Below are 72,089 nucleotides of genomic sequence, written 5' to 3' on the forward strand. Positions count from 1 at the left end.
ATAATGATGAATGCGGCATAAAATTAATGAATAACATTTTATTGACTCATGAAAATCTTGTAAAAGCTGCAAGATAAATGAAAATTATTAAAATCAATCCGTTTACAATTTTTTTAAAAAAAATAAGCGATGGAAAACTTGTGCAAATGTTTTAAGAATTTTTAAATTCTTTTTTCTCCGCAATACAATTTTCAATTTTTTGGTATTATACCATCTTTTATTTTTTAATTTTTTAAATCATTTAAGGGGAGCTATGTGAGATTTCTAAAAATTTAGGAGTGTTGGGTGAAATTAGGATAAATCTCAAAGGAAGTTTCTGGAATTAACCCTTAAATAAATATAAAAGTTTGAAATCTATAGGAAAAGTCGTTCATTGAAGGGTTTCCAGGACTGGAAAATGCACACACATTTTACTAATACTAAATTAGTTGAAAATGCTGGTCTGGTTAAGTTAGTTGATCATTGCTTTGTATTCCGATTTGTCTAAGTGACCTCGCATTTATTAGATGCGAGGTAACGGGCCTCGCATTTAACAAATGCGAGGTATGGTTTTCTTTTTGTTTTTTTTTTTGGATTTTGTTGGTCGAAAATTCAAGGAGACTTCGCATTCAGCAAATGCGAGCTCCCTTTGGACAGAATCCCATATTCAAAATGCCCCCTTTGTAGAATTTTTTTAAAATTCATCATAATTTTAGAAATTTCTCAGGGGACAAGATTCCTGGGTGCTTGACTGGATATAAGCAAATGAAATCGTCCAAACGTCACAGTAACTAAAGGGTTTCCAGTTCTATGAAGAGGAGAAAGAAGACCAAAGGTACTATTGTACCCGAAACGGATGATAACATATAAAAATCTAGCAGTGGAAAAGAAAGGTGAATTCTACATGCAATATAATATGTCAGGACTATTCACATAGATTTTGGGCTACTGTTTCTAAACTGGCTCCCAAGCATACAATTCTGAAGATCATAACATACTTTTTAGTTCTTACAGTTTTTTTTCAACTTTATGGTAACTCATTTGTACAACAACTTGAATACATAGGCAATTCTTGTTAGTTTGTCTTATAGGAGATGATGCGAATACAGGCATCAATCCGACCATCAATTTGAATCACAATTTTTAATTTTTAATTTAATTATTTTTTAATTTTCTTTTGTTCTAGTTAGTTATCGTTTGCTTTCTAGTATGTTTGGTAAATAAAAGGGCCAACTTTTGTGTTAAGTCTTGAGTTTAATGGACCTTAGAAATTAGTTTAGTTTGCTTAGTAGGAATAAATGATGTAATCTCAGTCCAGTTTGGATTTGGGTTAGAGTAAGGTTTTTGTATGTTTTCTATTTAAACCACAAGTCTCTAGATTGTAAAGAACTTTTGGCCATCTAATTAATGGGAAATGAGAGTTTCCACATTCTTTTTCTTGTTACAAGTTGATTATTTCTCCTTATCAAGAGTCATGACTTATCAATTCAAAGACCACGTTTGAATTGTGGCACTATTCCACCCTTCTATTCCGAGATTCACATCATGTGTTAGATGTTGGGTTGCGATTGTACCCAGTTTCTTGACTAGTGCGTGGTGATGGGTCGAGGATTCCATCATCATGTCCCTTGAATTTCAAACCTTGATTCTTTTATTCGTTTAGTTATGAATTGAGATAGTATCAATAGGTTCGCAACTACAGGGATTTGTAGGATTAAACTGTCATACCACCCTCCCAAATTTGATTCAACATGACATAGATCTTGGGCTGGTCACATACGGGTTTCGTCCATTGATAGAGTTCATATCAAGAGAGAAGAATTATGATTCAGATTCAGGAAAGAATGCTGTCTACAAGGAAAGATAAGAAAAAGGAACTTATAAGTAAGCTATACATCCATGTCTTATCGAGAATCATAATGTTTAAGCTTGTCAAGATGGAGGATGCCGTAGTAGGGTAGGGAATATAACATGAACGAGATGATTAGCAGAGCAAGGAGGAGCACGTAAGGAGGCTACGACTGTAGACAAGAACAGCTAAGAATACAACTAGAAGGAGTTGGTTGGTAGAGCATGGGGGAAGTGGGGAGAATATGGTATGGTTGAGGACGCGAAACGCTTTGAGTAAGGCAGAGGCAGGGCGGAGCAACAACTGAGGCAGATTCTGTTGGAATGTATGCCCTAAAACAATGTATTTGGTTTTATTTTATACATTCCTAAATTATATGTTTTGTATTTTAATAACTTCTTATTTATCTGTTAAATATTAGATATAACTGATAAAGTCCTTAGAATGTTTACTAATGTGATGGTAGTCACAAGAGTTGATGACTATGAGATATCAATCGCTTTTATAGTAATATTCTTAAAATTCCCTAGTTATAGTATTAATGAAATAGGACATCTTTAGTACGGTAAAACTAGTACACAGTTAGCCTCTAATTAATGTAATTAGTGGTTGTTCTCATCAACTATGGTATGATGATACCTAGGCTAATGTGTAGATGATTTGGAAAGTACAAATGCATTGGATTGATCCGTTTAGAGATCCCGTTAGGATATCTATCTAGTGCCAATGGTGCATCTCTAGTGAAAAATTGTGTAAGTGATCCTACGACTTGAGATCACCATAATATCTTGAGTGTGAATCACTACATTTTGACTCTAATTACTTGTTACTCTTCGTGAGTGCCTTAAAGTGTAGAAGTTGGATGTAGTGTGAAGCATGTAAAGAAAAATTAAGGGTAAATTTCGGGAGCTAGAAAATTTAATTAGTCATCAGGGAATTGGCACTTATTCCTTATTCCTGACTAATTGGATATCTTTGGTGAAAGGATAATAATTACACGGTAATTTTTCACGGAAAGGTTAGGTCAAATTCCCTTGACTAATTCCGAATAATTGGGTAATCGCGATGTGTTGCTAGACACCGCTCGTGATTTATAATTATGGATTAATTATTTATTATAAGTTATGATAAAATAAAGTTGTTTATTTTATCTAATTATTAAACCATAATTATTACCAATGCATTCGGGACCTATTGGGTCACACGCAATAGAGATTTAATCCTGGATTGAAACTATGTAAATAATCGGGGTTTAATTTTAAAGGAAAATTAATCCCAGGCCTTTTTGAGCAGATAAGAGTAAATGGTTATCTCTTATCTATCAGATAATGATAGATAGAGTCTGGTGTGATGAGAAGTCTTATTGTTTTGACTTTGAATCAAACAAGAAGACTCATCATTCTAGCTTATCATATATCTCTCTCTTTCTCCAATGGTGTTTGGGGGTTAGCTGATATACAGATACAGAGTGTGAGCGTCACATACGAGAGAGAGAGAGAAAAAATATACGTTTGAAAAGAGTAAAAAGGCTAGCACCTTTTTCTCTTCAATACATAGTTCGTGAGACGATCCAGGGTTGCTCTAGCGTGGATATCAGTAGAGGCAGGACGATTGGACTGCTTAAGGGCTGACCATCCTCAAACAACGCTGCAGGGAGACGCCGCTTGGATTAAGGTAATCCTAAAACCCTACTTCTAGTACATCATATGTAAAACCTCGGGTGATTCCTGGATGGTTTTAGGGAAAAATTTTTATTTTTCTGCTGCGTAGTATCCCTAAAACCCATCAGTGGTATCAGAGCCATCCCTAAGAATTTTACGTATGATTTTAGGCAATTTTGGATTCATGGATTAATATTGCTAATTGGATTTAATTGGATATGCGGAATCATGGGAGAATTATGTTTTTTGGTTTTTCGAAAAAAAAAAAAAGGGTTTTCTTACGAAGCTTTTGAAGCTACGTACGTCTTCTCTTATGGAAGCTCGGATGGAGCTTTTGTTGGATCGTAAACGCTTGTTTTTTTCCTTTCCGTGGATTTGCTTCACCTGTGGATTTGAGTTGATCATCTGCAAAAGTTGCAGAATGATCATTGAGAAAAAAAAAAAAAAAAAAGTTTTCATGAGCTTTTGAAAACCTGCGTTAAGCACATGAAGCAGCCGCGGCCGCAGCCGCAGATCTTCACAAGCAGGATTTGGGTCACCCATGGTCATAGTTGATCATCTGCAAAAGTTGCAGGATGATCATTGGACCAAAAAGAAAAAAAAAAAAAAAACCGACAAAGCAAGTTTGCGTTTGCACACCTGCGGTTGCTGCGATGTTGCGGCTGCAAGGGCTGCCGCCAGCTGCTGCTGCCATGTGAGGCCATGGTGGTTTTCCTTGGTGGCAGTGGGAGGTTGTACGCCTGGTGGTGGTTGCTGGGTAGAAGAGCTATGAGCTCTCTGGGACAAAAACGCAGCAAATTTGCTGCAGGCATCAGCAAGGGCGCAGCAGCCTCCTCACGGTTGCTGCCCATGACCTGCGATGCCTGCTACCAGGAGCCGCTGCCACTGGTGGTCAGTGGAGACTCCAGTGGTGGTGGCTGTTGCGGTGGTAGCTCCGCTATCCAGCAAACAGGCGCGACAACGAGGAGCAGCAACAATCAGGCACGGGAAAACTTTGCACCTTGATGTTGCAGCCGAGTGGTTGTTTCCAGTGAACTCCCTGGTGGCTGCCGCTGGGAGTTGCTGCCGTTGATGGTCAGTGGAGACCTCAGCGGTGGTGACTGAAGTGGTGGTGTCCAGTGGTAGTTGCCGGTGATGATAGAAACGATTGCAAGAATGGTTTAGAAAAAAAAAAAAATTTTCTCCTAAAACTTGAAGTTTTGAACTTTTGGCAATCTTCTGAATTAAATCCCATTTTAATTGTTAAAATGTATTATGGAATCATTTATTTCATATATTATTAGGTTGGGAATTAATTTAGAACTAATTTGATTAATTTGAATTATTTTCCCATTCTTTCCTCAAATTAGTTGAGGATAAAGTTGACCTAATAAAATTTAATTTTACCAATTTTTCTCGCATATGCATGGACCCAAAATTTTGTTTGGGACCTTAGGAATTAAATTCAATTAATCCATGAATTGAGATTGCTTATTTTACATGCTTTTCTTTTATTTAAAGTTGTTTAAATTGTGAAAATGCATGGTGGATGGTTGTGGATATAGCACGCAATATGATTGTGGTATTTTGGAAGGTTACAATCATTCTAGGTTTGAATGGTTGTAATTAATTTTAAAATAGGGCCTGCATGTCCTGCCTTTATTATTTTCTAATTGTAATTTCTTTTCTCATCTAAATTCCCCCCAAATGTAACTCGGGGTTTCCTCTATACTATTTGTAATGTACAATAGATAGGAATAGATGATAGGAATTTATATTATTTATATAGAAATTGTAACTTTGAAAAGAAGAAAGGAGGCATACTACAACGAAGGGGTTCGTCTCGGTATTAAAGATTTTAGTCTCATGCTAATTTTCCTAATGGCCGGGGAAATTAGTTTAGGAATATCCACAACCATCCACGATTTAAATTCATGTTTATAAGTTTGATATGGTTATATGCATGTTTATTGATGAGACCAAATGAGCAATTTTTCCAAAAAATTTTAATTATAAAATATTTTTGGAAAAAGAGACAAATCCCTCAACTATAATATTAAATCAATAAAATGTCTTCCATCATTATAGTATAAAACTAGAGTAGTTATTAAGTGCTAGCTTGTTGGGATTCACCCAAGGCTGCCTTACTTACTACGTGTTTTTGCTATGAGAAATGTTCTCAAGAATGATGGGTTTGATTTAGCTAAAATTATGATTTGTTGGGATTCACTCAAAATCATTAATTTTAGAGGCAAGTGTTGGGTTGATCCATAGAGATTTAAAGTCAAGAGTTGATACCCAACTGATCTAGGAATTACAATAAGTTGTAATTGGTAAAAGTACCTACCTTTCATAATTATTTTCGATTTGTTGGGACACACTCAAGGTCGAAATAAATTAAGATAGGATCCTAGCCACTATGGAATTTTAGAAATTCCCGATTCAATTTTAAAGGGTAATTGATTTGGAAAAAATAGTGGAAATAAAATCATAATTTTTGAAGTTTTTATGATTTTATTAAACAAAACATTTTTCTAACAAATTCCATCTTTCATTTTGTTGCAGAATGAGTAACAATTTGAGCCTTCGTACTATTCTTACTGATTGCAAACTCAACGACACGAACTTTCTTGATTGGCATCGTAATGTCCTTATCGTTCTCACTCATGAGAAAATTGAGTATGTACTTGATGGTCCAATGCCTCAAGAGCCTGAACCTACTGCACTTGCTGCTGCTAGAAATGCTTATAAGAAACATAAGGATGACAATAGGGAAGTTTCATGTATCATGATAGCTTCCATGACTCCTCAGCTTCAGCAGCAGCACATGAACATGGGGGCGTATGATATTGTACAACACCTGAGAGAGTTGTTTGAACAACAATCAAGGACGGTTAGATATGATACCTCTAAAGAATTGTTCAGGTGCAAGATGGCAGAGGGAGCACCTGTTGCTCCGCATGTCTTAAAAATAATTGGGCTAATTGAAAAACTGGCCGAATTAGGCTTTAAGATGGATCAGGAGCTGAATGTTGATTTAGTGCTCCAATCTCTGCCAGATTCTTTCTCACAGTTTGTTATGAACTATCAGATGAATAATCTGCAGCACATTTTGCCTCAATTGTTGAATGTGCTGAAAACTGCTGAGAAAGAAATCAAAAAGGGAAAAGGCTCTACTGGTGTGCTTGTCGTTACTTCCTCTAAGAAGAGGAAGAGACAAGAAAAGGGATTTAAGAAATCCAAAAACAAGCCCACCCAAAAGCCCAAAAAGGCAAAGGCGGACCAGTCCAAAGCAACCTGCTTCCATTGTAATCAAACTGGACATTGGAAAAGGAACTGCAAGTCATACTTGGAGAGCCTGAAGCAAAAGAAGCTTGCTGAAGCTTCATCATCAGGTACATATATGATTGAGATTAATGTGTCTACTTCCAAATCAGACTCTTGGGTATTAGATACCGAATGTGGTTCTCACATTTGCACATCTATGCAGGGTCTAAGGGACAGTAGAAAGCTGGGAAAAGGAGAAGTCACCCTACGTGTGGGCAATGGAGCAAAAGTTGTTGCTTTAGCTGTAGGGACTTATTATATCACTTTACCCAGTGGATTGATTTTAGAATTATTAAATTGTTACCGTGTTCCAGCAGTTACTACAAACATCATTTCTATTTCCTGTTTGGATTTAAATGGGTTTCGGATAACCCAGGAGAATAAATGTTGTTCTTTTTCTAAAAATGGTGTGTTTTATGGTTCTGGAAGTTGGAATAACGGTTTATATATTCTAGATCTTATTCTCAATGTGAGTGAAAAAAGAATGAGAACAGAAAAACTAAATAAAACCTACCTCTGGCACTGTAGGCTTGATCATGTAAATGAAAAACGCATCTCCAAGTTATACCAACATGGATACTTGGATTCATTTGATTATGAATCATATGATACGTGCGAAGCTTGTTTACTTGGCAAAATGACCAAAATGCCCTTCACTGGAAAAGGGGAACGAGCCAGTGATTTACTTGGGCTAGTACATACTGATGTGTGCGGCCCAATGTCGATCACTGCTAGAGGAGGTTTTTCATACTTCATCACCTTCACAGATGACCATTCGAGATATGGTTACGTGTATTTAATGAAATACAAATCTGAATCCTTTGAAAAGTTTAAGGAATTCAAGAATGAAGTAGAAAAACAAACCAATAAAAGTATTAAGATACTACGATCTGATCGTGGTGGAGAATACTTAAATGACGAGTTTGGAGTTTATTTAAAGGATAATGGAATAGTTCCACAATGGACTCCTCCAGGTACACCACAGTTAAATGGTGTATCTGAAAGGAGAAACCGAACCTTATTGGATATGGTTCGTTCTATGATGAGCCACTCAAGTGCCCCAAAATCGTTTTGGAGATTTGCATTAGATGCAGCCTCTTATACTCTTAATAGAGTACCCACTAAAGTTGTCGACTCTACACCATATGAGATATGGAAAGGAAAGAAACCAAATCTGTCTTATATGAAGGTTTGGGGCTGCCCAGCTTATGTGAAGAGGGCAGAGTCAGACAAGCTTGAACCTAGATCTGACAAATGTTTGTTTATAGGGTATCCAAGAGAGTCTATAGGATACTATTTCTACAATCCAATTGAGCAAAAAGTGTTTGTCTCAAAACATGCTATTTTTCTAGAGAAAGAATACATTCTACAAAGAAGCAGTGGGAGTAGAATAGATCTTGAAGAAATTTAGGATCATCCAACAAATATTGAACGATCTAATGAAGAACAGCTTCAACCACATAATGATGGGGCAGATACTGAAGCTGTTAATACACAAGGGCTTCGTAGGTCAGTAAGAACACGCTCAACTCCCAAGAGATACCAATTTCTTGTGAGCCATAGCAATAATGTTCTAGTCATTCAAGATGACGAACCTACTACCTACCAAGAGGCAATAAGTAATCCAGACTCCTCTAAATGGTTAGAAGCCATGAATTCCGAAATAAATTCCATGTATGACAATAAGGTGTGGACCTTAGTTGATCTACCTGAAGGGAAAAAATCTGTAGGGTGTAAATGGATCTTCAAGAAGAAGACTGACATGGATGGTAATGTGGTTACCTATAAAGCTAGACTGGTAGCCAAAGGCTACAAGCAATCGATTACGATGAAACTTTCTCACCAGTAGCTATGCTTAAATCCATTCGGATATTGCTTGCCATAGCAGCATATCATGACTATGAGATTTGGCAGATGGATGTAAAGACCGCGTTCCTTAACGGGACATTGCATGAGGATGTGTATATGACACAACCTGAAGGCTTTACATCTACAAATCCTAGTCAAATATTTAAGTTACAAAAGTCTATTTATGGACTTAAGCAAGCTTCTAGGAGTTGGAACATCCGATTCGATGAGACGATCAAAGAGTTTGGATTTCTCAAGAATCTGGATGAACCTTGTGTGTATAAGAAAGTTACTGGGAGTTCGATTGTTTTCCTTATTTTATATGTAGATGACATATTAATAATGGGAAACAATATACCGATGTTACAATCGGTAAAGGGTTGGTTGTCGAAGAACTTTTCCATGAAAGATTTAGGAGAAGCGGCCTATATATTAGGCATTAAGATCTATAGGGATAGATCTAAAAGGCTACTGGGTCTTTCACAATCTACATACATAGAGAAAGTGCTAAAAAGGTTTAGCATGGATCAGTCTAAGAGGGGTAATTTACCTATGACTCATGGTATAAGCCTTTCTAAAAACATGTGTCCAAAGACACAAGTTGAGACTGATAAGATGCACAATGTTCCATATGCTTCAGCAATTGGATCAATTATGTATGCTATGTTATGTACAAGACCTGATGTCTCCTATGCTCTGAGTGTCACAAGCAGATTTCAAGCTAATCCAGGTGAGGGTCATTGGATAGCCGTTAAGAACATTCTTAAGTACTTAAGAAGGACCAAAGATTTGTTCTTAATATATGGAAAGGGTGAGTTAGAGCTCAAAGGCTATACTGATGCGAGTTTTCAATCAGATAAGGATGATTGTAAATCACAGTCAGGCTTCATTTTTACTCTTAATGGAGGTGCTGTCTGTTGGAAGAGTTCCAAACAAGACACCACAGCAGATTCTACAACAGAGGCTGAGTACATTGCGGCCGCGGAAGCAGCTAAGGAAGCAGTTTGGATCAAGAAGTTCGTAACTGAACTTGGTGTGGTTCCAACCATTGTTGATCCGGTCACTTTGTACTGTGATAACAATGGAGCCATAGCTCAAGCCAAGGAACCTAGGTTTCATCAGCGATCCAAACATGTGCTTAGGAGATTTCACTTGATTAGAGAAATCATTGCTAGGAATGATGTAAAGATAGAGAGAGTCTCCACAGAGTATAACATAGCTGATCCTCTTACTAAAGTTCTTCCTCAAAAGAAGCATGATAGTCATGTATTATCTTATGGGATGAAAAACATGGATAATGTGTTTTAGTGCAAGTGGGAGATTGTTGGAATGTATGCCCTAAAACAATGTATTTGGTTTTATTTTATACATTCCTAAATTATATGTTTTGTATTTTAATAACTTCTTATTTATCTGTTAAATATTAGATATAACTGATAAAGTCCTTAGAATGTTTACTAATGTGATGGTAGTCACAAGAGTTGATGACTATGAGATATCAATCGCTTTTATAGTAATATTCTTAAAATTTCCTAGTTATAGTACTAATGAAATAGGACATCTTTAGTACGGTAAAACTAGTACACAGTTAGCCTCTAATTAATGTAATTAGTGGTTGTTCTCATCAACTATGGTATGATGATACCTAGGCTAATGTGTAGATGATTTGGAAAGTACAAATGCATTGGATTGATCCGTTTAGAGATCCCGTTAGGATATCTATCTAGTGCCAATGGTGCATCTCTAGTGAAAAATTGTGTAAGTGATCCTACGACTTGAGATCACCATAATATCTTGAGTGTGAATCACTACATTTTGACTCTAATTACTTGTTACTCTTCGTGAGTGCCTTAAAGTGTAGAAGTTGGATGTAGTGTGAAGCATGTAAAGAAAATGGGTGATTGAGATAGGATTTACCACTCTGATAGAAGGAGTTGATATCCGGTTGGCCACTAGTGAGAAATTAACCCTAAAGTCGACTATTAGGTAAATTGAAGAATGTCTTCAATTTAACCTAATTAAGGGTAAATTTCGGGAGCTAGAAAATTTAATTAGTCATCAGGGAATTGGCACTTATTCCTTATTCCTGACTAATTGGATATCTTTGATGAAAGGATAATAATTACACGGTAATTTTTCACGGAAAGGTTAGGTCAAATTCCCTTGACTAATTCCGAATAATTGGGTAATCGCGATGTGTTGCTAGACACCGCTCGTGATTTATAATTATGGATTAATTATTTATTATAAGTTATGATAAAATAAAGTTGTTTATTTTATCTAATTATTAAACCATAATTATTACCAATGCATTCGGGACCTATTGGGTCACACGCAATAGAGATTTAATCCTGGATTGAAACTATGTAAATAATCGGGGTTTAATTTTAAAAGAAAATTAATCCCAGGCCTGTTTGAGCAGATAAGAGTAAATGGTTATCTCTTATCTATCAGATAATGATAGTCTGGTGTGATGAGAAGTCTTATTGTTTTGACTTTGAATCAAACAAGAAGACTCATCATTCTAGCTTATCAGATATCTCTCTCTTTCTCCAATGGTGTTTGGGGGTTAGCTGATATACAGATACAGAGTGTGAGCGTCACATACGAGAGAGAGAGAGAAAAAATATACGTTTGAAAAGAGTAAAAAGGCTAGCACCTTTTTCTCTTCAATACATAGTTCGTGAGACGATCCAGGGTTGCTCTAGCGTGGATATCAGTAGAGGCAGGACGATTGGACTGCTTAAGGGCTGACCATCCTCAAACAACGCTGCAGGGAGACGCCGCTTGGATTAAGGTAATCCTAAAACCCTACTTCTAGTACATCATACGTAAAATCTAGGGTGATTCCCAGGGCTTAGAACAAGTGAGAGTAGAGGCAGGAAAGGGGTGAGCTTATAGATGATCATCATCAAATTTGATATTTGAACGTTAAAACTTTGGTTTTGAAACATGTTTGGCGCATCATCAAATTTGGCGCACTTTCAGAAGCATGTTTTGAAAAGGATGTTGAATAATGTGCTAAATCAATTAGTTGGGAAGCTTGATTAATTACTTAGTAAATGAGATAATTGGAATGTTCACTGTGTATCTAGTTTCAATTGGACTTTATAAGCCCAGTTTGAGAGACACGAGTTAAACTCATTTCATGTAAAATAGTATTTAAATCTAACATCAACACAACTATTCTGACAAATATTTAGATCCATCCTCAACTCAATTAACCAAGTTTTGGGTCAGGTTTATATCCTCGCTTTTGCTTCTTAGATTCCTACTTAATCGTATGTAATGCATTCACTAACCATGCAAATTCTGATTAGCTGCGACTGTTTAGTGTCGTATATTGTATTTCACATCATTTTCTTTATCCCATCCTTTTACGATGTACATTATTCCCATTAAATAAATTATTGTTTTATTGCCAAAAAAATCAAAATTAGCCTACATAAGAGAGTAATAATAGGAAAGAATCTCGAATTTATATTCATAATTAACATCAGGTGTTCTTTAAATACTACCATCATACAGATATTAGGAGGTAGTAGAAACATGCACGTAGGTTACAGGCACAACATATTTCCGGCATTTTAGCATTGATTAAAGAATTGCCTTTGCCTCTTTTATATTCTGCACTATAGAATAATGTTTAAGTTTTTCTTGTACTTAATATTTAAGTCGATCCTAAATTTGGCTGCATTTACAATCAATTCAGCTTAGCTCACTTTAGAATCGGGCCTAAGTTTTAAGTTCAAACCAAGATCAACCCATTTTCTTTATTAGGTTCAATCAAAATGTTGACCTAATTTTTATTTTGTAATTTCTAAAATTACCAATTATACACTTTATAGTGGATTCATCAAGTCATAAAATAAGGAGAAACATCAATATTTGTTCCAAAATTTACACCAAAAAAGGGTACAAAATGCGATCAACTCAAAACCTTAAAAGAAAAATATCCAGAGTTAATGAAATATAAAAAAAAAAGGTTACCAGATATTGATAAAAATAAAGGACTCGTATATGTAGTATATGATGCTAAGTAAGCACATACGAAAACTAGATTAGGACATCAATGATTTAAATGCGGTGTTTATGCAAATCGGTAAATTAATTGTTCGAGGTACTTTAAAATGGACTAAAATAAATTAAACGACTTTACTTAGCTTTCAGTTGGAAACTAAATGAAAGTTTTGGTAGTATTGGAGATTTTCCGTAATTATTTTAAGAGTAACATAACACTTTTTTCTATGACTTTGAATTGTTAACAACTTTGTTTTTATTTTTCTTTTGTCAAAAGAAGACTACAATTAATTGCCGAGAATGCCTTTGTCAAATAGTTAAAATTGAGATAGACTCTAATCTTCCCTACTAAAAAAAAAAAAACTATGATTAACTACACAAGTCACTCAACCACTAGGGTTGGTCCAGTGGCCAACTTTCAAATTCAAGATTTGAATTTTGAGTCTGACAGTTAGGGATAGGAAGGATGTGGAAAAGGGTGAAAGGATGAGAAAAAAAAAACTACATAGGTCACTCAAATGTCAAAGTACCTAGTTTTGCATGTAAAAGGATGCCATAAATTGATATATTTGCATTTACTTCCTTGAATATCAAACACGAATTCCTTCCTTAAAATAATTTTTAAGAAAACTCTTCTCCCAAAATAAATCTCATAAAAAGCCCATTTAAACATTTGTATAGATTGGAAAGAGAAGGGGTGGGACTAATTTTGAAGCCACAATCTCAAATTAGGTTATAACTTTAAATGACTTTTGTCACACTTTTTAATTTGCAATAGATTTTTATCACACACACTTGAATAGTGCTGCCTCCCCTCCATCGTCCTTCAAAAAGTTTCTTCAAAATGTAACTTTACTACATAAAATCTCTATAAATTAATTACCTTTATCAAATGATACTTTTTTCAGTCTCAACTTGGGCTAACGAGCTAAATTAATACTAAGATAATAATGTTTTTTGAAAAACCTTATATAACCCTTTGATACCATTCATATCATAAATTAATAATTCACTAAAATGCATATTATATTTTTCATAAAATATGAGTCTATTATTGATTTATGAACACCTTTTGGATGGAAAGCCGTAGTTTAACAATGACATGTGTAAGAAAACTTGTTTATTATAAGAAAACTTCGTTGTCATTTTTATACATAATAAAGTTAATTTGATTCATTATATGCATTTAATAAAATGGAAGTAGAGTTTATAATTTAGTATTTCTAAATCTTTTTTACCTCTTGCTGATAGAAAAATGATATCAGTTATATACATATATTGAAGACATTAATAGAATTAAATTATACTTGCAAATCAAGTACATATGGATTGGTTTATACTTCTTAGACTTTTAGCCTTCTTTTATTAATAGAATAATTCATATTCTTATAAAAATGTATTCATATTCTTATAAATTAAAATAAAGCTTTAGTTGCTAAAATGAGTATATTTCTTGAAATGCAAGTATACTCAATAAATTAATAAATTATTAATTTACAAATTAATTAATACTTCTTTAAATTAATAAAATTTATATGATACCAAAACTATTAATTTATAGAGATTTTACTGTACTTTGGATCCGACCGCCCCAGTTGGTCCAATTTACATGTAAAAATTGAGTTTGAGAGGTCATGGAGACGGAGAAGGTCCAACCTAAACAAACCAATATCACTTTCTAAGCAAATTTCCCAATCAAGGGGTCTAAGAAAATGATTGCATCCAAGAATGCAATCTGAAAATTGGCAAGTTGTTTATTGTTGTTTAACTAATATATTCCCATCCTAGCTCCCACATATTATGCTGCATTATATTTTATGTTTGATGTTGGGGTTCTCAATCATTGTGGTCCCACCTCCCAGATCTGCCTTTGCCCATCATGCTCATCCATTTCATTTTAAGAGATCCTACAGAGATCGCCAGGACCACAATAGCCCATGAACAGGATCAAATTTGTATATGCTTTGAATTAAAATTTGTGCCTGCAGATATTTTAATTGCTTTCATGCATTTAATTTTTTTTATTTAAAATGTTTTATCTAAGCAGGCAAGTCTTAACTAATATTACTCTGTAAAGAAAATCTCAAAAATAATTGTTGGCAATTATTTTTTTTATTTGAAACTTGTGGTATACCGGATCCCCATATTGATAGGAGAAAAGATAATTATGTTTATATGGTAGATTATTTGGGATAATTTTTTGAAAAAATAGTGCAACACTTTTTTTTCATATGATGTATGTCAGATAAAAAAGATAAAAAAAGGTGGTTGAAAAATGTATTGATGTTATAAGTAAATAAAATTATACAAATAATTCACAATCCAAAAAAGATTAATATATAACTAGTTTGTTGGGAGTGGGATACAAATTGGAACATATATTACAGCAACCTAGGGGATTGTCGTACAATTTGCAGACCTGACTGACAAGAGGTTAGGATTTATTGAGTTGCCAAGGACACTCTAGTTGCAGGCCATAAGAGCCAAGTGCATCTCAATTGCAGACCTGACTGAAAACAAGACAAATTGGCTTGCAAAAAAAGAGGACAAATTGGCTTGCAAAAGGGAATCAGGCATAATCTTACATGGATTTGAATCTGATGGCGCATTTAATAAAACTGAAATTTGAAATTCAAATCCATTAAATTACCGAATTTTTAAGTGTTAAATCTGATATATTTGAACATACATCATATTAAGTGATAAGTGAATAATTTATCACATATTTTTTAAAACAAATTTTGCATGAAAATTCAGTGTCATTTAATTAATTAAAATGTTCTATTTTTTGTTGTCAAACGCATTTGAATATGTTAAAATCTAAACTCATTAAATTTAAGTGCTAAATTAAATTATTCAATATCGTCTTAGTGTTGCTGATAACATTGAATTTGTATAGAGTAACACAAACATCAACCAACTACAACCTGGTACTATGCACAGGCTAAGAACCAAGATAGCTAGAAAAGAATAATCTTAGAAGGAGAACATTGAATTTCCTCTAAATTAACAGAATAGGATATGGAATGCCAAAGATATTAGAATCTTATTAACCATTACTTCTTATCTATTCATAATCAATACGGATCTAACATTAATCCAACAAATAGAAAGAAAAAGGTTGCTAATCTTTCTACAGCCGTCGTGTATAATAATTGAGTAGACGAAAACAAACAACATGAATCTCTCCAAAGTATCCAATACTCGTAGTACATGAAATCACAAATAAAGAAACCAACAAAAAACAAAGCGATAAACTAAAGCAATCGCAAAAAATTCAAATACCAAGAACTGCATCACTAAGAAACAAAGAGACAGAAGATGTAAATTCCTTCAACGGAACAATGGCAGAAACCAACCAACCAACAAAGCAAAAATATTCACCTTGGCAAAGCAGAATTCTTTTGAAATTTACCACAGAAAAAAGCAATCTTTACAAATACCAAATGCTGCAAATTATATTAGACCTCATATATGTATTAATGTAGACGGAGTGTACCAATTGTAAAGTTAATAATACTTTTTGCCTCAATGTTGCTAATAGCTGAACAGGTAGCAAGATTAAAGGTTAGTCCAGTATATAAAATTGAACAACTGCCATAATCAATGGCAAGATTTGTAAAAACATTATTTGATTTGTTAAACCAACATGATTTAGGATACCAAAATGGTCCATAGCTGCATTCACATTCAGAGGCTGCTATTCCATTATTGGATGGCATACCTTAACTACCATTATAGCCCTAACCTCTGCAAATACAAAATTGTGGAATAGAGTCACAAATCAATCCTAGACATTGGCAGCATAATAATCATTTTGAAAGCCTAAATTTTATTGCATGTGGCCTTATTAAACAATATGAGCACTTGCACATAGAAGCGCAAAGAAATTGAAATCAGAAAAATATATAATTCCACAGATAAATTTTCTGGGATCAGAATAAGTCGTCTCTGCCAAATTTCTTACAAGTAGATGTAGAAGATGCAGTAGACAGAGAATTTCTGCACGGAGAAGCACTAGCATATTTTAATCTGATGCTAATAAATTTTCTACTCGGTCTTTAACGAGGTACTTGATTCAAGATAGAAGACTTACTTTCCTTAGTTTCTTACTGACTGCGTTGGTTAAGAAAGGAGCTGCAATACTTATTTCTTAATCTAATGCTAGTAAACAGATTTTCTACATTGACCAGGTAGGTTCCTCGTAGTCTTTATTGAGGCAACTCAAGTAAAGCTGGTTTTACGACCATTTAGGGAACTTAATAGGTAGAGCAGGAGGAGGGGGGGGGGAGGGGGAGGGGGGGGGGAGGAAATTAGGAAAGTCGAGGTTGTACGATTGCAGTCCAAATGAAATAAATTTACAGCCGATTTTGCTCAAAGTTTTTTCAAATGCATTGCGAGAACTATGAACGAGGCTAAACTTCAAGTGATCATGCACGGAATAGCCGGGGCATCCGATGATAAAAAAGCATCTTTAGCCGTCCATTCAAGATCTCAGAATATTGGCATTCAAGGAGAATGATTACTTTTTTATCCTGATTTAAAACAGGAATGACCAACCTAGATTCAAAAGCAGCGCCAATATGTATACGTTGGTTTTATGCATCCAAAAAAGGGTACGAGCTATAAGACAAACAACTCGACTTGTCTTAGAGAAATAAGTTTTACAAGAAAATATCCAACAAAAGATTGAACCATTAAAGCTCTTAGCGGAAAGTCATAAATTCTTCAGCGAGTCTCCTGCTCCCTGGAAGAAGCAATAAGATAGAGCGAAGTCAGCTATAAAAATACCAACAAGAGATATAACCACAGCAGAAGTTGTTGATTCTCCAACGCCTTTGGCACCCCCCAATGTTGTAACTCCCCAAGCGCAGCTAACTACGGATATAATCCCACCAAATACCTGAGACTTGATCATTGCACTGACTAAATCCCATGATTTAAGAGCTCTATGAGCAGAATCCAAGATTATGTTTATGCCAATCCCATAAACACTATCAGCCAAAAGGGCACTGGACGCCATCCCTACAGTGAAGCACATTAGAGTTAAAAATGGCAGAGCAATGCAGGAAGCGATAACCCTTGGTGTAACAAGATAATCAACAGGATCTGCACCAAGAACTCTCAACGTGTCAGTTTGCTCAGAAACTTGCATGGTGCCCAATTCTGCAGCAAATGCACTCCCAATACGTCCTGCAATTACAATTGATGTGACTACAGGACTCAGCTCCCTTGAAAAAGCTAGCGCTAAGACACCACCAACAGCTCTATTCAGCCCTAACCTAGTGAACTCTCTCACAAATTGTATGGTGAAGGCCATTCCAACAAAAGCTGAAGTTAAGAGACAGACACCTACAGATTTAGGTCCAACCCTCTCCAGTTGTTGCAGGGTGTTTCTCCAGTGGACTTTGCCCTTTATGGTCCTACTAATGACCTGCCCAGCCAAGATAAGAACAGATAATCCCCTCCACAAGTACCCTGGTGGTGACCATTTGCTCAGAAAAGTCTCCAGCTCATCATTCCAGGCTTGGTCTGTCCTCCTATCTTCTTCAGTCACAGATATACATGGGTGACCATCATTTGTGTTCGGAATCACAGATAGCCTGCACGGTCGGACTGCACAAGGAAACTTACAAGTCCAAGATCCTAGAGTTAGGTCGAGCTTTCTGGCAAGTTTACTTGAGCTGAGAGGTTTAATTTTTGTCCGAGCAAATATGTCACAGCTGCTTCCGCGACTAATACACATGCAGGTTAAAACGGATTTAAAAGATTAGATTAAATAGATGAACATCTGCACTAAGTAACAAAAGAATGGCAAAGGCGAGAGACCTGTTGGAGAAGTAAAATACAGAGTAAAATTGGGAAGCTGCTTGCATGTTAGGTCCAGAACTGCTACACAATTCTCCAAATCTGGCTCCTCTCTGTCCTTGAAGGGAAATATGCATCACCTTCAGCTTACCTACCTCAAAACATCTTTACAGTATGGGTAACAAGGAGAAATAAAGTAATAAATCATCATTGGGACATCTGACCACCAGAAAGCAAATATATAATACACAAACACTTTCCAACAAAAGTCACAATCTGGTGATGCGAAAAAGACATTAAAAACTTGGTACGGCAAGTAATGTGAGATGAAGAACTACGGGGAACTGAATCCTGATTAGTGGCATTCCCACGCAATAAAGAAAATTTAGATGGAAATAGCCAAATATTGAAAATTACATATTCACCAATTCATTGACCAACCTTCTATTACGTGGTATAACTTAGTCATAATTTGATTTCCTCATAATTCTACTAAGCCAGTTGTCACTTGCAACAACTCAACCACCCATTCAATTCCAAAATTCAATGTGGACAAGGTTTTGTGATATTCTTTTCCTAGAATATTGATGGGCTATTGCGATTAAGGTAAAAACATCATTCTGAGTAACAACAATGCTGCATAAACTTGCAAAATAGATATTCAAACTTACGTTCCAATCTATTAAAAATAGCATCTTTTGCATTCATCCTTTTAAAACACCAAGTGTTACAATCAGTATCCTCTCAAATATTGGGGCACAGAAAAGAAACAAGGAGTAAATTCTGGGATTAAAACTGGAAAAAAAAATTTAACAAAAAGAATTCATAATCACCAAGTAGTAGTAGCATAACTGACTGAAGCAATTTAACAAACACTTGTACTACAAGCATGTAAAAGACTAACCGCTTGACTAGTAAGTAACAAAGCATCAAACTCTCATAACTCTGGACCAAAGCTGCTAAAAGCTTGCAACATCCATCCATCTTTTATTAACATTCATTGAGGAAAATATCCATATAATCTGACGACGTAGTATAGGTGCCAGAGATAATGCATGATTGACTAGAATATGGCACTAGAATATAATCCTCATGAACAGGGAACCAAATAATTACTCAGAATCAACTCCTGATCAGTAGGAAAATATCACGCAGTTCAATGGATCAAAGAATGCTTTACAGTTGAAAGACTTCTGGAATAATTGCAGCCTTTTTTTATTTTAGGGTACTTTTGTCTCTTAAGTTCAGCAAAAGTAGCATAAAATCTTATGTTGTTTATCCATTGACCAAGAATTATCCATAAGCTGTTTGCTCTAAAAAGTACAAAAACTTCTAGCAACTTTGGCTGACTTTAAAACATCTTAGCATCGTGACTCCTACAGTCCTATTTACATTGTTTTCCATCATAAAGTGGGAAAGATAATCTCTCAGATGCCATCCCAAAGGATTTTTTTTAATACTAAAATAAACATTTTTATAGTCAGGATATCAATTTATTTATGTAACAACCTCCAAATAATACTAGCGACACACGTGTCTGTGTGAATTCTTGTGTTGGTACAAACATTTACATGAGAAATTTTGTAATTTCAGCAATCAGATAAAGTATCCTTATCCAAGTCTCCTCTATTAGACGATACATCAATTAGAAGTTGATTGTATTTTTTGGAGGTATAAGTAGCACAAATAGTTAAAGGAGGCAATTATTCTTCTATTCATCACAAATCGCTGGACTAGTAAGTACAAAGCACCAAACCCTCATAACTCTGGACCAAAGCTGCGAAAAGCTTGCATCATGCATCCATCTTTCATTAACATTCATTGAGGAAATATCCAAACATTCTTACAACCTTATATAGGTGCCACAGATAATGCATACTTGACTACAATATGGCACCAGAATGACAGGACTTGCTGTCTCCTACAATTCAAAAGCCAGTGAAGAAATGCGGATGGACCACCATGACATTGTATCAAAAGCCATATAATGCTCTCTTCCTATTGATTTGCTAACCATTTGCAATATCACCAAGAAAACGCAATAACATGCAGATAGAAAGAGTGGGATTGGATCCTTCACATGGGAACTCTCCATGTTTAAATCTAAATCAATTCAAACACTTCTCCAGTCATCTTCTCTTCTAATACTTACATATGAATCATCAATCACAGACCCTTACAATATGCTCTTGATTTCAGATGACAGATAGATATAAATTAGAAGAACTGTAGCTTTGGTCAACATAGCCTCATCGTTTGCATATGAAATTATGACCATGGCATAAATAAGATGGACCCTGTGGATGGGAGCTCATTCATCAAGATCTTTACAGATTGATTATGAAAACTAACTGAAAATGGCGCTCAAAGTTCATTCTCCACTGCTATTCTTGGTTTCAAAGGCCGCATGCAATAAATTCCATGCAATAAGTTATCACACTTCAAGTTCTGAAATGCGTATATTTATGGGACATTATAAAGCATATAACATCACCACGATTAACATAACAACATTGTTCCAATGCACTATGATCCTTCCAAGATAACAAACAATTATTTGCTCCTGAGTTTTTGTGGTTATCCAATTATCTGCGGCGATCATAGGAAAAATGATTCACGGTACACAGGCAAGAAGAGCTGATAGCAGCAGGTCAAGAACTGGACAAGATTTTGTGAGTCTTTATGGCACCCAAGATAGAAGTTCAGTAATTACCGTCAAAATCTCTATTGAAACAATCAATTACCTGCAAGTTTTTCATCTTAACTAATTCTAAGTTGACAACATCTCTCCATAGTGCCCCAGCATGTTAATATAAGTTGTAAAAGTTTTCTGAGTTGACCGGTCCAACAAGTTAGTTGCTCCTAATGGATCAGGAACAACTACTTGAAGCACTTTGTACCTGAGAAAAGAAAGATGCTGTAAATTATTATAATCCACTGGAGAACATGGAGAACAATAATCTCTGGTTAAGTTGAAGAGAGAAATTCCACAAAGAGAGCAGGAAAACAAATCATTTGGCTAAGGCCAAAAGCAACCCAAAAACACAAAAAGGAGAAGAATAAAATAGAAAGACACAGACAGGATAAAAGTCCAACTGAGATGCACTTTCATAATTAACTGGACTGAAGAACCATCAGAGGTCTTTAGCCAACCATACATAGATATTTTTTTCCTTAGCAAACTGAATAATCAGCATTCAGTATTACTTAGGCCTGTTGTTGTTTGGTGTGCCATTTTTAACCAGCAGGAAAATTTTGACTACCAGAAAATCTGTTCAAAACTTTGGGCTAACAACCATGATTGCAATGATAAAGTTTTAGCTGCCATTTTGTGAATGTTCAAAACAATATAACTGCTTTTGCTTTAATTGGCACTGCTTTAATGTAGCACAGCTCGCAGTCATGAGCTCAGAAAAGTGGCCAATCAAATGCATCATGGGTGGCTTCCAGCTCATAGTGTCAGACTAGAAATACTGAAGTACAATTTTAAGTGCCCAGCAACTAGTCAAGAAAACAATACCAGATCACTAATCAACATCTATGCATGAATACTCAACAAAAACATAATTGACACAGTCCAACTCCGTGAATCCCTCTTTTTACATCCCCTTAAATGTGATTGGTCAATAGGATTACATAAGATCAAGTCTAAAGCGTAATCCTTTGAGCATTATTTGCCAAAGCATTTATTTCTATTTAAGCCTCAACTAAGTGGAATATAATTTGATCTATGTCTTATCCATGGTTCATATCCATTATTTGAACACTTCCAGAAATCAAGTAATTCTGCTTCATAGAGATAACACATTTTAAACTTTCTCCATCTTACATTTTCACCATGTAAATCATATTCTTCATTTCCACTTTCTGTGAAAAGCTTCTTAAGGGTAGAGGCACAAAAATGTACCACATTACCCATCTCGCATTGAAAAGAAATCACATAATAAAGAATCTGTGACATCACAAAATCCGAAATCCCCCCACTTCCAGAAATTGTTTTCATTTTCAACTCAAACAAACTCCTATTTTCATCTAAACTTGCTGTTGAAATTAAAGAAAAAAAAGGAAAAGAACCTTAACACTCGTACAAAGGCAATTGGTTGAATCAAACCCAACACGACTACTGGCAGTAAGTATACAACAATCTAAATTCTTAGGTAACTACCACCTCCAAATTGGTTTAAAAAACTCAAGTTATACACTTGACAGTCATCAGGTGCCATGTGATCACCTTTTAGCTCAGTTAAACAATCAGACTAAAAGTCAAAAAATAATTTAGAAATAGAGAAAATTAGCAGAGGCAAAATCTAGCTAGAATTTTTACAGACAATAAAAAGTGGCACAAAAATTAGCAAATCCATGAAGTCAAAAAATAGTCTCCAAACCATTCAAAATTCATGTTTTAAAATTGAGTAGTCAAAATCATCATTCTAAAAACAAAATTAAGCTCCTAACAATCAGGTATACAGTTATTCTCCAACAACTTTCCAGATAACCACTTGTTTTCATTGCCAAATTTCTGACCTGTATACAGTTTCTATAATCTATATTTTTTTTTGGGGGGGGGGGGGGGGGGGGAAATCAATAGCTATTTAACCAAACAAACTGAAGAACAACATGAAACATGCGATTTCGAAAAAAAAAAAAAAAATCTTTCTCCATGTTTGTGCACATACACTTTCATCCTTTCTAATTTTTCCTTTCACTTTCAAGACTTTTAAACAGCCAGCAAAAAATTATAATACCACAGCCAACCCAACAAAAAGCTTAACAAGATTGCAGCTTTAAAGTCTTCATCCGAAAAAAATAACAAGTTCCAAAATTACAAAACTTTGACAAATCAAACAGCTAGTATGAGAGGGTCTTTAGCCTCTTCATTTGGGGGCCAAGAAAAAACAATTTTCTAGCACTAGGAATTAATGACAAAGACATTAAGAAGGTTCAGATGGGCAGATCTAATCAAACTCTCAAATGCACAAATAAAGCAGTAAACTTTCTGCAAGACTATAAAAGTCCAAAATTTTGCAGAACCCAATAAGAATACTCACCCAAAGAATTAATTTTGAGGCTCCGTCATTCAAGAAACTAAAAGGGTTCTTCCGACCCCTGCTGGCAGTAGAATTCTCAATTCAAACAAATTTAAATTTCAAAGAACAATCAAAAGAAAAAAAAAAAGAAAAAGGAATCTGAAAGGGTGAGGGCCTTAGAAAATGAAGAAGACGAAGAAGAGGGGTTTGGCCTGAAGAAGCAGAAGTGTGTTAGGGGAGGGGATAAGAAGAATCACAATAAGATAGATTTCTTTTCTCACTTGTGACAAATTAACTGAAAGATGAATTTCTATGTTACTTACAGGCTTTCGGCAACCGGAGTAAAAGGCCTTTGGAAAAGCTGCTCTACTTTGAATTTTTTTTTTTTTTTTTTTTTTTTTGTCGAAACGTTAGCTTTATAGAAATAACCGAAATATTACAGTATTTGGACAAAGGTCCAAGCAAGAGGACAAAGGTCCTACAAAAACATTGGTGCCTAACACCTAAGATTGGGATTCACCCATTCTTCATCTACAAAGATGTTTAGAGCATGCATGCTCAACTTGATACATCCCACAAACCCTGAACTAACAAAAGAGAAGGAACAATTTTGAAACAGATTACTTATGCACTGGATGTCTTCTATTAGAGTAGCCATCAGATGGTTGCTCTACTTTGAATTGAACCGTTTCTAAAATTACAGTTCAATATTTTTTAAGTTTAAAAGGAAATTTTTGAATCATGTGGTAATCTGCGATTTGTTGGGGCCTTTTTAGGTTCGTTTGATAAAACTGAATCTGAATTTTGAAGTTTGAATTCTGAATTCTGAATACTGAAACAATTAATTTGCTGAATTTTAAGTATTGAAAAGAAATATATGAATGTCTGAATTTTAATGTTAAACCTATTTATACTGTTTGATAAACATTTATAACTGAATGTTTAATAAGTTAAATTTGACAAATTTGCCCTTATATCTTTTCATCCAAAAAAGAAATAGAACCTATGATTTAATTAGTTAAAAATGTTAGGCATGAAAATGATAATATTTATTTTTAAATCAAATTAATATAAAAAATGAAATATATTATATGTGGAGTATGGAGAAGATGTGAAAATCATTCAAAAGGGAGAAAAAAGAAATAGAAAATCATTAGATAGAGAATATTAGATTGTTTAATTAGATAAGAATTTTGAACATAATTAACAAATAATGGTAGATTTGGTAGATAAGATAAGGTAATTGAAGTAATTCTATTGATTCCTATCAGAATTAAGCATTCAGTTAGGATTCTTATGCTGAAAAAAATACACACAAGTTCAGCACTACTTAACAAGTTCAGCAAATGAATTTTCATTTATCAAACACTCAAAACATCTGATTGTCTGAAAAAATTCAGATTCAGCACTTTTTTATGTTATCAAACAGACTCTTAGTCTGTTTCGGTGGAGCTAAAAACGGTGGAGTAAGCAAAAGTCAATTAACGGAAAATAAAGGACCTTTTGGTTGCAAGTTTGGTTAATTAAAAAAGGCAGGATAATACATGGAAAATTAGTGATAATTACTCTAAATATTAAAAAAATTCTTTCTTATGTCTAAATTGTTATTGTCTAATAAGCCATTTTTCTATAAAATTCTCACGACAAAGTGAAATAAAAAATTTGAAGTTTTCCTACTTACAAATCATTCGGAAAGATAAACATAATTAATTTTCTTTCATTTTGTCATACTTCCCCTTGTAACCTTACATTATTAGTTTTTAACTTTTTTTTGTGCAAAGCATAATTAGCCTATGAAATCGAACCAACAACCATGATGATAGTTTGATAGGTACTGCATACAAATTAGGTCGATTATTACTCTTGGTTTAGACATTGTTTGTGTTTATAATTTTGAGTCGTTATAAGATGATTATAAATTGACTGTATAAATACGGTAATTTAATTATTTAGAAAATAAAATGAATTCCAAATTTATTTGAATTTGTTCTATTCCACAAAAATATAAATTGCAAAGATATGGAAGCAAACAGAACAGTTTTGAAAATAGTTTTAAGATTATCGATAAAGTGATCTTGCTTATGCAAAATATCAAACACTAAATCTAAATCATATTGATTAGTGCTATGAGGTTGCAAAGTATACAAACATAGAAAAAGAGGGGCTAAATCCAGCCCTTAGTTTTTATACATTAAACCAAAACTTTTTGTAGCATTTAAGTTATCTCTCTCCATAATGAAAACAAGAACAATAATATCTTTTCCTAAGAAATATAAATTATATACCCTAGTTTTTATGTTAGTTCTACAGAGAAATTTCTTTCTATTTTATATCATTCTAATATTTATGTTTCTTTGAAGTTGCTTTAAAATATATAATTTTTCTACTTTCCTTTAATGAGCCTACTAACTTTATTTTGTTAAACCATTTTTTGTACTAATTTACACATAATCAAATGATAGACGATGTGAGGACCCGAAAAATTTCTTTATTTTATTTTATTTTATTTTATTTTTTCGAATACATTTTCGTTACTTTACCCTATTGCCTTCATTTTCTAGATATTTTTACAAGTGAGTCAAGTTTTTAAATCATTTTCCTTGTATAAATTAGTACATGTTAAATTCGTAATGTATTATGGAAGTGGAACCCACTAGTGAGGTATGTGCGATAAATTTTTGAAAAATATGAGGAGTTTTGTGCAAAGGGATATTATTTTATAAGTTGTTAAGAGATAATTAGAGGTTGGCTAGATATTTTAGTGATCGGAAAACAATAGGATGAGGATTAACCCTTAGAGGCCATTTGTCATTAAAGCATTGGACCATTGACTTTGACTAACACCTTTCTTAACCTTTTATTAACAAAAAATTGACCAAATATCCTATCATCTTCTCCCCTCTCTTGGCCTACTCCTTGGAGAGAAAAAAAGGAAGGAAAACTTCATCTTCAACCTCTAGTTCTTGCTTGAATCTTGAGTTTTCACCTTAATCTTGCAAATCACTCCATAAAAGTTGACACTTAGGGAGGATTAAGGGCTTTGGTGGAAAGATTTTGGAGAAAGAAGCACTTGGTTGCCATATCTTCATAGGGTTTCAAGGTAGGTATATCAAGATGCCCTCTTTTCTTTTAATACTTGCATAAGAGTGGATTTAGAGCTTGATTTTGGTAGTTTTCATAAGAAATTTCATGGTTTGAGTGGTGATTCAAAATTTTCAGTTTTGATGGTGAAATTTCAGCTTTTATATGATGCTTTGAGTTTGGCCATAATTTAGTAGCTTTGCCATGTGAATCTTCTAGCTTTCATAAGTTATTTTGGCTTGCTTATGGAAAATTTCAGCCTATAGTTGAAATTTTCAGCTTAGGATTTCAAATTTTAGCTTTGTTGTGGTTGATTTTGAGCTAGAAAATTTGATATTTTGAATGGTTTTGTGGCCTTAAACAAGAGTACTTTATAGCTTGTAACTTGTGGTTGTGATTGAGGTTGGATTGATATGAATATTGGTGTTGAGTTTGGATGGAAAAGTTAAGAAAATAAGAGGAAGTGTTGCTGAAAATTTTCCCACAGGAGACTCTAAGCAGTCTTGAAAAATCTGTTATATCTTGGTGTAGAAAAATCCAAATTGAGTTTCGCTTATTGCGTTTGAAACTAAATTTAGAGTACATTCTACCGTGAAAATTTCAGAATTTTTCTTAATTCCTATGAATATCTACACGATTTTCCAAAGTTGACTGAATTTTCACACCTGCTTTTTTTTTTCTACTTGATGAAACAGTAACTTGAAACTGGAATTCGACTGATTGATGGACAAAATTATACAAATATGTATTCTGGAAAATTGTAGTCCTTTGAATCTATTTTCCAATGGTATAAATTTTATAAATTTTGGACTTAAGAAACTTGTGATATGATTTTTCAAACAATGTCGTGCAAAACTGGAGAAAATTCTGTTTCCTAAACTTGTTCTTGCTTCCATTTCCAACTTTAAGTTGGAGTTGTTAAACCATTTTGAGCTTGGTTTTATGAGTGGAATTGAGGTTTAAATGAAAGGAAATAAGTTTCTTCAAATGATTTTAGGTCGGACAATTTTCAACTTTGTATTTTGAAAGTCTTGTTCTAATTTCTTCAAACGTTTGCTCTTGTACTCCAAATGACTTTTGCAACGTTGATTTAGTAAGCACATGAGGTTTCTTCCTCGATTTCAACAAGAAAATATTATATTTTGATAGGTTATACTGGCATAAAACTTGTAAATTGATGCATTTTCTAAATGAAGTTTTGAAACCTCAATTTCTTCATGTATTTTGGCTTTGTATTGCTAGTCTTTTAATATAGTATATGACCACAGGACTTGAGAGAATTCAAGAGGACGAACCAGGGTTAAAGTGAAGGGTTTCAATTGATTGGTGAGTGTTCCAATTCATGTTATTTGATTATGCATGACTTGAGAAAATGTTATTATTTGCTTAAGTGCTCTCCTTTGAATGACATGCTAATAAGTGAATGACTGTTGTGATTTTCTTATTTTGTTAATCTGCTATGAATGCATGTTCACATTGCATGAATGCGTGATAAATGTGCAAAAATGTAAGCTGATGTGTACTTTATCGCATCAGCTGAACTGAGCTTAACCCTATGCTGGCACCAGGGACGGAGCCAGAAATTTATTTTTGGGGGGGCTGAAGTGTATTAAAAATTTTTTTTTGTGACGAAATAAATATATTTAATAAGTAAAATTTAGAATCAATAATTATAAAAATAATAAAAACATATAATTATACATACCCAAAAATTTGTTATTGATTAACACTTGAAGTATTGGTAGTTGTTGCACTCGAATAACGAAGAGGAGGCAATTGCATTCTGCGAGTCTTCATCCGTTGAAAACGCTGCAATATTTGCTCATTTTCAATTGTTGCAAAAATATCCTTCTCGATGTATACAACCAGACAGTCATTCATCCACTCGTCTCCCATTTTGTTGCGCAAATCAGTCTTGACAATATTCATTGCAGAAAATACTCTTTCAACAGAAGCAGTCGCAACTGGTAGAACTAATGCCAACTGGATCAGACGATAAACCAATGGAAAAACTGTATTTTTACCAGTTTTAACCATTTGTTGAGCAAGACTTCCCAAATCTCCAACTTCTGAAAATTGAGGATCGCGTTGCACATTATAAATATAATTTCGAAGTTGAGACTCAAGATATAAATAATCGTTACTTGAGAAGTCTTCAGGATATAAATCAGCAAGACGGAGTAGTTTCTGCACATTGAATTGAGAGAAAGAACTTTTTGGATCAAGACATGCTATGCAACTAAGCAATTCCGTGCTAACTTCCGAGAAACGATTATTCATCTCTTGTATAATTAAATCAACAACCTGACATCACAACAATAATAAAATTAATAACTAAGAAAATCTGCTAACAAGTAACAAATGTAATGAAATAATAATTTCAAAAATAATACCTCACAAAAAATTTACACGCGATAATGATGAAAATTAGTGATGGTTTGACCTCTGCGACTGCGCCTGGCATTGCCACGGATTGCTATACTGTCTTCCATATCAATCACGGGAATCATATTCAACTCACAAAAATCGTTGACTTCATCTAAAATTATTTGTCATCCCTCTTCCCTAAAGTCTTGCAATTGAGATTTCATAGTATCAATCAAACTCATGGCTTGGACAATATTTTGATCCCTTTGTTGCAAAACAAGTGACAAGTCATTTGTGATTCCCAATAAATACTTCATCAGGTGCAATGCAAAAACAAACTCATAATCATTCATTCTATCAATCAAACCCCTGGCCATGCCTCTATTGTCAGAAGTGGTGGCATCATCTTGTATATTTCCCAATATTCCAATCACCGAAGCCCACATAGAGGATAGACGAAGTAATGTTAGATAGTGTGATCCCCAACGAGTATCCCCTGGTCTTGCTAAACTAGTTTCTTGATTTTTGCCTTTTCCACTAATAATATCTCCACTGTCTAAAAGTGTAACAATCTTATCATGTTCTATTTGTCTTAATTGATCTCTCCTTTTACATGATGCTCCAGTTAAATTGACAATCATAGAGACATAGACAAAGAATTCACTGACAATGATATTTTCCTTAGCAACAGCAACAATAACTAACTGGAGTTGGTGAGCAAAACAGTGAATATACATCGCATAGGGATTTTCTTGTAATATAAGGGCCTTCAAACCATTGAACTCACCTCGCATATTTGAAACTCCATCATATCCTTGACCTCTCAATTTGGATAATGATAATCCGTGTTGCGCGAATAAAGAATCAATTGCATCTTTCAAACAAAGAGATGTGGTGTCAGACACATGTACAATTGCAAGGAAACGTTCAATCACACGCCCTTCTTTGTTCACATATCTCAAAACAACTCCCATTTGCTCTTTTACTGAACTGTCTCGAGACTCATCAACTATTAGGGAAAAATAATTGTCTCCAATATCATTGATTATAACACTTGTGATCTCTGAGGCACAAGCATGTGCCAGATCTTTTTGAATCATTGGAGAAGTTAGTTGATTATTTGCAGGAGCATTTTGATTTACAACCTCAAAAATCTCAGTATTTCGCTGGCTATACCACTCAAACAATTCAAGAAAATTGCCTCTATTTGAAGAACTAGTTGACTCATCATTTCCACGAAAAGCCAATCCTTGCTTCAAAAGAAAGCGGGTCACATCCAGAGCAGCAGTTAAACGGGTGCGATATGCAATATCTATTTCGCGCCCACAAGATCGTAGCACATTTGACACACTATGCCTTTGATCTTGAAAACTTTCAAACTGTATTCTAGCATCATTATGGCAACTATTCACAGCTCCAATATGTTCATTAAATCTTTCCATTGCCTCTTTCCAATTATTGAATCCCGTGTTTGTAAAGGCATCCTTTGCATATCGACCTCCCTTATTTTGTGTTTTGAAAAGAAAGCACCAAAAGCAAAACGCCGCATCTTTCGATATGCTATACTCTAACCATACAAACTTTTGATACCAACTATCTTGGAAACTTCTATGTTGTTTACCAAATGATGTTTTTGGATACATATGGCCAATCGGTTGGCAAGGTCCCCTAGTCAAATACTCTCTTCGGACATGGTCTCGAAGAGAAATATCAAATTTCTCAACTGATTTTCGTAATCCCGGATCACTAACAATATCATTTAAATTCAATTCCACACAAGATTGATTTTGAACTGGTTCACTAATATTAGGCTCATTTGAAGATTCACCACTACGAACTCGTTTAGGTTTAAAGAATCTCTCCATTTTCTGTCACAATTAAATAATTGTGGTTAAATTCAATAAAATTATGCAATTCAATAATCAATTAATTTAAAATTCATATAAATAATTCTTTAATTTAATAATAAATTCATATTACTTATATTTCTCAATTTATAAAATTCATTATATAAAATTATCAAAAAGTTAAAATAAGGTACAACTAAATACCCATATAATCTCTAATTCAATCTCATAAAATTTTGAATTTATATTTACATTCAAAATTTCTAATTCACATAATTAATTCTTAAAATTTCAAATATAAAACTAACAAAATTTTAAAAACTAAATACAACCTAAAATCTATACAATTTCTAAACTAATTTCTAATTTAAATTTAATATCATTAAATTTTTTAATGTAATCTTTCAAATTCTTAAATTACATTAACATAAACTAAATAAAAATTAATCTTAATCAAATTAATATCAAGATACTCAAAATTCAAAAATAATTTAAACATATAATTAACAAAAATATAAAGATGAATATTGTAATTTAAACCAAAAAACTAACCTAAAAGATTTATGTGAATGGAATGGTGGAGAGTTGGAGTCTTGGAGCCTTGAATTGAAGGCTTGAAGCAAGATGGTAGAATCTCAACTGAAGCTTCTTGGAGTTCTTTGAGCCTGGCGTCTTCTTCTTGGAGTTTGAGTCTTGTTTGCCCTTTGGCACTGGCGGCGTGCTTTTGCATCAGATGAAGCCTTAGGGCTTCATCTGATGTATTTTTTTTTCCCCTCATTATACAAAATGACGTCGTTCCACTAAAAGTGAAACGACGTCGTTTTGTATTTAGAGGGCAAAAAAAAAAATTCAAAATGAAATGGGTCATCTTCTTCCTCAGCAGTCAGCACGGCAGCGGCTTTCCAGCTCTTCTTCACTTCCTCTGCAGCATTCATGGAGCCATGGAGGATGGTAGATCTGGATCACCGTGGGAGGGCTGGGCTGGGCTGGGCTGGCCGCCGGAATCCCCTATATATAGGGGGTTTTCGCGCTGCTTGGGGGGGGGGGGCTTAAGCCCCCACCAGCCCCCCCCTTAAATCCGTGGCTGGCTGGCACCCTATTCGAGACCTGCCATTTGCAAGGTCGGATGAGCTGGATAGCTTTGGGTTTATAACTTACCAATGTTAAGTGCAAAACTCAAAACTCTTTGCCGAAAGGTCTCGAGTACAATGTTTAATGTTTAATGTTAAATGAGGGGATTGTTGATTTTTCGGAGTGTAGACACCAAAATTTCATTTATTTTATTCAATTTTAGCTTTATTCTTGTTTTATTTTATTTTATTTTATTTTATTTTAATTGATAGTTAATGTTCATTTTTTTTATATAAATTAGGTTTATCATTTTCATTTTTAAGGTAATTTTGCATTAAATTTCTAAAAAAGGAAAAATTCTCACAAAAATTCAAAATTTGTCTTTATACCTTTTAGATTCATTTTTTTTAAGATAAATAAAATTGTGCAATGCAGTTACAATTAGGAGTTAACATTTTTTTGTTGTTTATCTAAATTGATTTTGGAAAAAATATATAATAAATAAATAAAAATAAGAAGATAAGTGTATTAGGGAATTATTAAACAAGTGTTTTAGGGGATCATTAGACAAGTGTATTAGGGGAATATTAGACAAGTGGAGTACATGCAAATAGGACAAATGTCCTCATTCTTGGTTGACAACACATGCAAGGGGTGGTTAAGTGGCTAGACACTTGGAAGTCTAAGATAATCTAGAAAATTTGGGAAACAAAAAAAAAAAAAAAAAAAAAAAAGAGGGCCGGCTAGAAGGGAAACTAAGGAAGAGAACGGGAAAGAAACAAGCGAGAGAGTCTTGGCTGAGGGAGGAAAAGAAAGCTAAGGTAAGAAACAAAGAAAATGGCAGCGAGAGGAAGAGCAAGATTGAACAAAGGAGGGGCTACGGGCTGGAGGAGAAAAACTGGGAAAAAAGAAAGGGGGGAACCAAGAAAAAAAGCTACGGGCTTGAGGAGAGAAAAACTGGAAAAGAGATTGGGAGAGGGTTGTGAGGAGCTTTGGGAAGACAGGAAAAAGAGAATGGCGGCTGGGGGTTGGAGGAAAAAAGCTACGAGAGCTGGCGGTGAAGCTTTGGGAAGAAGAAGGAAACTGAAAACAAAAAAAACAAGGGAAGCTACGGGCTGAGGAACCAATAGAGGGAGAGGAAACCAAAGAGAGCAAGGAAAAATCTGGAACTAAGCAAGGAAAATCTGGGAAAAGTTTACGGGCAAGAAACCAGAGGAAGAAAGGCAAGAGAGAGGGAAGAGTTTCGAGGGAGAAAGGAGAAAAAGCTTGGGGGAAATCTGGAAAAAGGAGGAAAACCAGAGGGAAAAGCTACGGGTAACAAGAGAGGGAGGAGATTGAGAGAAGGTGGAGGCTGCCAAGAAAAAAAGAAAGGGAGAGGGGCTGTGGAAGGAAGAAACCGAGAGAGCAAGAGAGATTGCTGAGGAAAAACCAAGGAAAAGAAAAGGAAGAAGGTGGCGGATGAGTAGGGAAAAGCAAGGAAAAGAAAGAAAAGAGAGGAGAAAAGAGGCGGAGCAAGAAAGACACAGAGAGAGAAGAGGGAAAAATAGAGGAAAAAGGAGATCAAAAGAAAATTTTTGCTGGAAGAAACCCTGGGCTCAGGCTGATTCATCAGCCTGATTCGTCTCCAATTTCTGATCATATTTCAGATTTTCAGGGAGGTTTCTTCGTTTCTGAAATATCCTGGACTGCAATGGAGAAGTTTTTGTTCAGAAATAATTCGGGAAAAACAACTCCAGACCTGTTGAATTGAAGCTTCAAGTCGCGGCACCGTCAGTCCCGGGAGAAAATTTTGCAGCTTCCCACCAGTAGCTTTTTCGCACTTGAATCTGCTTATCTTACCGTGTCACGTGTTGTTCCATCGTTCAAAACATCAGAGGTAATCTTTAAACTCTCTTCCGTCATACAAGTTCGGATTTATGACAGATTTCTTCCTTTTTGCTCTCTGCATTTTGTGTTCTTCCTTTGCTGTTTTTTCTCCATTTTTCTGTTATAATCTTGCGATAAAGTGTAGCATTTGATCTGTTTGACGTTGGGAGTTGCATATTTAGGTTGTTTTGGTTCAAAGTTGATGTTTGGTTGGATGTTTTGTTTGATGAAATTGCGGTGGGCATGAAACCCAGAAACGTTGCAGAGAAAGCTAATAAAGAAGAAAGCTTGCCTCGATGCTTTGCATGAAAAATTCCAGAAATTGCACTTTAGCCCCTACTTTTTTAACTAATGCCACTATAGCCCAGAAAATTGGAAAATTAATCATTTTTGTCCTTTATCATGTTATTTTTCTTTGATATGATTTAATGTGATTTTTGGATAGATTTTTAGTGAATTTTAGGATAAAATTTGAGGTTTAATAGTTTTGAGAGATTTATGATTATGATTTGGATTTTTAGTGAAATTTTGGGTATTTTTGTTGTTTAATTGTAACAAATGGTTTTTCATTTATTTTTTGTGAATTTTAGTTTTCTTTTGGTAGGTTTCATTCTTAAGCCATTAATTTTAATTTATTTTAATTTAGACCCCTAATATTTGTAATAATAATAATTTGACCCCTCAAACTTCTTTAATTATTTCAATTGGGTCCTTGTTGGTTTTAATTTATTGAATATGGGTTGTTTATTTTTATTTGAATGATTTGATTGATTCAATTTCGTGTTTATTTCCATTTCATGTGATTATTTGTTAATTAAAGCGATGTCTTGACCCTTTTTCTTTATTTTGGAGGGTAAATAAGGAAAACTTCACTTCATTAGGTCACCAATTTAAGGGAGGTATACTCTACTCTTTATTTTGATTTTACTTGATCCTATGTGCTCCTATGTGACTTTATGTGCGTAATTGCATTCTTTTTGAATGTTTTTATTTCATTTATTTATTTAGTCACTTTAATTGTTTTGATTTTGTATATTTATTTAATTTTTATTTGGAAGGCAATTAAATGCCAAAATTGTAATAGTTAGGTTATTATTTCATTTCATTTCATTCTTTTCCTTTTTAAATTGTTGTTAGGGCCCCCAAATGTAATAGTTAGGGCTTTATTTGCTTTGTGTGTTTTGCATGCTTATGTGTTTACTTGTTACTCGCTTTCTTAGAACCTTGCATCTAGATATCATGCCTATGTGCTATATGCTATATGTGATTTATGTGTTTATTTGTTTTATTATATTTTACATGATTTATTTGATTGTAATAAATGCATGTCATTACCACACTAGTCCAACGCTAGTTGTAGCCCCCTTTTCTTCCAATTTCACACTAGTCCAACGCTAGTTGTGGCCCTCCTCTCCGATTTCTCACTAGTCCAACGCTAGTGAGAGTTTATAGACATAGGCTAGTCCAACGCTAGACCCTTAGGAACCATCCACGCGTTAGATTATGTTTGTGTGACAAAGCACTACATTTCATGCATAGTTTCTACTTTTGTAGGGTTTTTTTATTTTACATGACATTCCCCTTATATGTATATCCCTTATCCCATATTTTCCTTATATGTATATTCCTTACCCCCTATGTATGAATCATGACATTAGACTTGCATTTCATTTAAGGAAAGTTAGAACTAGGTTAGATCATTTTGCTTGATTAGATAGGAGAAATACCCCTCGAATATGGGATATGGATGAATATGGTTTTCTAACCTTAGCACGCTCGTATTCCCTCTATTAAAGGGAAAATTAAAGTCATGAATTTTAGCCCCCGCACCCGTTATGATGCATTCCTTTAGATCATGTATATTTGTATAATTATTATTTTCTTTTATTTTCTTCGGGTCTCATATTTTTGCATATTTGTGACCTCTTCAAAGAGTCACTCTTGGGCATCACAATTAATGTGATTTGCACCAATCAAGCTTTTGAAGAGATATTCCGACCCCCGACATCCTCCTAGACTTAGGTTTTTGCATCCATATAGTGACATCCAAATGTGATAAATTCCTAAGTTAAAATAAGAAAATTTTTTGACTAAACCACGCAACTAGCCTTGGTTAGGTTGAAAGAGTGCCTTGGATTTTATCCTTGCCTTCCCTTTCTTCAAATGTGACTCCTGGCCTCTTTTCTCTTGATTTTCGCAGACTTGGAGTCGTTTAAAAAGGGTTTTCTCTATTTTTTCTTTAAAAATTCATTTTATGTGACTTGGTACACCTTAACTCAATACCAAGTGACGACTCCTATTTTTTTCTTAAAAACCCTTTTTAAACTATTATTTTTGGATCAAAATCGTCGCACTTTAAGTCCCATTTAGGCTCATTTTCTTTATTTATTTTCTAAAGATCAAAAGCTCCTTTTTACTCAAAATAAATCAAAAACCCATTTTTCAATCAAAAATCAATCAAAAATTCATTTTTCTAAACACATTACATTTTCATTTAAAAATGGGGCGCGACACGGAGGGCATAAGGTGAATGTTAAATGAGGGGATCGTTGATCTTTTGGAGGACATAAGGTGGGAGTTCGGAGGTTATAAGGTGGTAAAATGTAGAAGATTGTTTATTGGTAGTTATAAGGTGAATGTTGCTCTTTGTGAGCCCCGTATCCTTTTAATGTTTAAATTATTGTTCATTCTTGTATTTACTTGAACGAATGATTGAATGCACGCATGAATGTTATTGTTTATCAAGTATTTTACGTTGAAAGATTCCTATTACAATTAATTGCTCTACTACTAGTTTCTAAAGTTGAGTATCGATTTACTTGAACCTATATTAGTTGGGAAATCGTGCTTACATGTTAAATTGTGTTATTCTCTTATTTTGCTTGTTTACCTGGAATGCTCACTGGACGTAAGCTCATCCCACGTTTTGTTTTCCTTAACAGGATTCGGATCCGAGAGTGCTCAAGAATACTGTTGGAATGTGTTGAGAGACTTTAAGTTTTTATTTTAGTAGAAATGACTGTAGTGTATATATTTTTGGGTTGTAATTAAGATAGGCGCCGAATGATGAATCTTTTGTACATGAACCTATGTATTAGCTTTTGGATGTATGTAAGTGTTATTTTGGGGTGTAATGAATATTATTTTGGTTAGTTTAGAAATTTCAAGTAATTCTTGCTATGGATCGTAGTGAGTCCTGGCGAAAGTTGGGCAGGCGGTCTGCTGACCCCTCTGGTTTGCCTTTGGGGAAAATAGGGCTATCACAGATGATCACATGAAAAAGGTTAGGGATAATTTCAAAAACCTTCCTTGAGTCTTCTGACAATTTCACTTATACGAACCCTGCCAACTCTATGACAATACCTGTAAGAGACAAGTTCAAAAATTTAGAATATGGTATCATAGTTTGATGAACTCCAATGGATGAGTTGATGATGATATGATGAACTCCAATGGATCAACCATTTTATGACTTGAACATGAACCATCGGGACCTAGTTTAGAGTACCGGATTATAAATGATCAAGGACAGTTAGAAGAGTAGGAGAATACCACAATCTAGTGCATTTCTAAATTGATAAATCAATTGAAACTGAAGAATCTTCTTAAGTATTCAAGTTTGGAACTCTTGAACAAGAGACTCGCGAAACACAAAGTATTTGCTGAAATTTTCTTAATTCATCATTCACTATGAAAAACATTGACACTTAAGGCTTTATATAGCTTTTACAAAACTCAAAACCTAACTCAACTATAACTAAGACTTAACCTAAGTTCGGCTAAGAATAACAACCCTAACTTGACTCAACTAACCTAACACTAATTCGACTCCAACATTGGTCTGCATAACCTTTAGCCGTTTATTCAACCAAACTAACAACTTAAATTAATTCCAAACTAACCCTAGTTATGCAACCAAAATTGTTGGAATTAATTTAGAGAATGACAACATAAATCCTAATAACAATTATAACCAATAAACGAACTAAAACATTGGAAAGGATCCGGATGTGATGAACTCCAATGGATGATTTGATGATGATGTGATGAACTCCAATAGATCAACCATTGATACGACTTGAACATGAACCATCAGGGCCTATGTTCACATCATTCACTTAGCTCCCCTCAAATTTGAAAACTTAGTAAAATATCTATAATGCCCTCTACTTTGTAGGCAATTTTAAATTTAAGGCAATAAATTTACAAAACCCAAAAAAATCTATTTTCTATCTCTTATTTATTTTGGCTTCTCTATTTTCTAGTTAACATAACCTCTTTTTATTATCTTCACTTTTGTGGATATTAGCAAATAGAGATTACAAAATCAATAGAGGGAGTAGATTATATGTCAAACTAGAAGGAAATGAAGAGACTTGCAGTGATAGAGAAATATATAATGAAATTGATGGTTGAAATAGAAAAAAAATAAAGATGTGGAATTTGTCATATTTTGTTTGTTTTCAAGAAAAAATTTTATAAAATGTCCATAATTACATAAGAATTTCTTTTAGTAGATTAGAAATTTTTAATTATGATATTATTGTGGAGGTAGAATTTATTATTTACTTCAGAAATATTAATATTTTTAAGGACATAGAAAGGTTGTAATAGTGGTTCTAGATCAGATTAACTTGTATTTAAAAAGTATTTGAGCATTGATATTTAATTTGGAAGATAAAATTGGTTGTCAATGGGGTTTTTGTGTGTGTATTTTTTTTTTGTTTTTCACGTGGTAAGTATTGATACTATATATACAATTTGGGATCGACGGTTACTTAATTTTAGAACTTATGCTTGGATTGTTATTAGAGATTAGACTTGCTGATTTGTGCAACGTGTGGAAGAAAATGATTGAGTGTAATATATTTTTCTTTCTTAGTTTTGTACAAAAGGGAAATTTAGGATTTTTGTGAGAAAATTTATCTTGTTGGACCTACAAGGTTACTAAATAATAAAAGTAAGGGAGGTATATGTAATTTTTAAAACTTGAGGGGAGTTCTATGTAATTGTTAAAAACCTTATAAGAGGTTTGTGAGATTTTAATTGATTGTTCCATCTTGAAAACTATAGAGATTTTTGTGACGCCCCCACTTCTCCCTAAGGCGAACCAAAGGGTATCCGCAGGACGCCTGCCCAGCTCTTACCAAGACTCACTACAATCCATAATTCAAAAGTTCGGAATGTTTCAAATAACTTCAATACATAATTAAAGTATTCCAAAATATCTCACACTTACAATTAGTTAGCTTTCAAACTTAAATACAATCCAACGGAATATGTACTATAGGCATCAGCTATAATACAACTTAAAGTCTTTAAAAGAAAACAATCAAATACTATTCACGAGCATTCTTGGTCTCGAACCCTGTTAAGGAAAACAAAAATGTGGAATGAGCTACACAACCCAGTGAGGTTCTAAGACACTCTAGCAGTTCTAATAAATCAAACAAGTTAGGCATGATACATATATGGTTCACGATTGCACATTGACACATTAACATGAGACAGTTATCATGTTACGAGTAATTTGAGCATATCACAGGCATGGCTCATGGGTTGCACATTGGCACATTAGTATGAAACAGTTATCATTATGCAAAATAAACACACATTGAAGGATACGGTGTTCCAATAGAACCATTTCGGTCAACTGCACCTTATAACTTCAGAATCCCTTGGTTTGTCTGGCCATCACCTTATCCCTCCAGTGGTAGTACTCGAGTATACCGAAACGGTGTCCCAGGGTTCCAACCTACCCGACCGAGCCCAGTCCTGGCTCGAGTAGGTCAGTAACCAAGGGCAGGGCCCAATTCAGCTTAGAGCTTACAACATGCACAAGTAACCAAGTAAAACGGTAAATGGTAATAGTTCTCGGTTAACGGTAAAAATCTGTCATTTTAGTAGGTCGAGTGAGATAAAGTACACACTCGCCTTAAAATGGTGGACAATTTCATATGAGCAATTATAAGTAACATTTAACACGTAAACACGTAAGCAATATGCGGTAATTTCATATGGACATGTAATTTACGGTAATCAAGTAAACAGGCAATCAAGTAGTCAGGTAATCAAGTAAGCAGGTAAGCACGTAGGTAGGTAATCAAGTAGGTTGGTAAATGGTAAGTAATTACGGTTAACGATTAACGGTAAGTAATTACGGTTAATTGGCAAATATTTGCCATTTTAATAGGCCGCCATTGGCCATTTCCCACTTTTACCACTTAAGAGTCGAGGAGATTCACTCCACCCGACTTATGTAGTCATAGCATAATTAATCATTTAAACACTTCACGTAAATATGCAATTCAAGTATTTCATGTCGAGTAATTCAAGTATACCTTACTTAAATATGCATGAGTGTGGTAAATACTTAACATGTAGCACTTAACACTTAATGATCATGGAATAAGCATGTCATAGACTTATTCAAATTACGTACTCCTATATGGAACACTCACCTAGTCAAAACAAGTGAGTAAGTGCTCAAACAAGTGTTTAGGCGTCCGCTCCGAGTTCCTCTTGAAGGTCCCCTTGAGTGCCTGAGGAAACAATAATCAACTTCACTCACAATCATGCATTTACCAAGAAGGGATGTACACTCATCTAGACTAAATCAAAGTCCTAAAAGAGAGTTTCAATTCCCTTAACTTGAGGTTCATGAGTGAAGTTTTAAAGTTCAAACAGAGAGACTAGTATTTCCATGAAATCGAGTTCAAAACGTTCAGTCGATATCGAGAAAAGAAGTCAAGTTTCCAAAATTTCATTTTCTAAGAAATTGACAAATTTCAGCTTTGTGTGTCAAACTTAGAAAAATCATATCTTGCACTCCGTAGGTCCAAAATTGGAAAAATTAGTATCGTTGGAAACTACTTCCAAAGTAGTAAAAGTTCCAAGAAGACATTTTTCCATGATTCCAAATGGAAGACATTCAAAATTCGGCTCAAAGTTGCTGTTTTGAGTCATTAAGATAGTTTTGGGGTTGGTTTTTGGCCAACTTTAAAAATCTGGAAAAATTCACAGAATGTGAACTAGCCTCTGAAATTTGGAATTCAATTAGATTTACAATCAAAGTTTAAAACACAAGAAACAGAACTAAAATCGGAGTTTTGAGCGTCAAGATATAGCAGCTCAAAGTTGGTTAAAAATGAAGACTGTTGGCCAATTTTCTAGATTTGGGGCATTATTTGGTCATTGAGTTGGCATTGAAAATACACCAAATTTGGTACACTAAATCTTCCATATGTGAAATATATCTTTACCAAATGTCACGCAAAAATTCACGTGAAAAGGCAGTTAACAAAACTACTGAAGTTTGTGAAATTTTCAAAGCAATTCTGCTCTCTTTCCTTTTAAAAGTTTTGTCTCACACAAATCAACCTTAATTAACTCAAATGTTGAAACCAATGTTCCATAAACATCCAATGAGAAATTTAGAGGCATTTGACATCAAAGTTTTTGAAACAAAACATCCCAAACAAGTTGGACCATTCGGCCGAGAGAAAGGAAGAGTTTTCCAGATTTGAATAGCAAACTTGGCACATTATTTGTATATCGAAATGGTCTTTGATGGACACCAAAATTGGTACAATTCTACTTCCATATGAGGACTACTCCTCTATCAAATTTCACTTTAAAATTCACACGGGAAGGTAGTTTACTAAACTACCAAAGTTCAAGAAAATCTCAAGACCAATCTGTCTTTTGCTTTCTTCTTCTCTTTCAAACATTTTGCTCAATGAAAACGATTCAAATCTGGTTCACTTATAAAACAAAGGTCTAGGAAACATCCAAGATACATTTTGTAGGTGATGAACACTAAGAATTTCGAAACAACAAGTCCCAGTCAAGATTTAGACATTTACTAGCCAAAAGAGGGTTTCAAATCATTGAGTCAGTTTCGGATTTCGGCCACAACTCACTCAATTCAACTTGGAATTGAGCGTGGTTAGTGGCGTTGAAAACTAGATTCATAAAGATACAATTTCTTAGAAGAAATCATTTTCAAAATCTGTCCACAGCTAGCTCATATTTGAGCATCAATTTGCTTCTCAAAATAGAGCTCCCAATGTAGAAGCGAAACAGGACAGTCATGTTCAAACGATTGGTATGGACTACTCAGGTGGAATCAAAATGTTCATTTTATACCGTTGGAAAGCTGGGAATGTCTAGTTTCCAGTGCCACAAACGTACTCAATTTTGACGTCGGAGCAAAAAGTTATAGCCAAAACAAAAACACTGCTAGAGCAGTTACGGGAAAATTTTCAGTTTTTGCTGACTTCCGAAAACACATCATTTGGCCAACCAAATCATGAAATTTTTTGATGAAACTTTCTACACCACCCACACAACATGTATACATTATAAACAAGTCAATAGAACCACAAAATTTTGCTCTAAGGGTCACGGACATTCACAGGGGCAGAAACGGAAAGTTTTCCATCTTCACTCCCTTTGAGCTTTCATCCATAATATCACTCATTTCTACTAATTTAAGCACTAAACCAACATTAATAACATCAAAACACCACAAATCAGTCCATCAAGCCATAGTGGGAGTTCATAGAGCCCACACAACAACTTTCCAATATCAATAAAGCTACCCGCAAGAAGATATGAACTTATAAGTGCTATATTACTTCCATAAATCAAGATTTGAAGGTTTGATCATCACTTACTTTGCTAGATGTTTCAAGGCAGAATTTTTTGTCCTCCTTAGCCCAAGAAAAGCCGTGGAAAGCAAGCTCTTTTGTAACTTAAGATGATCACCAAGTGCTTAGCAAAGTGTGGTTGAAGTTTGAGGTGATTTGGTGAAGGATTGAAGCAAGATTTGATGAAGAAAAATGAAGAACTTTAGTTGTTCTTCAAGCTTAGGATGGCCAGCTGTCTTGGAGCAAAAGAAAGAGAGAGTGTGCTGCAAATAAAGCTTCCAAGAGAAGCTAAAATGTGTGGCTCTAAATTGGTTCAAAAGTCAAGTCTCTCTCCCATGCGTACGCGTGCGTTTCGTGCTCGATTCCTCTCGAGTTTATTTCACTTGTGCACTAAACCTTTAATGCACTTTCATTCATATTATTATTATTCACTCTTAATAGTCCCAAAATAAAGGTCTTAAGCCCCTCCATTAATTGCGCGCGTAAAAACGCGTACTTCCGATTTGTGCGCGATAAAGTGAAATTTCTAAGAATGTCTTATAACGATAGTATAACTAACTAATACTTGAGTACTTAAACATAAAAAAATACCTATTTTAAGACTAATGTATAAGTCTTCAATTTCCAAGCTCATTGCACCCTCGAATCGATTATTACCTCCAAACGCGCATTCACTATTCTCACTAAACGAGCTTTCAAAAATTAAATTTTGTAACAAGTCATTTTAAAGATACATGTAAGCCATAATTTCATGTATTTGGGTCTAAAAAGGTTGGAATAAAATATTCGGAGAAAACGGGTGCGTAAATAATTAATTAAGCCAGTAAACTAAAATAAAAATAAGAAAAATTCGGGTCCTCACAATTTTACTTTTAGAAACTTGAAATGCATAGACACTGCTATTTACATGCTTATTTGTAATTGAAAAACTTCTATTGCTAAATTAATCTGTAAATTAAAAAATTAATATTCTTAAGCACTTGTAAATTGTTTAAAATATTCTCTTCTAAATGGAGATATTTTTCTCCATTTTTTTTTACTTTGTCAACGTACATTACTTAGGGGGAGGGATCGATTGAGTTGATTTCGAAGGGAAAAGAAAGTGTAAGTGAGAGGTCCCACGTTCGAACTCTCCCACACACACTAAAGGGGAGGGAAAAAATATATGTTATTTAGAACTATAAGAAGAATCAAATAAACTTAATAAACAAGGGCATTGTTGTCCAATGGGCATACGGGGTGTTGATTTAGTCCCTCCCAGATAGAAATTGTTGAAGTTGACCAAAACAACAAGAACTAGAAAACAAAGGCAACCAAACATTGACTAGAACAATATAATTCTTTTTTCAAAAAGAAATTTAAAAAAAAAAAGAAACTAAAATTTATATAGAAGTGTAAGAATAGACATGTCAATTGGACCTTATAAGCCAAATTTGAGAGACACGAGTTCAACTCATTTCATGTAAAACAGTATTTAAATCTAACCTCAACACAACTATTCTGACAAATATTTAGATCCATCCTCAACTCAATTAACTAAGTTTTGGGTCAAGTTTATATCCTCACTTTTGCTTCTTAGATTCCTACTTCATCGTATGTAACACATTCACTAACCATGCAAATTCTGGTTAGTTGCGACCGTTTAGTGTAGTATATTGTATTTCACATGATTTTCTTTATCCCATCCTTTTACAATGTACATTATTCCCATTAAATAAATTATTGTTTTATTATAAAAAAATCAAAATTAGCCTACATAAGAGAGTAATAATAGGAAAGAATCTGGAATTTATATTCATAATTAACATCAGGTGTTCTTTAAATACTACCATCATACAGATATTAGGGGGTAGTAGAAAATTGAAACCTTAAAATGATTTGCTTATTCACTTAGGTTTTGTCAGTGTAAAAACTACTACCATGTCTATTACAAAAGACAAAACTAGTTGACAAATGGCAATGGTTAATAATTTCACATAAGCATTAATGACATACAACAAATTAAGAATCAGTGACGAAGAAGTTAGCCGTTGATAATAAAACAGAGTCACCTTTCTATATAAATGAAATTAGAGTTCTTTTCACTTTCACATTCAGAGTTCGAAATCCTAGATTGATAATTTAGGAATGGAAAGCGTACGGAAAAAGGGAGGAAGGATTTAGGAAAAAAAAATTAGATAGTAGAGGTTCACCAACGTGCATTATAGGGGCGTATGTATATAAATGAGATTGGACAAATGAAACTCGTTAAAGTGAAAATAAGTGATTGTAATTTACATTTGCGTGGCCTCTCTATGTAAATGGGATTGGACGGTTCGACAACTAAAGTGCAATAAAATGACCCGTCTTAAAAAATGAGATTGGAGAGTAAAGACCCACAAAAGCAAGCTACCGGTTGATAAGAAACAGAGTCGCCTTTTCACATGAATGAGATTGGACGATCGGGACTCACTAAAGAGCATAAAAGTAGCCCGTTTATACAAATGAGATTGGACAATTGAGACCTACTAAAGTGAAAATAAATGATTATATGTAATTTGAATTAGCATGGCCCCTCTATGAAAATATCCTGGATCGGAGTTATATTTGTAAGTGGAGCCTAATAGGATAATTGTTCTTGGGTCTATACATTACATGCGGCCGAATCCTTGGCGTTTTAACCTTGATCCAATAGGAGAATACCTTTTGGGTCAAACAAATGCCCTACACTCCCACTAGGGCTGCAAACGAATTAAATCGACTCGCGAAGTCAAACATCGAGATCGAGCTGATCAAGTCGAACTCAAACTCGAACTCAAATGTAAAATTACACACGTATATATATTCTTAATATTTTATTATTTTATTCATTTTTAAAAAATAAAATAATTATTTTTTATATTTTTTAAGCTCGAGCTTGACCTTAACATTTTGAACTCGTCAAACTCAAGCTCGAGTTCGAATTTTATAAAATTATGTTGAGACTCGACTCGATTAGACCGATACTCGATTCGACTCGGTTCGTTTGCATCCTTACCCCCAAGCCTAAACTTTTCAGGATTGAGAGTAGAATGATTGAAATAAATGTAGCAAGAACTAGAGTTGGTACTGAAAAGAAAACCCGAAGTCAAGTAGGTGCCAAAATCTAACAAGAGGACAGGGGCTCATAAGTTACTAGAACTCAAAACATAATGGAGGAGAGGTAGGAACAATTGCAGGAGATAACAATTGCTCATAGGTAGCAACCGTTTCAGAAGATTGATGGTCAAGATTTGATCAAAAAATAATGTAAGGTTTAGATTACATCTTGTATATTGTTTTACATCGTTTTTCATATCATGTGTGAGATTCACAAAATTTTATTCTATAATTACACGTTGTTGAAAGTGAATTATATTATGTACACACAAAATTATATTTTGTGCATTTTACACAAAATCGATCCGAACGATTTTTCTGATGATTGTTTGGACCCAGTGTCCAAACATAATTGACAAATACTGTGAACTTAAGATAATTGAGAGAAAAAGTTTTTTCCAACTCTCAAAAAATGAAGTTTATTTTCCAAATGAGGCTGCTTGCATTTCAAAAATGCAACTTTTGGAAAGTACGCATTTTATGAATGCGACTTTTGAAAACTCTTTGTGTTACGAGTTATTTTTTTTAATGGCCTATTTTACATTTCACATGCTAACCTTAATCACTTTGACTACTTCAGCCAAAAAAAAAATTATGAAATATTTTGCCTGCATATGCTAACCTTAATCACTTCAATTAACCTTTAATCAGACTGATAATTTTTTATGACTTTTTTTTTTCTTTACATTGAACATGCTAACCTTAATCATTTTGATAATCCAAGCTTAACCAGGTTGATTATTTCAGCATAAAGTCCCTGGTGATATCTATGAATCAACCAAACCATGTTTTCCTGTCTTTAAGTCATGGCTGATAGTTTAACTCATGTACAGAACTGAAAAAGGGATCCTAGGTACATGTAAAAAGTAAAAATATGTATAAACTCCTTTTAATTCACAGCTTAATGCATTAATAGGTTACCCTCAAACATAAATTTACAAGAATTAGACCAAACAGTCAGCAAGTACAGGATAAGATCTCGTTCTGTCTGATTTAGCACTGTCCAGAATATAAACTTGAAACTATATATGAGATGAAACCCGACACAGTTTTGCAAAACCACAACACTGATTCTAAACTACACTGCTGAAAAGCTACGATTACAAATTTTGTCAATAACTATATACTTAAATGCCAATTAAAGATACAAGTGTTTCCAGTACCAAGGTCTCAACTGTTATTGTACAGAACCTCTTATTCCTACAACTGAATTTCTACGATCTAGTCAGTTGATGTGCCTCACCTAACTCAATCTAGGACCTCTCTTCATCCGATTGAGATGGTTGTACATCAACAAAAAACTCCTCCACTGAAATGAAAATGCAAGAATTAGGGAAACAAATGCTGTAGTCTAGATGAAAGCTCTGAAGTAAACTAGTTTAAGCAGTTAGAACAAGTTGACCTGGAGAACTTTCAGGCTTACCTATATCCTCTTGCTCAGGAGAATCAAGCAAAATATCAGAATCGGATGGCAAAAAGGGGGAACCAGGATAATTTCCAAGAGGTCCTAAATCTGCAAATTTTCAAAGAAAAACATATAGTTTAAATCATCAGCATATGATACCATTGAAGAAGTAGAAAAATGGTGGCCATAAGTAGCATATCAAACGGCAATAAATAGGATATCATATGAAGGCTACATCATTACCAGGAACGCAATGTGTTGGAATCTCAAAACCAACTTGGAATTTAAACATAAAATATAGTTTCAGGAGAAAATCAAAACTTTTGAGCATTTACAAAATGCACATTGTATCCCGCCTAAAAGAAAAAAGAATAGGGTTCATATTCTCATACCATTTTATTTTCAGACAAGCATGCAATCAAAATTGGGATGCACATTTCAAGCGATTCATGATCAATCGCTAACGACTTCACCTAAGAAACTATTCAAAGGTCTCTAGATTCCAAGGTGAACAATAGCCGTAAATTACGGACAAGAATGACTATGAGTATGAGAAAATTATGCAGGGATCTCAGGGTAACTTCTAATTGTACAGCAGAGAACAGAGAGTAAAAGATTTTCATCCAACTGTAAGACAACAAATTTTGGTCTATGACTGTTCATGGGAAAATAAGTTTCACAACGGCAACTAGAAATGTAGCCCAGAATGCTAGTGTATGAGAGTCATGGGCATTGTGCTCCTCCCCAAAGGTTAATCTTACTATTTGGCGGTCACATTAGTATTGGACTCCTTCCCAAATGTTGAGCCATTACTTGGCAATCACGCTGTTGTTGGGCTCCTCCCCCAAAAAGCTAACCCATGCGCTTCATGGAGGTTTCTTCTTTGGGCAGAAAAGGAAAATATATAACTGCAGAAGCAATGTGAATACCACTTGGCTCCTCAAAGATTCTGACATATTTCACCATTAAAAGGTTTATAAAGTGAAATCATTTAAACTACTACATATCAAGGATCAATGTTGTCCTAGTAAACCAATTCTCTTCACCAATAAACTTGACGTCTATTTTTTAATGAAGCAGGGGTTCACGACACAAAAGACACAAAACATTTAATAATTCTTTAGTTCTTATCATTAAAAAGACATACCTCCTAAGTTTGACAAATCTGCTGTTAAGTCCGAAAGGCTGAAGTTCCAGGGGATCTGAGCCAACGATCTAAGAGAATCTCTTGAATTTCCGTTTCCGTTATCTTGAGGAAGTTGCAATCCAACTGAACTTGCCACATCAGATGTAAATGCCGTATCAAGTGCTGATGTATCAACTCCCATTCCTGACATTTCCGATGCCGTGAAGGGAAAATGGCCACTGGATGCTACTGAAGTAGGGCTTACAGGCATCTCTGACATTGATGACATCGCACTACTTGGTGCGATAGCAGCTGGTACATCCGCAGCCCCGCTGTCCATGACCATCCTGTAGAAAGAACAACTGTGCAGTAAGTAGAAGCCTCGGACACATATTATGCCATCCTCAATTGGAAAGAGAAAAAGAAGAGGGAAATGGGCAATATAATATTATGTACAGAAACCAAAGTTGAAAAGGAAGGTATTAACAAGTTAATGTGCATAAAATCCTGATACCACGTGTTGAAAAAATTTTTACAACTTGAAGCACAATGGAGAACTTTACAGAAAACCAAAAAAAGAACCAACATATATACAGGGGGAAAAAATAAAGCACCAAAAAAAAAATCTCACTCATTTCCAGCATTTATCCGCATGGGATGGAAGTTGCCTGGTGCAGGCACGCCATTAACCCCATGAGGGCTAGATATTCCACAGGCCATTGGGTCAAGATGAGGTTGACCAGTAACTGACACTGGAGGCGGTTGTAAGACAGGGTATCCCATTGGTAATGTGTTGCCTGCACTGCAACGAAGTGGATTTAAATACATTCCTAACACATTATTTTTTAGAATGTTTCAAACATCTGCAGAAAGCCATTAACAAAGAAAAATCACTTCATTCAACTCATAATTCCTGAATGCACAGAAAAGCAGTGAGAACATTAGTTAATGAAGAGAACAGGGGGCATGAGAAAAATTGCATTGACTAGCACAATCTAAAGGGTGACAAAAACTAAAGAAGTCAAAGATAAATCCATATTCTCAACAAGTCAAGATCATGGACAAGAAAGACAAGTTAAAACAAAGCAGAAAAGCTATTAATCCATAAGACTCTATTTGAACCAATTAGTTTACAATCCCAGAATATGAAGCACAAACACTCAAGGAGAGGCATGTAATAAATTGTACACAAATTTTATTCTTCTCTAAGTTTAATACTCTTAGAGAGTACAGTTACATAGGGGCCATGTGAAGGATGCGTTGAAGAATACATATGGCACAAGCTTGGTAGACATATAGCATTCTCTTTCCTTTCAGAAAGGTTCTACATAGATCAGTACCAAGATTCCAAGAATTTATTTTCCTTTAGCAAAAATCTGAGCAATTAAAGTTTTCAAGTGTTAAGTTCATTCAAACTAATTGGCACTATTCGGTACTAATATTTCCTCTACAGACTGATCTTAATTAGTCGATTACTTGTCATGACCTCATCTCTTCATAAATCCAGCGTGAGTCTCTCAATGTGATGCCACATTCATGACTGAGTCTACAACAGCCCTTAGATCTCACAATAAGGCTAGACTTCTAGTTCTTTGGAGCTTTGTCATCAAAGACGGAGCCAGAACTTTTTCTATGGAGGACAAGATTAAATATCAAATGAATAGTGTATTGCAAGTTGCATCATAAAAACCTTGCAATTTTTTGTTGGAGAAAAATTTTTATCTTAAAAGGGTTTCTTTAAAAACTTTCAAATTTCTCAAGGGTTAAAAAAATTTCTAGATCATTGGGGTTGGTGGCCGCTCCGTAGCTCCATCTTTGTTTGTAACAGATCAAGGGGGGGAAAAAGAAAAGAAGAAATGTAGTTGGGCATGTCAGCATAGGCTATTTATTTCAATCAAAGCAACTTGTTCAAAGATAGGAAATTTCCAGCACCAAATTACTTTAGTTTAATGTTCTCAAAAAAAAAAAATTTCCCACAAGCCATAAATCCTACTAAATTGTGTGGTCAAAAGCAATCATTTTGACTTCAATATCTTGTCAATTTGACAAAATGCGCACCCCATAACATCTCCAAATAAGCAAAGAATCTATGGGCTAATAATCATTGAATGATATCTTTACCTGGCATGGGATGAATCCCATTCTGTATAGGAGCCAACGGAATTTTTGGAGGTGGAGGATACTTCATGAGATTAAACTGATGAACGAGCAAGTGATTGAACAAGGTTATCTGTTTCTTCAATTTAAGCCTGATGTAATAGGCCCGAAAAAAATCAGCATTCTCTTCTTCCAACTTCTGCCATACTGTATACCAAAAGATGGAATAAGTAATCAGCTAAAAGACCAAAACCAATCATCTGTTTGGAAATAAGGGAATCTGCAATATTTGCTTAATATTGTTGTATCACCACAAGGGGAATAAATCATCACTCATGATCTTTATAAATGAAGAAAAACTACAATAAAAACACATTCAACTAACACTTCATAATATGCAGTCAGAGAACGACTCATACAGGAATTATTTGTATAGTAGTGCAAATCAGATAACTATAGACCACAATAAAACCTTCACTGATAGCTTCACACCCACCCAAAGTTGTAAAGCCAGGATCTATCCTTGCACGAGTCAGAAGTGTTTTCACCACTTCATCTCTATTCATGTACAACTGAAGGCAACGTTCTATTAAGTTCTGGACCTACAGGAGACCAATTTATGCTATCAGTTTAGATAATCTTTCAGGTTCCCTATGAAACACAGTTTGAAGAATTGATGAAGCAAACAGAAGCATAGAGAATTCCTTACAAGTTCAATGTCCTGACGTTGAACCTTCCTCCCATCACTACTGGACACTGAAACTGAACCTGAATCTGCTATAGGAGCTTCTGTTGCATTATTCTGTTGGTCATTTTGGGACTCCTGTGACATCTGGGTTGAAGGTTGTAATTCTTGTGCATTTGGAGAATCCTGCAAAAAGTTTCATCATCTGATTACCAGGGAAACCTACTCAAACATCCAGATGATATCAAGCTGATGAAATTTATATCAATAGGCAGCATTCGATTCCATTGTTCAAGTTGAATACATAAAATATTCTTAAAAAAAGGAACAAGAAAATCATGAAGTAGGAACAATAGATCAAAGAATATGATCCTCATGAACGATATATCAGCAGATTCAGAAAATAAGAATATGATCCTCATGAACAGGGAACCAACTAATTACTCTATCAGAATCAACTCCTGAGCAGTAGGAAAATATCATGCAGTTCAATAGATCAAAGAATGCTTTACAGTTGAAAGACTTCTGGAATAATCACAGCCTTTTTTATTTTAGGGTACTTTTGTCTCTTAAGTTCAGCAAAAGTAGCATAAAATCTATCTTATGTTGTTTATCCATTGACCAAGAATTATCCATAAGCTGTTTGTTCTAAAGAGCAAAAAAACATCTAGCAACTTTGGCTGACTTTAAAACATCTTAGCATCGCGATTCCTGCAGTCCTATTTACATTGTTTTCCATCATAAAGTGGGAAAGATAATCTCTCAGATGCCATTCCAATGGATATTTTTGATACTAAAATAAACATTTTTATAGTCCGGATATCAATTTATTTATGTAACAACTTTCAAATAATACTAGCTACACACATGTCTGTGTGAATTCTTGTGTTGGTACAAACATTTACATGAGAAATTTTGTAATTTCAGCAATCAGATAAAGTATCCTTATCCAAGTCTCCTCTATCAGACAATATATCATTTAGAAGTTGATTGTATTTTTTGGAGGTACAAGTAGAACAAATAGTTAAAGGAAGCAGTTAATCTTCTATTCATCAGATATTAACACAAATCGCTAGACTGGTAAGTACAAAGCATCAAACTCTCATAACTCTGGCCCAGAGCTGCTAAAAGCTTGCATCATGCATCCATCTTTCATTAACATACATTGAGGAAATATCCAAATATTCTTACAACCTAATATAGGTGCCAGAGATAATGCATAATTGACAACAATATGGCACCAGAATGACAGGACATACTGTTTCCTACAATTCAAAAGCTAGTGAAGAAATGCAGATGGACCACCATGACATTGTATCAAAAGCCATAAAATGCTGTCTTCCTATTGATTTGGCTAACCATTTGCAATATCACCAAGAAAATGCAATGACATGCAGATAGAAAGAGTCGGATTGGATCCTTCACATCGGAACTCTCCATCTTTACATCTAAATCAATTCAAACACTTCTCCAGTCATCTTCTCTTATAATACTTACATATGAATCAATCACAGACCCTTACAATATGCTCTTGATTTCACATGGCAGATAGATATGAATTAGCAGAACTGTAGCTTTGGGCAACACAACCTCATCGTTTGCATATGAAATTACGACCATGGCATAAATAAGATGGACCCCTGTGGATGGGAGCTCATTCATCAAGATCTTTAAAGATTAATTATGAAAATTAATCATAACTGAAAATGGTGCTCAAAGTTTATTCTCCACTATTATTCTTGGTTTCAAAGGCCACATGCAATAAATTCTATGCAATAAGATATCACACTTCAAGTTCTGAACTGGGTAAATGTATGAGACATTATGAAGCATATAACATCACCACGATTAACAAAACAACATCGTTCCAATGCACTATGATCCTTCCAAGATAACAAACAATTATTTGCTCCTGAATGTTTGTGGTTATCCAATTATCTGTGGCGATCATAGGAAAAATGATTCACCGTACAAAGGCAGGAGGAGCTGATTGCAGCAGGTCAAGAACTGGACAAGATTTTGTGAGTCTTTATGGCACCCAAGCTAGATGTTCAGTAATTACCATCAAAATCTCTATTGAAACAATCAATTACCTGCGAGTTTTTCATCTTAACTAATTCTAAGTTGACAACATCTCTCCATAAAGCCCCAGCATCTTAATATAAGTTGTAAAAGTTTTCTGAGTTCACCAGTACAACAAGTTAGTTGCTTCTAATGGATCAGGAACAACTACTTGAAGCACTTTGTACCTGAGAAAAAGAAAGATGCTGTAAATTATTATAATCCACCGGAGAACATGGAGAACAATAATCTCTAGTTAAGTTGAAGAGAGAAATTCCACAAAGAGAGCAGGAAAACAAATCATTTGGCTAAGGCCAAAATCTACCCAAAAACACAAAAATGAGAAGAATAACATAGAAAGACACAGAGAGGATAAAAGTCCAACTGGATACACTTTCAGTAATTAACCGGACCGAAGAACCATCAGAGGTCTTTAGCCAACCATACATATATATTTTTCCCTTAGCAAGCTGAATAATCAGCACTCAGTATTACTTAGGCCTGTTGTTGTTTGGTGTGCCATTTTTAGCCAGCAGTAAAAATTTGACTACCAGAAAATCTGTTCAAAACTTTGGGCTAACAACCATGATTGCAATGATAAAGTTTTAGCTGCCATTTTGTGAATGTTCAAAACAATATAACTGCATTTGCTTTAATTGGCACTGCCTTAATGTAGCACAGTTCGCAGTCATGAACTCGGAAAGTGGCCAATCAAATGCATCATGGGTAGCCTCCAGCTCATAGTGTCAGGCTAGAAATACTGAAGTACATTATTTTAAGTGCCCAGCAACTAGTCAAGAAAACAATACCAGATCTCTAATCAACATCTATGCATTAATAATCAACAAAAACATAATTGGCACAGTCCAATTCTGTGAATCCCTCATTTTACATCCCCTTAAATGTGAATGGTCAATAGGATGACATAAGATCAAGTCGAAAGCATAAACCTTTGAGCATTATTTGCCAAAGCATTTATTTGTATTTAGGCCTCAACTAAGTGGAATATAATTTGATTTATGTCTTATCTTTTGGTTCATATCCATTATTTTAACACTTCCAGAAATCAAGTAATTCTTCTTCATAGAGATAACACATTTTAAACTTTCTCTGTCTTACATTTTCACCGTGTAAATCACGTTCTTCATTTCCACTTTCTGTGAAAAGCTTCTTAAGGGTAGAGGCACAAAAATGTACCACATAACCCATCTCGCATCTAAAAAAGTCACATAATAAAGAATCTGTGACATCATAAAATCCGAAATCCCCCCACTTCCAGAAAATGTTTTCATTTTCAACTCAAACAAATTCCTATTTTCCATCTAAACTTGCTGTTGAAATTAAAGAAAAAAGAGAAAGAACCTTAACACTCGTACAAAGGCAATTAGTTGAATCAAACCCAACACGACTCCTGGCAATAAGTATACTACATCTAAATTCTTAGGTAACTACCAGCTCCAAATTGGTTTAAAAAACTCAAGCACTCTGACATCTGGCAGTTATAAACTTGACAGTCATCAAGTGCCATGTGATCTCCTTTTAGCTCAGTTAAACAATCAGACTAGTAGTCAAAAAATCGAAATGGAGGAAATTAGCATAGGCAAAATCTAGCTAGTATTTTTACAGACAATAAAGAGTGGCACAAAAATTAGCAAATCCATGAAGTCAAAAAATAGTCTCCAAACCATTCAAATTTCATGTTTTAAAATTGAGTAGTCAAAATCATCATTCTAAAACAAAATTAAGCTCCTAACAATCAGGTATACGGTTATTCTCCAACAACTTTCCAGATAACCAGTTGTTTTCATTGCCAAATTTCTGACCTGTATACAGTTTCTATAATCTGTTTTTTTTTTCGGAAATCAATAGCTATTTAACCAAACAAACTGAAGAACAACATAAAACATGAGATTTAAAAAAAAAAAAAAGTCTTTCTCCATGTTTGTGCACATACACTTTTGTCCTTTCTAATTTTTTCTTTCACTTTCAAGACTTTTAAACAGCCAACAAACAATTATAATACCACAACCAACCCAACAAACAGCTTAACAAGATTGCAGCTTTACAGTCTTCATCCGAAAAAAAAATAACAAGTTCCAAAATTACGAAACTTTGACAAATCAAACAGCAAGTATGAGAGGGTCTTTAGCCTCCTTCCTTTGGGAGCCAAGAAAAGACAATTTTGTAGCACTAGGAATTAATGACAAAGACATTAAAAAGATTCAGATGGGCAGATCTAATCAAACTCTCAAATGCACAAATAAAGCAGTAAACTTTCTGCAAGACTAAAAAAGTCCAAAATTTTGTAGAACCCAATGAGAATACTCACCCAAAGAATTAATTTTGAAGCTCCTTCATTCAAGAAACTAAAAGGGTTCTTTCCGACCCCAGCTGGCAGTAGAATTCTCAATTCAAACAAACTTAAATTTCAAAGAACAATCAAAAAAAAAAAAAAAAGGAATCTGAAGGATGAGGGCCTTAGAAAATGAAGAAGAAGAAGAAGAAGAAGAAGAAGAGGGGTTTGGTCTGAAGAAGCAGAAGTGTGTTAGGGGATAAGAAGAAGCATAATAAGATTGATTTCTTTTCTCACATTTGACAAATTAACTGAAAAATGAATTTCTACGTTACTTACTGGCTTTTGACAACCGTACGGAGTAAAAAGCTCTGTTTTCAGACTCGGACCGGACCGGCCGGTCGAACCGGTCGAACCGGAAACCGGCCAGGTAGCCGGTCCGAGTCACATTAGAAAACCGGAAATTTAAAATCCGGTCAAAGCCGGTCAAAAACCGGGTTTGACCGGGTTTGACCGGGAAAAAACCGGTTTTTCCGGTTCAACAGTAATTTTTTTTTAAAAAAATTCAAACTTTTTAATATTATGTTTTGACCCCCTAAATTGTTAAAACTTATTGATATAGCTCAAATATTTGATACTTTATAAATATTGTCCTAAAATTTGATGTTATTTTTCAATTAAATTCATAATTTTAATTCTAAACTTGTTAATATTTATTAAATAATATAAATTGCTACTTGATTGTTCTAATTTTTTTGTATTTTCTTGTTAAATATATTTGAAACATCAAATATATATGAATATGCCTTTATTAATATCAATATATTATTAGATATTATATATATAATATTTTAATTTTTAAATAATTTTTATTTATGACGTCATCCGGTTCGACCCCTATCGACCCCCGGTCGAACCCATTGACCCCTGACCCCTGACCTCGGCCGAGTCGCTATCCGGTCCGGTTCTGAAAACATAGGTAAAAAGGCCTTTGGAAAAGCTGCTCTATTTTGAATTGAACTGTTTCTAAAATTACAGCTCAATATTTTAAATTTTTTTATTTTGAAAGGAAAATTTTGAATCATGTGTTAATCTGCGATTTGTTGGGGGCTTTTTTAGTCTGTTTCGGTGGAGCTAAAAATGGTGGAGTAAGCAAAAGTCAAGTAACGGAAAATAAAGGACCTTTTGGTTGCAAGTTTGGTTAATAAAAAAAGGTTGGATAATACATGGAAAATTAGTGATAATTCCTCTAAATATTAAAAAAATTCTTTCTTATGTCTAAATTGTTATTGTCTAACTAACTATTTTTCTATAAAATTCTCGGAAAGACAAACATAATTAATTTTCTTTCATTTTTGTCACACTTTCCCTTGTAATCTTACATTATTAGTTTTTAACTTTTTCTGTGCAAAGTATAATTAGCCTATGAAATCGAACCAACAACCATGATGATGATGGGTACTGCATACAAATTAGGTCGATTATTACTCTTGGTTTAGACATTGCTTGTTTATAATTTTGAGTCGTTATAAGATGATTATAAATTGACTATATAAATACCTTAATTTAATTATTTAGAAAATAAAATAAATTCTAAATTTATTTGAATTTGTTCTATTCCACAAAAATATAAAATGCAAAGATATGGAAGCAAAAAAAAACAGCTTTGAAAATAATTTTAAGATTATCAATAAGGTGATCTTGCTTATGCAAAATATCAAATACTAAGGCCTATTTGATAACCTAATTCAGTACTTAAATTTAATGGAATCAGATCTTAACATATTTAGACCGTTTAATAACCAAAAATTGAACATCTGAATTACTTAAGTGGGACTAAATTTTCTAGGCAAAACTTACTCTCAAAATTAAGTGATAACCTATTCACTTATCACTAAATATGATATACACTCAAATGTATTAGATTTAATACTAAACAATTTAATAACTTAATAGATTCAAACTTCAAATTCAAATTTCAGACTTCAGTTTTATCAAACGCAGCTTAAATCTAAATCATATTGATTAGTGCTATGAGGTTGCAAAGTATACAAATATAGAAAAAGAGGGGCTAAATCCACACCTCATATATTTACTAAACATTAATGCCCTTAGTTTTTATACACTAAACCAAAACTTTTTGTAACATTTAAGTTATCTCTCTACATAATGAAAACAAGAACAATAATATCTTTTCTAAAGAAATATAAATTATATACCCTAGTTTTTATGTTAGTTTTCTTTCTATTTTATATTATTCTAATATTAATTTTTCTTCTTTCCTTTAATGAGCCTACAACCTTTATTTTGTTGAACCGTTTTTAATACTAATTTACACATAATCAAATGATAGATACTCATATGAAAAAGGTTAGGGATAATTTCAAAAACCTCCCTTGAGGCTTCTGACAATTTCACTCAGCTCCCCTCAAGTTTAAAATATTGCACTTATCTCCCTTGATATAGTAAAATACCTATAATGCCCTCCACTGGGTAAACAATTTTAAATTTAAGGCAACAAATTTACAAAACACAAAAAAAATTCCATTTTTCTGTTTGTTGTCTATTTTCGCTTCTCTCATTTCTAGTTAATATAACTTCTTTTTATTATCTTCAGTCTGTGGATATTAGCAAATTGAAATTACAAAATCAATAGAATGAGCAAATTATGTGTCAAACTAGAAGGAAATGAAAGAGACTTGCAGTGATAGAGAAATAAATAATGAAATTGATGGTTAAAATAGGAAGAAAAACTAAAAATGTGGAATTTGTCATATTTTATTTGTTGTCAAAATTTTTTTTAATAAAATGTCAATAATTACATAACAGTTTCTTTCAATGGATTAGAAATTTTTTATTATGATTTTATTGTGGAGGTAGAATTTATTCTTTACTTTTGAAATATTAATATTTTTAAGGCCATAGAAAAGTTGTAATGGTAATTCTAGATCAGATTAACCTATATTAAAAAGGTATTTGAGCATTGATATTTAATTTTGGGGATAAAATTGGTTGTCAATGGGGTTTGTATATGTGCATGTTTTTTTTCTTTGTTTTTCGTATGGCAAATATTGATAGTGTATATCCAATTTGGGATCGACGGCTAATTAGTTTTAGAATTTATGTTCGGATAGTTATTAGGGATTAGACTTGTTGATTTTTGCAAACTATGGAAGAAAATAATTGAGTATACAATATTTTTCTTTCTTAGTTTTGTACAAAAGGGAAATTTAGGATTTTTGCAAGAAAATCTATCTTATTAGACCTACATTGTTACTAAACAATAAATGTAAGCAAAGTATTTATAATTTTTAAAACCTGAGGGGAACTCTCTGTAATTGTTAAAAAGCTCATAGGAGATTTGTGAGACATTAATTGATTGTTCCATCTTGAAAACTATAGAGATTTTAATTGTAGAGACTTGAAATGCATAGACACTGCCATTTATATGCTCATTTGTAATTCAAAAATCTCGATTGCTAAATTTAACTTTAAATTAAAAAATTAATATTCTTGTAAAATGTTTAAAATATTCTCTTCTAAATGGAAATATTTTTTTTCTCCATTTTTATTTTGTCAGCATACATTACTTACGGGGAGGGATCGGTTGAGTTGATTACAGAGGAGGGAGGGAGCGTATGTGAGATCCCATGTTCGAAGCCTCCCACATACACTAAAGAATATATGAGTTGATTACAGAGGAGGGAGGGAGCGTATGTGAGATCCCATGTTCGAAGCCTCCTACATACACTAAAGAATATATATATATATATATATATATATATATATATATATATATATATATATATATATATATATATATAGATATATTACTTAGAACCATAAGACGAATCAAATAAACTTAATAAATGAGGGCATTGTTGTCCAACGAGTATATGGGATGTGGGTTTAGTCCCTTCCAAATAAAGTTGTTGAAGTTGGCCAAAACAACAAGAACTCGAAAACAAAGGCAATCAAACATTGACTAGAACAATATAATTTCTTTTTTCAAAAAGAAATTAAAAAAGAAACTAAAATTTATGTAGAAGTGTAAGAATAGACATGTCAATTGGACCTTATAAGCCAAGTTTGAGAGACCTGAGTTCAACCCATTTCATATAACATAGTATTTAAATCTAAACTCAACACAACTATTTTAACAAATATTTAGATCCATCCTCAACTCAATCAACTAAGTTTTGGGTCAAGTTTACATCCTCACTTTTGCTTCTTAGATTTCTACTTAATCGTATGTAATACATTCACTAACCATGCAAATTCTAGTTATTTGCGACCATTTAGCGTAGTATATTGTATTTCACATCATTTTCTTTATCCCATTCTTTACAATGTACATTATTTCCATGAAATAAATTATTGTTTTATTATCAAAAAATTCAAAATTAGCCAACATAATAGAGTAATAATAGGAAAGAATCTGGAATTTATATTTATAATTAACATCAGGTGTTATTTAACTACTAACATCATACTGGTATTGGGAAGAAGTAGAAACATGCACGCAGGTTACAGGCACAACATATTTCGGGCCTATTGGCATTGATTAAAGAATTCCCTTTGCCCTTTTTTATACTCTGCACCATAGAATAATGTATAAGTTTTTTTGTGCTTAATATTTAAGTCGATCCTAAATTTGGCTGCATTTGGTATCAATTCAGCTTAGCTCACTTTAGAATCGGGTCTAAGTTTTAAGCTCAAACCTAAGTCAACCCATTTTCTGTATTAGGTTCAATCAAAATTTTGACCTGTGATAAGTGTATATTTTGAATGATTTAAGTGTGTTTTATTATTTTGTTTTGGTATGTTTTATTCACTTTTATAGTTAATGAACTAAGTTTCTAGTCAAGTTATGCATTTTGTGGTTTAAGTGTCAAAAATTGCATTTCTATGGATTAAAGTGATGAAAATTTCATATTTTTTTAGGTTTAATGATTAAATCATCAAATGAAGTTAAGTGAGAAGATATTTGGATGATTATTGATGATTTGAAGTAATTTAAAGAAAATATAAAGTGCCAAATACTCAAAAGAAGAAATGCAATCAAGAATAAAAGAGGAAAAGTTTGACAACTTTGACACCTGTTGGTATTTTAGCTATATCCTGAGCTACACATCAAATTGAGATCATTCTTGAGCCATTTTGAAGCTAACACATAGCTCTACATTTCTTATGAGACACTGAAATTCAAGTAATGAGTTTTCCTAGTCAAAATATCAAATATATTGTTGGTCATTTTTGTTATCGAAAGCTGAAATAGAGTTGTGACCAATCAAGGGTATGTTGGTCATTAATTAGTTTACCGAGTTTCAAATTGGATGATTCTCAAAGCATTGAAAAACTAACTCAAAGGGCTACAACTTTTATGTTTTGCACAAGAGTTAGTTCAGCCTCTATCCTCTAGAAAAATTTCAGTTGAAGTTGTTACAAAAACAGAGAAAAGTTAAAGACTTACTAGAAATGAGAAAACCTGCAAAAGAGAAAAATGTGGGGTAAATACGCGACCTCAGCCTGTATTTTCTGAGCCTGCGTTTTCTTCAATTGCGGCTGCAATTTGTGTTTTGTTCATACAAGCTTTTTGATCCATTTTTTTGCAAGAAATCTGATTGGATATGAGCAAACAAGCATGGAAACTTATAGAAATAACCTTTGGATGTTTCAAGAGGTAAATTTGCCAATTAGAAATAACTGATCTTGAGCTTTAATTTCTCTATAAATAGGGCCTTTGTTGAACTTATTTGATATCTTTTGGAAGACTAGAGGCACTACCAAAATGTAGTCTTCACTAATTTTTCTTAATTCATTAGTTTAGATAGGTTAGTATAGTTTTATTCTATCTTGTATTATGCTAAGCAAGGATGATGATTGAGGTTTGAAGATAGAGAAGATGTTGCTCACATGTGACAAGGGGTTTCATCTCTTTAACTCTTGTATTTGAATCTTATGTTTAGTTATAATAGAAGTAGGGTCATTTCTTTCATGTTTTGCTAAAGTTTATGCCTAGAATTATGGATGAACTTTCTATATCTTGCTAGTAATGTTTATTTGGTGATATTATTTTAAACAAGTTATTTATCACTTTTGCTTTACTAATCATGATTAACCGCCCAATAATTGTGATAATCTTAAAGTGTTAAGTTTGCAATGAGAATTGGGATTTAACACTAGTTCAAGAAAGTGCTAAACTTAGGAGTTCACTCACGAGAGTAGAGGAGCACCTTTGTGGCTTTAGTGACTTGTTTTATATAATTTCATAAAAGAAATAAACTTGTAGTTAATTTCATAACCACGAGAGTAGGTATGGTTTAGTTACAAGTATAGTTGATTCATTACGAGAGTAGGTTTCACATACATTAGAAAATTACACCATAACTAGCTAAGATAATAATAGCATTCACTTAATTGGTAATTTCATTTGCAAAAGTAGTGAGAAATTTCATACCTCTAGGAGTTTTCTATTGTTATTTGTATTACTTTTATCTCATGTTTATAGTGTATATTTAATTTCTTGCACTTGTGATATTCTAAATAATAAAACAATTCAAAAACCATCGGTAATTGATATGCTTCCCTATGAATTCGACCCTTAATATCCTATATTCAATTATGACCTGTATACTTGAAGAAAATCCCATGTGGGTTATTTAGAACTTTATAAATGTAAAACTTGATTATGGAATGAGTTTAATTGTTATATGCATACCCCACACTCGTCAACCTAATTTTTATTTTGTAATTTCTAAAATTACCAATTATACACTTTATAACGGATTCATCAAGTCATAAAATAAGAGAAACATCAATATTTGTTCCAAAATTTACACCAAAAGAGGATACAAAACGCGAGTAACTCAAAACCTTAAAAGAAAAATATCCAAAATTAATGAAATATGTTTAAAAAAAAAGATATCAGAGATTGATAAAAATAAAGGACTCGTATATGTAGGATATGATGCTAAGTAAGCACATACGAAAACTAGAGTAGGACATCAATGATTTAAACGCGGTGTTTATGCAAATCAGTAAATTAATCTTCCCTACTAAAAAAAAGAGAGAGAACTATGATTAACTACACGAGTCACTCAACCACTAGGGTTGATCCAGTGGCCAACTTTCAGATTTAGAGTTTGAATTTTGGGTGTGACAGTTAGGGATGGGAAGAATGTGAAAAGGGGTGGAAGTATAGGAAAAAAAAACTACACAGGTCACTCAAAAGTCAAAAGTACCTAGTTTTTGCAAGTAAAAAGATGCCATAAATTGATATATATATATATATATATATATATATATATATATATATATATATATATATACATTTACTTCCTTGAATATCAGGCACAAATTCCTTTCTTAAAATAATTTTTCAAAAACTCTTCTCTCAAAACAAATCTCATAAAAAGCCCATTTAAACATTTGTATAGATTGGAAAGAGAAGGGGTGGGACTAATTTTGAAGCCATGATCTCAAATTAGGTTAAAACTTTAAATGACTTTAGTCACACTTTTTAATTTGCTATAGACTTTTGGGTAAAAAACAAAAAAATCCCCTGTGATAAATCTAATACACAGAAAAGCCCTTCATGGTTTCAAAATATACAACACAACACCTCATGTTTTGAACTAAATTGTAAAGGTGACAGAATCCGTTAAACTTAACGGAAATGGACGAAATGACCAAAATGCCCTGATATATTAAGCAAAAGATAGCTCAAAAAAATCATTTGTTTTATTCTCTAAATAGAGAGAATTGAGGGTTATGGGGTAGAATAGGTATATTTGATAAAAATTAGGTATAATTTTTTTTTTAGGTTCCAATAAATCATTTCCGTTAAGTTTAATGGATTCCGTCACCTTTACAATTTAGTTCAAAACATGAGGCGTCGTGTTGTATATTTTGAAACCATAAGGAGCTTTTCTGTGTATTAGACTTATCACGGGAGGTTTTTTTGTTTTTTACCCTAGACATTTATCACACACACTTGCATGGTGCAGCCTCCGCTGCATTGTCCTTCAAAAATTTCTTCAAAATGTAACTTTATTATAGTAAAATCTCTATAAATTAATTTCCTTTATTAAATGATAATTTTTTCAGTCTCAACTTGTGGTAACGAGCTAAATTAATAATTTTGATAAGTTAATAATAAGATAACAATTTTTTTTTGGAAAACCTTATGTAACTCTTTGATTCCATTCATATCATAAATTAATATAATTCACTAACATACATATTATATTTTTCATAAAATATGAGTCTATTATTGATTTATGAACACCTTTTAGATGCAAGGCCATAGTTTAACAATGACATATGTAAGAAAACTTTGAACTTGTTTATTATAAGAAAACTTCCCTGTCATTTTTATACATAATGAAGTTAATTTGATTCATTATATGAAGTAGACATCTATAATTTAGTATTTTTAAATCTTTTTGAACTCTTGCTAATAGAAAAATGATATCTGTTATATCATATATTGAAGATATTAATAGAATTAAATTATACTTTCAAATCAAGTACATATGAATTGGTTTATACTTCTTAGACTTTTAGCCTTCTTTTATTAATAGAATAATTCATACTCTTATAAAAAGTAATTTATATTCATATTTGCATTTATTAATTTATGAATTAATTAATACTTCTTTAAATTAATAGAATTTATATGATACCGAAACTATTAATTTTTAGAGATTTTACTGTACTTTGAATCCGACCACCCCCACTTGGTCCAACTTACATGTAAAAATTGAGTTTGAGAGGTCATGGAGACGGAGAAGGTACAACTTTAACAAACCAATAGCACTTTCTAAGCAAATTTCCCAATCAAGGGGTCTAAGAAAATGATTGCATGCAAGAATGCAATCTGAAAATTGTCAAGTTGTTTATTGTTGTTTAACTAATACATTCCCATCCTAGCTCCCACATATTTTGTTCTGCATTATATTTTATGTTTGATGTTGGGGTTCTCAATCATTGTGGTCCCGCCTCCCAGATCTGCCTTTGCCCATCATGCTCATCCATTTCATTTTAAGAGATCCTACAGAGATCGCCAGGATCACAATAGCCCATGAACCGAATCAAATTTGTATATGCTTTGAATTAAAATCTGTGCCTGCAGATATTTTAATTGCTTCCATGCATTTTTTTTACTTAAAATGTTTATCTAAAAAGGCAAGTCTTAACTAATAGTACCCTGTAAAGAAAATCTCAAAAATAATTGTTGGTAATTTTTTTTTATGTGATATTCGTGGTATACTGGATCCCCACATTGATAGGGAAAAAAAATAATTATGTTTATATGATAGATTATTTGGGATAATTTTTTGAAAAAATAGTGCAACACTTTTTTTCATATGATGTATGTGAAATAAAAAAGTGGTTGAAAAATATATTGATGTTGTAAGTGAATAAAATTATGCAAATAATTCACAATCCAAAAAAGATTAATATATAACTAGTTTGTTGGGAGTGGGATACAAATTGGAACATATATTATAGCAACCTAAGGGATATGTCGTACAATTGCAGACCTGACTGACAAGAAGATAGGATTCATTGAGTTACAAAGACCACTCTAGTTGCAGGTCATAAGAGCCAAGTGCATCTCAATTGCAGACCTGACCGAAAACAAGACAAATTGGCTTGCCAAAAAAAAAGACAAATTGGCTTGCAAAAGTGAATCAGGCATAATCTTACATGGATTTGAACTTCATGACGCATTTAATAAAACTGAAATTTGAAATTCGAATCCATTAAATTATTAAATTGTTAAGTATTAAATCTGATATAATTGAATATACATCATATTAAGTGATAAGTGAATAATTTATAACTTATTTTTGAAAACAAATTTTGCATGAAAATTCAGTACCAGTTAATTAATTAAGATGTTATATTTTTGGTTATCAAACGCATTTGAATATGTTAAGATCTAAACTCATTAAGTTTAAGTACTAAATTAAATTATTCAGCATGGCGTTAGTGTTGCTGATGACATTGAATTTGTATAGGTTTACACAAACATCGACCAACTACAACCTGGTACTATGCACAGGCTTAGAACCAAGATAGCTAGAAAAGAATAATCTTAGAAGGAGAACATTGAATTTCCTCTAAATTAATAGATTAGGATATGGAATGCCAAAGATATTAGTAATAATATTAGAATCTTATTAACCATTACTTCTTATCTATTCATAATCAATACAGATCTAACATTAATCCAACAAATAGAAAGAAAAAGATTGCTAATCTTTCTATTGTTGTCGTATATAATAATTGAGTATACGAAAACAAAGAGCATGAAACTCTTCGAACTATCCAATTCTTGTATAAAGTCAACCCAAAGTACATGAAATCACAAATAAAAGAAAGGGTTAAAAACAAAAAAATCCCATATGGTATATCTAATGCACAGAAAAACCCCATGTAGTTTCAAAACATACAAAACGACACCACATGTTTTGAACTAAATTGTAAACTAATAGAATTCGTTAAACTTAACGAAAATTACGGTTTCGGCTATTAAACTTATAGGATTCCGTTAAATTTATCGGATTCCGTTAAATTTTTCATTAAGTTACTGGATTCCATTAAGTTTAACGAATTCTGTTAGTTTACCATTTAATTCAAAACATGAGGTGTCATTTTGTATATTTTAAAATCATAGAGGGCTTTTCTGTGTAATAGGTATACCACATGGGTTTTTTTGTTTTTAACCCTAAAAGAAACCAACAAAATATAGAGCAATAAACTAAGGCAATCCCAAAAAATTCGAGTACCAAGAACAACATCACTAAAAAACAAAGAGGCAGAAGATGCAAATTCCTTCACCGGAACAATGGCAGAAACCAACCAACCAACAAAGCAAAAATATTCACCTTGGCAAAGCAGAATTCTTATGAAATTTACCACAGCAACAAGCAATCTTTACAAATACCAAATGCTGCGAATTATATATTAGACCTCATATATATAAATCTAGATGGAGTATACCAATTGTAAAGTTAATCATACTTTTTGCCTCAATGTTGCTAATAGCTGAAGAGGTAGTAAGATTAAAGGTTAGTCCAGTATATACAACTGAACAACTGCCATAATCAAAGGCAAGATTTGTAAAAACATTATTTGATTTGTTAAACCAACATGATTTAGGATACCAAAATGGTCTATAGCTGCATTCACATTCAGCGGCTGCTATTCCATTATTGGCTGGCATACCTTAACTACCATTACAGCCATAACCTCTGCAAATACAAAAATGTGGAATGGATTCAGAAATCAATTTCTAGACATTGGTAGCATAATAATCATTTTGAAAGCCTAAATTTGATTGCTTGTGGCCTTATTAAACAATATGAGCACTTGCACCAAAGAGTGAAAAGAAATTGAAATCAGAAAAGTATATAATTCCACGGATAAATTTTCCGGAATCAGAATAAGGCGTCTCTCCCAAATTCTTACAAGTAGATGTAGAAGGTGAAGTAGACAGAATTTCTACACGGAGAGACACTGGCATATTTTAATCTGATGCTAATAAATTTTCCACTTGGTCTTTAATGAGGTACTCTTTTTTTTTTTTTTTTTTTGTCAATTATCATCATTTACACCTACTCCTACTATAACCTATTCTAGGAGGGGTGATCCAACAGGATCACGGGAACCACCGAGAACTGAACCATTAGTTGATTAAAATAGTTCTGACTGCGTTGGTTAAGAAAGGAGCTGCAATATTTATTTGTTAATCTAATGCTAGTGAACAGATTTTCTCCATTGACCAGGTAGGTTCCTCGTAGTCTTTATTGAGGTAACTCAAGTAAAGCTGGTTTTACCACCATTTAGGGAACTTGATAGGAAGGGGGGAAAGAAATTAGGAAAGTCGAGGTTAAATGGGATTTGTACGATTACAGTCCAAATGAAATAAATTTACAACCGATTTTGCTCAAAGTTTTTTCAAATGTATTGCGAGAACTATGAACGAGGCACAATTTCAAGTGATCATGCACGGAGTAGCCGGGGCATCCGATGATAAAAAAGCATCTTCAGCCGTCCATTCAAGATCTCAGAATATTGGCATTCAAGGTGGATAATTACTTTTTTATCCTGATTTAAACGGGGTTTGAGAGACAGGAATGACCAGCCTAGATTCAAAAGCTGCGCCAATATGTATACCTTGGTTTTATGCATCCAAAAAAGGGAACGAGCTACAAGACAAACAACTCGACTTGTCTTAGAGAAATAAGTTTTACAAGAAAATATCCAACAAAAGATTGAACCATTAAAGCTCGTAGCGGAAAGTCATAAATTCTTCAGTGAGTCTCCTGCTCCCTGGAAGAAGCAATGCGATAGAGCGAAGTCAGCCATAAAATACCGACAAGAGATATAACCACAGCAGAAGTTTTTGATTCTCCAACGCCTTTGGCACCCCCCAATGTTGTAACTCCCCAAGCGCAGCTAACTACGGATATAATCCCACCAAATACCTGAGACTTGATCATTGCAATGACTAAATCCCATGATTTAAGAGTTCTATGAGCAGAATCCAAGATTATGTTTATGCCAACCCCATAAACACTATCAGCCAAAAGGGTACTGGACGCCATCCCTACAGTGAAGCACATTAGAGTTAAAATTGGCAGAGCAATGCAGGAAGCGATAACCCTTGGTGTAACAAGATAATCAACAGGATCTGCACCAAGAACTCTCAACGTGTCAGTTTGCTCAGAAACTTGCATGGTGCCCAATTCTGCAGCAAATGCACTCCCAATACGTCCTGCAATTACAATTGATGTGACTACAGTAGTCAGCTCCCTTGAAAAAGCTAGCGCTAAGACACCACCAACAGCTCTATTCAGCCCTAACCTAGTGAACTCTCTCACAAATTGTATGGTGAAGGCCATTCCAACAAAAGCTGAAGTTAAGAGACAGACACCTACAGATTTAGGTCCAACCCTCTCCAGTTGTTGGAGGGTGTTTCTCCAGTGGACTTTGCCCTTTATGGTCCTACTAATGACCTGCCCAGCCAAGATAAGAACAGATAATCCCCTCCACAAGTACCCTGGTGGTGACCATTTGCTCAGAAAAGTCTCCAGCTCATCATTCCAGGCTTGGTCTGTCGTCCTATCTTCTTCAGTCACAGAGATACATGGGTGACCATCATTTTGTTGGATAATTGGCTACAACAATGTTAACACTATCTGCTTGAGTCGTGCGTAGCACTGTCCTAAGAAACTATTTCATGAAATTGAAATGTTTCCCCAGGATTAAACAAGCCTTCTTCTATTTATTGCGAACAAGAAAGACAAACTTTCTTCTTGTTGCAAACTAGAAGGACCAGAACTAGCAAATTAAAACCAGCAGATATATATATAAAAAGGATGAGAACAGAATTATCAGGAAGATATCAACTAACAAAAAATAAAAGAGAGAGAGAGAGAGGGATAGAGCAGCTATCAAAAGATATTAACTGAAGCTGCTGGGGTAATTTTCTGAGGGAGAAGTGGATCCTATTTATAGACTTCAGAGTGAGGTGCAACCCTTCTCACTTCCGATGTGGGACAAAGACTGCAACCCTTCTCACTTCTCAATGTGGGATAGAGAAAATAATACTTCTCATTTTTTCGATGTGGGACAAAGAATATTTTTGAAATACTATATATTTTACAACAATCTCCCACCTATTTCAAAAAAATTCTTTGGATAAAGGAAGAATTTTAAAAGTACTCTGCTGGATTTGGTTGAAATGTAATTAGATTGGTGTCTTTTGGACTATGAACCAAACATAGATTGATAAAATATGATCTACAGAATTATTGGTGAAATATAAATTTCTATGAACCAATAACTCTTGATGTATGACAGAGATTTTATCAATCACATTACAACCCATAATTTGCTGTTAACGCGATTTTGCGCTTTTTGGCCGTGCGCCTGCCTGGTTATTCATGAGAGCTCTAAAGATTTGACCAATGACTCTTATAGGAGCGGCCCCACTCCACTCTCATATAGGTGAATTCATCAAGTGTATATTGCTTTAACTACACCTCCCTAATGGGATATGAATTCATTAAGAGTTTTAACTCATCCTCACAATTACTCAAAGCACTTATCTCTAGAGGGACTTAAATTTGAAGTGCTTTACTATCAATATAGACTTGTTATTACCCATATGAACCTACTTCATGGGATCACCAATCACATAGGTTGGGTTACCGTCTCTATTGACAACTTGTTGGTCGAAGTCCCATTTCTTTCGTAGTTTGAAGAATCAATTTTCTTCCTACGGGTTTAGTCAGAGGATCGGCCAAATTCAACTCTGACTTTACATAATCAATGGAAATAATTCCATCTCTAAGCAGCTGCTTTACGACATCATGTCTCAAACTCATGTGTCGACTTTTACAATTATACGATTTATTTTTAGCTATGGCAATCGCTGCTTGACAGTCACAATGTATGGACACAGGAGGCAACAAATCCTTAGTTGAAGGAATGTTAGCTAAGAAATTTCTCAACCACTCGGCCTCAGTCCCTGTCAGTTCCAGAGCTACAAACTCTGACTCCATTGTTGATCTAGCAATGATTGTCTGTCTAGCAGATTTCCATGCTATTGCACCACCACCAAGGGTGAACACATAACCACTAGTGGATTTCGTATCATTTGAATCAGAGATCCAATTAGCATCACTGTAACCTTCTAATACAGTGGGAAATCCACTATACAGGATACCAAAATTCATGGTACCTCTCAAATATTTCATTAGTCTGACTAATGCAAACCAATGCTCACGGTTGGGATTATGAGTATATCTACTCAGTCGACATACAGCATAAGCTATATCAGGTCTAGTAAAATTCATCAGATGCATCAGACTCCCAATAATCTGAGCATATCTAGACTGAGCAATTGGGTCACCATTATTTTTCTTTAATTGAGTGTTAGCATCATAAGGAGTACTCACAGGTGTCACATCATAATTTTCAAACTTCCTAAGAAGTCTCTCTGTATAATGTTCTTGTGACAACATTATACCATCACATTTCCTTATGATTTTAACACCCAATATTATTTTGGCTTCACCCAAATCTTTCATATCAAAATTAGAAGACAAAAAATATTTAGTACTATTTACAATATCTAGACTAGTACCAAATATAAGCATGTCATCCACATATAAACTGATTATCACATATTGATCATTTATAATTTTGACATATACACATTTATCCACTTCTACAGACGAGAAACCATCTTTCATCAATACTTGATCAAATTTCTCATGCCACTGTTTAGGAGCTTGTTTTAGGCCATAAAGAGATTTAATTAGTTTACAAACCTTATTTTCTTGTCCAGATACAATACATCCCTCAGGTTGAAACATATAAATTTCTTCTTCTAAATCACCATTTAAAAAGGCTGTTTTGACATCCATTTGATGAATAACAAGTTTATGGATAGAAGCTAAAGCAAATAAAACTCGAATAGACGCAATTCTAGTTACTGGTGCAAATGTATCAAAATAATCAATATTTTGTTTTTGAGAAAATCCTTTTGCTACTAAACGAGCTTTGTACTTTTCTATAGAGCCATCAGAGTTATATTTTCTTTTAAAAATCCATTTGCAACCAATAGGTTTTGCACCAGGAGGTAAGTCTACCAAAATCCAAGTTTTATTTGACAAGATAGAATCTATTTCAGATTTAATTGCTTCTTTCCAAAATTTACACTCAGGAGAAGAAATAGCATCGGAGTATGTTAAAGGATCATTATCAACAAGAAAGGTTTGGAATTCATTTCCAAATGAAAATTCTTTTCTTGGCCTTTTGCTCCTTCTTAATTCCTCAATTGGAATAATTTCCTTATTTATTTCAACAGGTGCATGAGAAATTTTACTAGACAGTGGAAAAATATGTTCAAAAAATTCAGCATTCTTTGTCTCAATAATTGTATTACAATCAAGTATATCACTTCTTAACACAAGAAATCTATATGCAGCACTATGTTCAGCATATCCAATAAACATACAATCAGAAGTTTTAGAACCTATTTTCCTTTTCTTAGGTTCAGGCAACAAGACTTTAGCAAGACACCCCCAAACTTTTAAATATTTCAAATTTGGTTTATAATTTTTCCATAACTCATAAGGTATTTTGCCAGTCTTTTTATGTGGGATTCTATTTTGTAAGTGACATGCAGATAATATAGCTTCTCCCCATAAATTATCTGGAGCATGAGAACTAATTAACATAGAGTTCATCATTTCTTTTAATGTTCTATTTTTCCTTTCAGCTACTCCATTAGATTCTGGAGAATAAGGTGGAGTTATTTCATGTATTATGCCTTCCTGTTCACAAAGGTTATCTAAAGTTAATATTCTCCACCCCTATCTGATCTAATTCTTTTTATCCTTTTATTAAGTTGATTTTCTACTTCAGACTTATAGGATAAAAAGGCATTATAAGTATCATCTTTATTTCTAAGTAAATAAACTTTGGTATATCTAGAATAGTCATCTATAAAGGTGACATAATACCTTTTCCCACCTCTAGTCATTGTTTGTTTTAAATCACCTAAATCAGTATGAATTAAATTTAATAACTCAGTTTCTCTATGGACAGTTATACAACTTTTCTTTGTTATTTTAGCTTCTGCACATATTTCACATTTGTCCATATTATCATTAATACCAGAAATTAGACCACATGATTGCATTTTCTTTATATAACCAATATTAACATGTCCTAATCTAGCATGCCATAAAGAAATGGAATCAACAATATAAGCAGAAGAAGATGCATTTTCATTTATCACATTGGAAATATTAAGTACAAAAAGTCCCTGATTACAATAGCCTTTCCCTACAAACACATTATTTCTTGTCATTACAATCTTTTCAGATTCGAATGA

The 72,089-nt window shown here is 33.8% G+C and overlaps 3 protein-coding genes and 2 long non-coding RNA genes across 10 annotated transcripts; 1 reads left to right on the forward strand and 4 right to left on the reverse strand.

The window, feature by feature from the left end:
• Positions 1-17,228: 17,228 nt before the first annotated feature.
• On the reverse strand, positions 17,229-23,819 carry LOC113719259 (protein TRIGALACTOSYLDIACYLGLYCEROL 1, chloroplastic-like). 4 transcript variants are annotated; one of them, XM_027244431.2, is made up of 4 exons: positions 23,520-23,819; positions 21,216-21,371; positions 18,493-18,584; positions 17,229-18,398 (listed from the first exon to the last, which is right to left on the reverse strand). In XM_027244431.2, the coding sequence occupies exons 2-4, from the start codon at positions 21,228-21,230 to the stop codon at positions 17,381-17,383; spliced, it is 1,125 nt and encodes a 374-aa protein (XP_027100232.1). In that variant the 5' UTR covers positions 21,231-21,371; positions 23,520-23,819; the 3' UTR covers positions 17,229-17,380. The 4 variants fall into 4 exon arrangements, with proteins under 4 accessions (XP_027100232.1, XP_071927788.1, XP_027100228.1 ...); XM_072071687.1 differs by having other exon boundaries at positions 18,493-18,622; XM_027244427.2 differs by having other exon boundaries at positions 18,493-18,636; positions 23,520-23,818.
• A 4,688-nt stretch (positions 23,820-28,507) lies between these two features.
• On the reverse strand, positions 28,508-28,883 carry LOC113719262 (uncharacterized). The gene is made up of 2 exons (XR_011825589.1): positions 28,724-28,883; positions 28,508-28,648 (listed from the first exon to the last, which is right to left on the reverse strand). It is a non-coding gene; the product is annotated as an uncharacterized lncRNA (long non-coding RNA).
• Positions 28,884-29,131: 248 nt separating this feature from the next.
• Positions 29,132-30,811, reverse strand: LOC113718175 (uncharacterized). Its single transcript, XM_027243094.2, has one exon. It carries the CDS (start codon positions 30,809-30,811, stop codon positions 29,132-29,134), a length of 1,680 nt encoding a protein of 559 aa, XP_027098895.2.
• A 1,761-nt stretch (positions 30,812-32,572) lies between these two features.
• Positions 32,573-36,897, forward strand: LOC140021750 (uncharacterized). The gene is made up of 2 exons (XR_011825720.1): positions 32,573-33,740; positions 34,583-36,897. It is a non-coding gene; the product is annotated as an uncharacterized lncRNA (long non-coding RNA).
• Positions 36,898-46,463: 9,566 nt separating this feature from the next.
• On the reverse strand, positions 46,464-55,474 carry LOC113719261 (uncharacterized). Of its 3 annotated transcripts, none has more exons than XM_072072454.1 (9): positions 55,202-55,474; positions 52,905-53,060; positions 50,836-50,997; positions 50,599-50,728; positions 50,151-50,333; positions 48,661-48,826; positions 48,051-48,376; positions 46,922-47,011; positions 46,464-46,807 (listed from the first exon to the last, which is right to left on the reverse strand). In XM_072072454.1, the coding sequence occupies exons 2-9, from the start codon at positions 52,917-52,919 to the stop codon at positions 46,752-46,754; spliced, it is 1,128 nt and encodes a 375-aa protein (XP_071928555.1). In that variant the 5' UTR covers positions 52,920-53,060; positions 55,202-55,474; the 3' UTR covers positions 46,464-46,751. The 3 variants fall into 3 exon arrangements, with proteins under 3 accessions (XP_071928555.1, XP_071928556.1, XP_027100233.1); XM_072072455.1 differs by having other exon boundaries at positions 52,905-53,078; XM_027244432.2 differs by having other exon boundaries at positions 50,623-50,728; positions 55,202-55,472.
• Between the last annotated feature and the right edge of the window lie 16,615 nt (positions 55,475-72,089).

The sequence above is a fragment of the Coffea arabica genome, chromosome 11e (assembly GCF_036785885.1).
Source record: "Coffea arabica cultivar ET-39 chromosome 11e, Coffea Arabica ET-39 HiFi, whole genome shotgun sequence".
Lineage (NCBI taxonomy): Eukaryota > Viridiplantae > Streptophyta > Magnoliopsida > Gentianales > Rubiaceae > Coffea > Coffea arabica.

What these genes read in the sequence shown, in the direction of transcription:
- LOC113718175 (XM_027243094.2), bottom strand. Translation starts at nt 30,811, where the DNA reads ATGGAGAGATTCTTTAAACCTAAACGAGTTCGTAGTGGTGAATCTTCA.
- LOC113719259 (XM_072071687.1), bottom strand. Translation starts at nt 18,608, where the DNA reads ATGCATATTTCCCTTCAAGGACAGAGAGGAGCCAGATTTGGAGAATTG. An exon ending in GTATTTTACTTCTCCAACAG is followed by an intron (nt 18,399 to 18,492) that starts GTCTCTCGCCTT and finishes CATGTGTATTAG; the next exon opens with TCGCGGAAGCAGCTGTGACA.
- LOC113719261 (XM_072072454.1), bottom strand. An exon ending in GTGTGAAGCTATCAGTGAAG is followed by an intron (nt 50,334 to 50,598) that starts GTTTTATTGTGG and finishes TTTGGTATACAG; the next exon opens with TATGGCAGAAGTTGGAAGAA. An exon ending in TGGGATTCATCCCATGCCAG is followed by an intron (nt 48,827 to 50,150) that starts GTAAAGATATCA and finishes GTTGCAGTGCAG; the next exon opens with GCAACACATTACCAATGGGA.